Source organism: Anastrepha obliqua, chromosome 5 (assembly GCF_027943255.1).
Source record: "Anastrepha obliqua isolate idAnaObli1 chromosome 5, idAnaObli1_1.0, whole genome shotgun sequence".
Taxonomy (NCBI): Eukaryota; Metazoa; Arthropoda; class Insecta; order Diptera; family Tephritidae; genus Anastrepha; species Anastrepha obliqua.
Genome location: NC_072896.1, coordinates 18,581,652 through 18,653,740, shown reverse-complemented (window position 1 = coordinate 18,653,740; position 72,089 = coordinate 18,581,652). Strand labels below are relative to the sequence as shown.

Below are 72,089 nucleotides of genomic sequence, written 5' to 3'. Positions count from 1 at the left end.
ACGAGTCCATTTACTCTTGCTTGATATGACTACCTTTGCCTTGACTATGGCCTTGGAACCGTCCACAAATGAATCGCAATCTGCCCGAATGGGACTTTCAGGTATTTTGGCTCACTCGCGGACGATGGCTTTTTTCAGGGCCTCGAGACTGGTGAATCTTTTAGTTCGGACTTCGCTCTCCAAAATGGTCTAAAGAGAATAATCCATCGAATTCGCATCTGGCGAAATTGAGAGCTATTGTGTGGATGTTATGAAGTTCGGAACGTTATTTTTTAGCTATTCTTGGTTCATTCGAGCTTTGTGAGATCGTGCTGGACTCTGTTGAAACGTCGATGATTCGCCAACGAAATGTTTGTCTGCCCACGGCTTCAAAGAATACTTTCTCGATAATATTTCGCATTTACTTTGACACCAGGCTCCATGAAAACGATTGGGTGCTGCCTCCTGGTGACCAATCGATGACTTAAATTCTCGTATGAACGGTCGATCAAATAAACACTATCGTTTTCGGAGTTTACGAATAGCTCAAATTGAAAAATTTTCTCGCCAGGAAACATAATGTTTGGAAATTAACCGCTTTTGGCCAAGCGAAGTAACTCCTTTGCTTCTCAAGTCTGACTTGTTGGTGGTTTTGGATACTACGGTAAGATATTTTCAGTTCTTTTGCCATTTGATTGGCATTTCGCCGGGGATTTCGCTCAAGTCGCTTCTTCACTTTTTGAACCATTTCACGTGACGTTGCAGTCCTTTGAATACCCCCTCCATGACGTTTCACCAGTATCATTGTAACGAGTAATGGTGCAATAAACAAAAACTTTATTTATCTTAAGGGGCTCGAGCTAAGGAATAATCGCTGATTATGATTTTCCAGCCAAACATAACGCTATCACACTATTAGGTTTGAAATCCATTACTGATTTTCTTTCTGCGCACTTACTCTTGGCAAAGTGGTTCCGCGCGCTGATAAACAATATTCTGGACTGTCATTTAGCCAACTAACAGACAGCTGATGCACGGACATCAGCTGCACGAGCGGGATGAAGGCGGTTACACTTCGAGTGCCGGACCCTGAGGTACTAATTTCGAGACCTCTTCACTAGTAACAATTTAAAATTTAGAAAAATATCAAATGCTGTTAAAAGTATCAACCATATCTTGCAAAAGTGGTGAGGTTGCACAGAGTTTTTTTTTTAATATTGAAAAAATGGGAGTGAAATATTTTTTTCTAATTTAACATACCATTTTGTGACAGGGTATCCGATGGCAGAATTAGGATGAATTAAAAAAAAGAATTCCTTGTGGTTTATTTCAGTAACTGTTCCAAAGATTTTAAGTGCGTATTTTTTTTTTTAATTTTTTAATCTAAATGTTGACTGTTACGCCCGAAACAATCTTGCAATCTGACATGAGTATTCCGTGCCGCTCTTTTGTTCGTCGCTCAGCGAGAATCATGTCGTGGGATTTTTGTATGATTTCCCCGGTAACTACATCTGCCGGGCATCCTGGTCACTCCTCATCAAAAACGGAGTTTAAGTTCGATGAACAAATATCTAACTGTAGCCATAGATGGCGAAGCGTCCCCATAGAGAGCATCCAACTTTACTTTTTCCCATCCAAAAACAAAAAGCGAATAACGAACTATACTGCTCTTTTTCATCTTAACGAAAATCATGAAACACGTCTTACTCGAATAGTTGCCAAAGTCAAACTAGGTTAGCAATCAGTCTGAAATTTGTTTTGCCGTCATTTGATAGATGATAGATGAACTTTCCCTAGGAACACCCTCTGTCATCAAACACGGGCACTTATTGAACCGCCCTCGTCAGTTGTGTTTTATTTAGAATGTAGAAGTTTTGGAAGCATAAAAACATAAGTACGCAAACTGAAAATTTTTCAGGCATTTTAAAATTTCTGGCAGCCTCTTGTAGCCAACTGTCAAAAGGAAGCAGATAAATGTGACAGATAACTGTGTGCAAATTACCTCTGACACTTTTCTGATGCACTATCGGTTTGCCACACGTGACATGCAATAAATGCCGGCGAGCCACTGTTTAGTTGTACGCTCACATTTTCACCCGAAAATGCAACACGAATACAGTCACGTATTATGCAGGTATAACAGTATAGTTGGCAGAAACGTTTTGCATTGTGAATTTGTGAATCTGTCAATAAAAGAGAAAGAAAGCAACAAACAAAAACAGAACGCTCTCTTGAAAGTACCAAGTAAATATTTAGACAATTTGCTCGTACTTCTTTTTTTGTTGTGAAATAAAAATTGGCCAAACATATGCCTTAGTAGAGAACACACAAGCACATAACTATATACCTGTGGACTTTTGGCAAAACAACTTATGTGAGTTTAAGAGGCTATGCTTGAGTTAAAAAAATTCTGATTTATCAGAAAAAAATTTACAACTTTACTAAACTTTACTTAAGAAGATTTTACACACTAATACTGAGAATATTTATTTGATTAAAATATTTCGAAAAATGCAACCAATTTAGTGCCTGACCGAAAAAAGTGCTAAGTGTACTTAAGTTGTTTTATCAAAAGCACACAAATATATTTCTTCCTGTCATAAGCACTTTAAGAGCCCAGCTAAGTGGAGTTGAGTCGAGCTAGCTGGTGCACTTATTTCACCTGCCTTTTCGGCATCAGCTGCCTTGCTGCACGTTCATTGTCGGTCATGAAATTTTTATGCGCGCATGTACGATGCATTTGCTGCTCTCACTCAATTTCGTAGCCAATGACAATTGCAGCCAAATGTGTGTGGCATGCAACAGTTTACTAACTGAATAGGTAAAAATAATAAAATTCAACTAGTCTGGTACACTTCCGCAATTTGCAGCAGGCTGATGAAATTTTTATACATACGTAAATATGCATCTAATGTTTTATGCTAGAAAACTCATCAAATCTTCTTCGTTGTTATGAATTACTTAACTGAATACTACTTAGCAACTAAAAACTTCAGATTATTTTAACTTTGTGCTTATGCTAAGATTGCTGTGTTGTAAACGAATAGTGAAAGAGTTCGTGCATCTACTTTGTATGAAAAAAAAAACTCCGCGGATGGAAGACAACTCAGCCAAAAAAAAAAAATTGTCAAAAATCGACGATATTTTTCAGTCACTTGAAACTCAAAATTTGTTATTTGAAATTGAATGGACTATTAAGCTGCTTACTTGAAAATTTTCTAAAAAATGTAGTTTGAAAACTTTTAAGTTTTGATACAATTTTGAAACATTTTGTATAACGTTTGAAGCTTTGCAGTGAGTCAAACCACGTCAAGTGGGCCCCAAATTTTCCATCAAATTCCCGATTTTAAAATCAAATGCATTTTTGGATAGAGAACTCGTCACATAATAATTGCTGTGAATAGTTTTTTTTTATTTCGCTTTTTGTTTATGTTATTAACAATTGAATTTTTTTGCATGATATTCTTGTAAAATCAATATCTCAGAAACTACAATTGATAATTTGATGAAATTTTGTTTGGTTACCGAAAAATGTTTACTCTACCGATTTAACGTCCAAAGACTGTGTATTTGTTGAAACAATATTTTTTAACAATACTTTTTTTTGAAAAATCGCAATTATATTTGCGTTCTTCACGCTCTAAATGGACAATATTACAGTCAGATTAAGCGCACAACGCTCACCTTTAATAATCTGTAAAAAAAAACTTTGTTCATCCAATCCGTTCTGAAGATATCAAATTTTTGTTAGTCGAAGCACTACGCACGAAAACGAACTTGCATGAACATGGCTTTGCAGAGTCGTACAGTCGCCGCAACTTCTAGTGTCAGTGTGCTGTGATTCCTAGTATGTTGTCTATCCTTTGCGGTTAGAAAAAAATTATTATGTATTGTTATGAAAATGGTTCGACCTGATGTGTGTTGCAATCCGTTGGGGAAAAAAGGTCATAATTGCGTACGTCATAATTTATTCCAAATAACCGCTCACTGGGATGTAAAATTCAATCAATATATCGGTAAATACGTTTGCAAATCATGTCGTATGAAGATATATAGAGATGGAATTGCTACTGAAAGTGTAGCGTATATACGTCCAAGTCCACAGTGGGTATAATCTTGATATTTATGGACTTGAACGTATATACGCTACACTTTCAGTAGCAATTCCATCTCTATATATCTTCATACGACATGATTTGCAAACGTATTTACCGATTTATTGATTGAATTTTACATCCCAGTGAGCGGTTATTTGGAATAAATTATGACGTACGCAATTATGACCTTTTTTCCCCAACGGATTGCAACACACATCAGGTCGAACCATTTTCATAACAATACATAATAATTTTTTTCTAACCGCAAAGGATAGACAACATACTAGGAATCACAGCACACTGACACTAGAAGTTGCGGCGACTGTACGACTCTGCAAAGCCATGTTCATGCAAGTTCGTTTTCGTGCGTAGTGCTTCGACTAACAAAAATTTGATATCTTCAGAACGGATTGGATGAACAAAGTTTTTTTTTACAGATTATTAAAGGTGAGCGTTGTGCGCTTAATCTGACTGTAATATTGTCCATTTAGAGCGTGAAGAACGCAAATATAATTGCGATTTTTCAAAAAAAGTATTGTTAAAAAATATTGTTTCAACAAATACACAGTCTTTGGACGTTAAATCGGTAGAGTAAACATTTTTCGGTAACCAAACAAAATTTCATCAAATTATCAATTGTAGTTTCTGAGATATTGATTTTACAAGAATATCATGCAAAAAAATTCAATTGTTAATAACATAAACAAAAAGCGAAATAAAAAAAAACTATTCGCAGCAATTATTATGTGACGAGTTCTCTATCCAAAAATGCATTTGATTTTAAAATCGGGAATTTGATGGAAAATTCGGGGCCCACTTGACGTGGTTTGACTCATTATATTTGTTGTAGTATGCACAACATTTTTTTTTTTTTTAATTAATTAAAAAATATAAATATGTTCGCGAAGTTCATAGACTACTGACTCCGTCATCGGTCCTTATTTCTATCCCATGAAATTATCTACCAGTTTCTCATAAAAAGAGATTCATTCCAATTCTAATTTAGATTATTATTTTAAGTTCTCAAACTCTTAAAAACACACCCTATAAAAGAAGTATCGCGTAGTGGTAGTAATAAAAATGCGTAATCTGTATTTGTGGTTGACGACTGAACGATAACTGAGTTGCGGTGGTGTTAGCCGCTTTGTACTGTTGATGAATTTCATCACAATTTGATACCAAGGCTTGTTATATCAGGAAACGTAGCAAAAATATGAGAAACCTTAACCCCGCGAAAGCAGGGTAGCTAAGGAATCGGTTTTGATATAATTCCTCCGCATTCTCCATACAACTGATGTGAAAAGGACTCGAAGTAATGCCGAATTTCATAGTATGTACTTACATGCCTAGCGGCTAATATTAGGGCACCTTCAAAATTCGATACCTGAGATTCGATTAACCTCAGAAGATTTCTCGACCGCCTCCGACCCACCCGTGGCCAGAAAGGTTTCGCGACCTTACCAGTTTGTCTACTTGTTAAGCGCTCGTTGAGTTGATTCGAAGTCCACCTCTCCAGGAGCAGACCCTAGATAGTGAACGGGATCCCAATTCCCTAATTTCGCGGTATAACTACCGCCCTTGCCTGGCCGGCTCATCCGCCTTGCAGTTTCCTGCAATGCCGCTATAACCAGGTACCCAAATAAACCTTATATCAAAGAATTCGGATATAATCGAATGTGAAGTCAGGCATTCCCCAATTAGTTTCGTGTATTATCATAGATTACAAGGGCCTCATTGCCGCTGGCTGTTCGAGTAGATATTAACCTCCGGGACAGCTATTAACAGCAGCTGCTTCTTTAATTGACACCACCTCTGCTTGGAATACACCGCAGTTGCCTGAGAAGTCACCAACCCTTCCATGCAACTTCGAGCTATCCGTAAACAAATTCATCAGGCCCTGCCTCCAAATACGACACCCCGCCCATTCTTCCCTTGAATGAATGTGAGTGAAGAATGGTCCGCTTGGTCTGAGTAGGGGTGCGCATTGATCGGTCGCCTAGGGGATGCGTCTAAAACTACTAAGTATACTTGATTCTTCGTAATTGAGATCAAGCCTGCAGTCTGAGCCTCTCAGTCTGGTTGCGGCACGTGTAGCGGCAGTGTCCTAATGTTCTGCATTAAGCACCAGAATAGAAGTAGTAAGAAATGCCCCACTGATTCCAATTAAAGCAGCAGATCGTCTCCAGCTTGTACACCATCCTTTCTACTGAGTTCAACCACACAAGGAATCCATACAACAGAATTGTCTCTATAACGAGTTTATAGAGCCAAATGGCAGCTTAAGAGTAGCGACCTCATCTTTTGACAATAGCGGCATTTACATCGGCGCATTATTACCTTTCTTACTTCCTTACTTTCTCCTTAATATTGGGCTTCCACGTTAGTCATGGATTCTTCTTCTTTTTAATTGGCACGGTAACCACTTACGCGATTTTCCCTCTAATTTAACAAAGTGCGCCAGTCGCTTCTTTCTAGCCAGCGTCAGTTGGGCACACCAAATGAAACCAAGTCCTCCTCCACCTGATCATTCTAACGCAGAGGAGGCCTCCTTGGTCCTCTGCTACCACCAGCTGGTACCACATCGAATACTTTCAGAGGTAGAGCGTTTGTATCCATTCGAACGACATGACCTAGCGAACGAAGCCGGTGGATTTTTATTCGCTGCGCTATGTCTATGTCGTCGTAAAGCTCATACAGCTCATCGTTTTATAAAGTACGATACTCGACGTCACCGACGTGCTAAGGTCCAAAAATCCACCGCAGCATTTTCCATTCAAACACTCCAAGCGTCGCTTCATCGGATGTTGGTCAAGGATTAGACCTCAATATTTCAGCTTGTCAGAGAGCACGTGCTTATGGAGCTCCCTAATTGAAGGGAGAAGAGCTTTGGGTATTTTATATGTCCTCTTAAATAAGACGAGTTCCTTCTTGAGAGAAACTCAGCTCACCTAAAAAGCCCACTCAAAACCGCTTCAACTGATGTCAAGTCTACTAACCTCAACTGAATTCCTTATCTCAATGCTTTTATATATGCCTAACTATTGCAGAGGGACTTATTACCAAGTTATGACAGTTAATTTGTTTGTTTCATATTTAATTTTTTTTTTTTCGTGAAAAAATATTCCAGTTTAGTTCAAAATGCACATAAATCTAGGTTTCAAACTTTGTGAAAATTACAAAATAAAATTCAACAAATTGCCATTAAAAATTCAAATTTTGTAATCAGAATATTTAGAAAAATCTCCAACTTGCAGTTGAATCGCAGATGAATATTTAACGTGAAAATATATAAATTCGCAGTGGCCCGTACATTGTGTTGACTTTTTATAATTTCTTCGCTTTTTTTGTTTGTTTGCTGACGCCGTTAATTGTTTTCCTTCATATAACAAAAAAGTCTCTCAGTCAATATTGTGGGCAAAAAGTAACGAAACTAAAAATAATTGCTTGAAATTTAAAACAGGCAATCTGGAACATCCGTTAATTAAAGAGACACATAATTCAACTCTTTTCATTAAATTAAAAAAAAAAATCACATTTTTACCTCATACTGATTATTGCATGACTGCCTCAGACAACTCACCAGATTAAAGTAATAATTTCCCTCAGGGTATGTCATAATCTGTGTAGAATATATATGTATGTGCATGTCAAAGGTAATTTCGAAGCATTAAACATTCAGTTATAAGAACATCATTACTAACGAAAATAAATGTACCGAAAGCTGCAAACTTTTGCAAAAATATGTCACTATGTTTAGCATAGATTTTATCACCGGATGCATACCACATTTTTTTGCAGTTTGCATTTTTCCTCCGTCTGTTCAAATTTTTTCTGACGAAAGTGCATTTTTATGTTCCCTGTCACTTTTCAGCTGTCAGCAGATGTAATATGTTTGAATTCATTCATACATACATACATACTTGGCATTTCAATGCTGTCCAAAGACAAGGCCTTGCCTACTAACCACTCTACAGTGTCACACACGAATACCGCCTACCATTTTTAGCACTCATTAAAAATGTATGGCGAACTTTATTTAAAACAAGCAAGGCCGCCATTTGGGACATTATGGTAATGGTTTTTTGCGAATGCATTTGTAACATTGCAATTTCCTGCATGAACATTTCGAATGCACAAAAATAGTTACATTTTTCATATGGTTTCAGTATGTTCACCGAAATTTTTGTTCACATACATCTATAAGTAGATATGTTCTAGAAACTTCCTTTCGTAATTATTATTAACGGCCGCACAACTTTGTCCGGTTACCAGTTCATCTCAAATTAAAATTAATACATTTTACCTTTAATAATTAAGTGGGTCAGTTTTCACACCTTCCAATTTAATTAAATGTATTAGATGAGTTGAAAAGTGTCCAACAGTAATTATACAACTTTTCGTTTAACTAAAGTTGTGTGGAAAATAAGTGTACTATGTTAGTAGTAGTTAATAATACATATATAACGGTTATGCAAAAATGGCTATAGGAAGCAGTCTGAGGAATGCGTGTCAGAAAATCTATTGGGGCCTGGAGAGTGTTATTTAATACTGAGTATCGACCAGGAAGAGCTCAAATTTTTTCTGAAAATTAGGTGCAAAAAACTTGGCGAAGCAACAAACTACTGAAATTATTGATTTGGTTTCAGGTCTGAAATCACTAATGAAAAAAAAAAATTGCATAGCATACTTTTGGTATGTCATTGTCTGCCTCCCATCGAACGTGTCGTCAGGTTGTGAATCCGAGAAGTCGGCATCCGTGCAGCATCATGCAGACTAAGTGGGAAATAAAATACCACTCACCTACCAGAACAGACAAACACCTGCTTAGGTGTGCGGATAGTTCACCTTTCACCAAACTGGGATAAAAAGGCTAGCAACCTACTTTCCTAGAACTCAATATGTCAACAAATCGTCAAACAATCAGCCTCGAATAACAAAACCAATCGTCGATGACATTTGGCTACAGTACAGGGACTCAGTTGGGACTATGGAATGTTAAGACACTGGACGCTCTATGCTCCAACTAGGAGTTAGAGTATCCAGGTATATACCTACGAAATGAAACTTTCAGCTATTAGTCCATAGATGTCGCTAGAAGTATTTTTAAACCTTCCCAAATCTCTTGTTTTTTTTTTGTCCGTCATCTGTCAACAATATTCAGTTCATTCTTTGTTACGTTTCATACAACAATGCATTTTTGTCGCTCTCGAGTCTCGTGCCTTCAAACTACGATTTTCGGACATCATTGATTTTCTGTTATCTACTGAAGAAAAAACGCTTCTCAAGCTCATCAAATGCTTATAAAAGCTTAGGGGGGCATGCTCTAAGGGTGCGACCAGAGTGAGCGCTGAAAGCCGTGCCGAGATTGTCAGTGCGATAAAGATTGTTAGTGCGATAAGACTGATTACATACAAGTCAATACAAATAAGGTTGTGTATAACACAGTGAACGCCGACAAGAGCAGAGAGCAAAGCCGATGAGTGCGAGAAAACAGTTTCAAAGCGTTTTACGCGCTTTTTTGTATTGTTGATGTTTACACTCTAAGTGCAGTTGTGTTTTTTAATGGCTTAAAAATAAACAAAAAAGGATATCGATCAAATAATAAGTGAAATTTTTTCCCGGCCTGCTTTGTGGGACCAAAAAAACATTACCTCAGAGTCACTATCAATCTTTCGCAAGAAGTTACTGGCACCTCAATAAAATTTGTCCAGTTTTTGTTTAGTTTCACACTTATCTTGTCCAGAATGTAATCAAATATTTCAATTTTCATACGGGTATATTGTTGAAATTTAGCTGGATATTTTCTTAAATCATTATATAAATGATGAAATTCACCAAATTCATTTCTTTTTAGTGTAATTGGATGTTTTCCAAACTCTTTTGTGTTAATAATTGCATTAATCACACTAGGAGAAGCAAAATACTCGTCATCAGATGAATCCATTACCGTGTACAGCAATTTTATAAACACAAATGAACAACAAAATTAAATGACACAAGAGCAAAACACATGGAATAAACAGAATTTCAGCGCTGATTCTCGCATTCACTGTGTTATATACAAATTTTCTTCTCGCATGAAAATAAGCGTCAATAAGCTCGGCTCGGCTCCGCTCGGCATCAGCGCTCACTCTGCTCGCATCCTAAGTAGAGCACAGTGCTTCAGGTGGCCGGCCACCGAAAAAGTTTGAGGGCACCGAATTGCAAGCATTATTGGATGAAGCTGATGGTCAAACGCAAGAAATGATGGCAGAGCAGTTGGGAGTAACCCAAAAAAGCATTTCCAAACGTTTGAAAAACATGGGCGTGATTTTAAAGGTCGGAAGATGGGTGCCGCATGAACTGACTGAAAGGTAGCATGTGATTAGCGTGGTATGATTTGGTACGAGCTATAAAGCTGGGTGAAACAGTTGACGGTGCACACTACCAACGACAATTGGCCGACTTGAACATCGCTATATACCGAAAACGCCAAGAATATGCCGATCGGCGTCACAAAGTATTTTTTCTTGATGGCAATGCACCGCCACATCGAACAAGAGGGACCCGGAAATTGGTGGAGACGTACGATTGGGAACCGCTGGTGCATGCGACTTACTTACCAGACTTGGCGCCTTCCGATTTCCGAGCAGCGTTTCAATTCTCACGAAGAAGCCAAAACATGGCTCGATAATTGGTTTGCGGCCAAATACGGCCAATGTTTTTGGCGCGGCATCCACAAATTGCCTGAAAGATGCGAAAAATGTGTCGCTAGCGATGGCTAATATTTTTAAGATTAAATTTGTAACCAATTTTTGTTAATAAACGTTTGAAATTCAAAAAAAGACTCATTTCATAGGTATATACCTGGTACATATATTCTTATATATAGTTAAGTGGTACCGAACGGCTAACTTCAAAATTACTAAATTTTTTAACCAACAAATATTTATATTAAGTGCTAAATGATCTCGTTGATTTAAATAAAACATTTTTTTTGGTGATGACTCCCTTTTTCATATCACAAGTGCAATTTATAACCAATTTGATTTTTTATAATTTTTTCGCGATCTTGCGCATTTCTTCCAAAAGAAATTTTTTTGCTTGTAAAAGTTGCCATTTTTGTTTTTTTTTGTGTTTTTTCCTTGTTCACTCTTCTCGGGAGCATAGGACCTCGACAACACTTTTGTCTTGCGTTGGTTTCGTTAATCTATTTGATTTCTGACAGGGTAGGTGATTAGCCTACCGCTACAAGTCCTAAATAGTGGGAATGCTCACCTGTGATTGCTTCGGAACAACGCCTTCTTAGTGCTTGGATCGCTATCTGTGTTTCGCATTTTTCTGCCAGAAGGATCGCACAGACACTTGAGGACTTCGCTAAAATGCAAATAGCCGCCAGTAAATTTTTTTTTTTTTGAAATTTCAGCGATTTTAGCTACTTAATTTATTAAAATTTTATGGGTAAATAGCCAGCAGAATATATATTTTTTTCAATATAAAAGACTATACTGCAGATCCGAAATTTTTAAAAAATTCTGGTTAAAAAGTTCCAAATCTAGATGAAATTAAAAAAAAAATTTTTAATATTTTTAAATTTGAAACAGCTTGAAAGTTTGACTAATATGGTCACATTTAAAAAGTCAACGATTTTTTATACAAAAAATAATAAAATAATATTTAATTAATAACTAATATTAATAAAAATAAGTATTTAAGAAAAAATCATCATACACTCAGTTATACTCGCCACCGTAAGTCCAATAAAAGAGTCCTCGAAAATGCTAGCTTATTGATTCAGAGCTTAAAAAACATAGCCCTCGAATTCGATTTATCACCAGCTATGGGTACCAACAAACATGTAGCCTACTTACAATATTTCTGAGAATTTTTTAAGAAAAGCAAAAGAAATTGCGACAATTGCGGTTGATATTCAAGGCTAAATGCACGGCATATCTGCTAAGAAAACATAAGCCTAGCCTTGGCACACTAATTTTCATTATAACTGGGCACTACCTAATGAGTAGAAATGCTTAGAGACTACACCCGGCTTCTGCAGAAGCTGATTAAACGAAGAAGATGAAGAAACGATTTTGCACATTTTGTGCCACCGTCCTACATTATCCAGACGTACATTGATCACTTGGGGTAAACTAAAATTTTTTAATGAATTTTAGAGGCTCAGTGCTGGAAATCGGGAATTTTCTATAATTTTTGAAAAGTTCACAGTGGTTTTAAGGTTTTAAGCTGGTTAGTTGTCATCTGCTCAAAAGGCGAGAGACGCTAAAATCATGAGTAAAGTCCAAAGAACAGCTTTTTTATGCATCTCTTGTGCTTTAAGGACTACTCCAAACAAAGCGCTGGAAGTGCTAATCAATCAGCCTGCACTAAATCTTGTAGGGAAATACGTAGCTGCCACCTCGGCGCTTAAAAGGGCCGGTAGTTACTACTAAACTTGTCTCTACTGGTTTCATGAACTGGTTTCCACAAACTGGTTTCATGAAGATATATATAACTGGCGCTTTCACCCTCTTTGGGTGTTTGACCGAGCTCCTTCTCCTATTTTTGGTGTGTGTCTTAACGTTGTTCCACAAATGAAGAGACCTGCAGTTTTAAGCTGACTCCGAACGGTAGATATTTTTTATGAGGAGCTTTTTCATGGCAGAAATACACTTGGAGTTTTGCCATTGCCTGCCGAGGGGCGACCGCTATTAGAAAAACCTTTTTCTTCACTTTCGTGTTTCACGGAGATTTGACTCTAAGTTCTACCCGAATTCCTAATGTAGTCACGCACCAACCCATTCGACTACGGCGGTCTCAGCATGAAAATAAATACAAACATAAATACAAGGGCCATGTAAGGTCGATGTGAGTTGGTCATACAGATTGACTACTACCTAAACATAAGCTATCACCCGTCAAACTTTTTCAGGAAACACTTGGTTCTTTTGCAGGTGCCAACAGTGCACGAATGGAATTTATTACTGATAGCCTTAATATACCCGTGCACCAAGCAATTTCTTAGGACTTTAACCAAAAAATATTTTTGTTAGAAAATGTTCAAATCATCCTTGCATCACTACATAACAGTAATTATATAAATTAATGCATACTTGTGTTACAACGCCCCCACACCAACAAAGCTAATCAACTATCTTCACCCTCACTCACAGGGAAATTACTTGTAATAGCAAATCTCTACAGCATTTGAAACAATTCTAGCAGCTAATCAGCTCAGCTTAACAGCTGTCCAGCTAAGTAGCAAGCAACACATCCACAGTGGTACACAACAATAAACCGCCGGCAAAATCCAGAAGTACCCAAGCAATTCACCGACAGCAAAGCAATCCACATCCACTAGCAGCCAGCCCTCGGGTGGCGCGCCAAATAAGCCAAACAGCCAAAGAGCTTAGATGGCCTAGTCCTTCTTCAGTTTAATGCTTGCACAAGAGTGCCTTCATTCGTGTGTATTTGTGTGTTTTTATATGTGTGTATGTAAGCGAAATCCTTTTGGCGTTTGAATAAACAGAAGCATATATATGTATATGAGTATGCCTTTAGGTATGTGCGCACCGCTGATAAATGTATCGCCTCAGTGCCGAATGCCGACAGCAGCCGCACTGCAGCTGTCAAACCGCTTACAGAAGCCAACAAACACCATTACATTATTATACTCGTACACAAAATTCCCACAAAACTAAGCAAACAAGCAGCTCGCAAGCTGCATGCACGTGTATTAGTGCATATACTTTCCCATGGCTGTTTGTCAAATGGATTGCCTACGCTCATACACACAAACAGGTATATCTACATTTTCAAGCACCCGGTAGCCAACCAGCTGCTTTATAGACCAACATCCAGCGCCCTTTAGCGACTGCCACTCAGCTGTGCCTTGCTTTGTTTTGGCGTGGCGCGTTAAAGTTCACCGCCCAGCGCCCACTAAAAACACAAAGCGAAAAAACAAACAAAAAACGAACAAAACACACAAACAAAAACCGAGCAATTCAAGCCGCTCAACGTTCAGTGCAACCTCATTAATTAACACATGCTCAGCGAAACGTTATTCGATTGTTGTTGTTGTAGCTATTGCAACTTTTGTTTCTGCTATTGTTGATGCCACTCTGGGGACAAAGCGCAAAGCTCAAGCTGACACACACACACATACACACATGCAGGCCCATAAACACTAACGTGCGCGCAAGGCCACCAGCCAGCCAGCTGTTGCGAGGAGGGTGGCTCAGCTCGAAAGCAAAAATAGCTCTGACAACGCCACTCACATACACGCACACACATATGCATGCAAAACACACTAAATAAATAGCCGGTTTTTTCGGAAAATTTTGTTAGTATTTTTCGTGGTGTTTACCTCTGCGCGCTTTTCATTTTAATTCATGTGTGTCGGCTGGTCGTAGGCTCAGACTCGGGAGGATAGTCTCGGTTACAAAAGTCACATCTCCTCGACGCAGCCAGTGTTGAATTAGGTTAGCGCGCATTTGTACTGTTTTGACTATGTTTTTCTTTTTTTTACTACTTTTTTCCCCTATTCTTTTATTTATTTTTTTTTGGTTTTTTGTGTTTGTTTGTTTATTTAGTATTCGCAGCTGTCGTATGCTGCTTTGACAAAAAACAAAAAACGAAACAAAAATAAAACAAAAAAATTAAAACTATGAAAATACACAATGGAATAAAAACTTGACTAGTCGAGAGGGAAAGCGCTACGAATCACATGGCACAGTTGTGCACTGCCAGAAACTTGAGAAGTAAAAGTAACAAAAATTTCATAGAGTGCCTTGAAATTTTACACTATATATATAATTTGGCGCTTACACTTTTTTGGGGGTATGGCCGAGTTCCTCCTCCGATTTGTGGTGTGCGTCTTGATGTTGCTTCAAAATTGGAGAGACCTACAGTTTGAAGCCAACTCCCAACGGCAGATATTCCTTTATGAGGAGCTTTTTCATGGCAGAAATACACTCAGAAGTTTTCCATTCGCTGCCGAGGGGAGTATGGGTAATCTTTTATCTTTGTAATAGGAGTAATAAGAAAAATGGTTGCAAATATGTAATTTTTTTTTTATATGTAAGCCAAACTAAAACTTGCAAAAAAACCAAAAGAAATTAAATATAAAACAAAAATAATTTTTAAGCTGTTTCAAATCATACTTTTTTTACAATTAATGGCATATTTAAAACTATTTTGATAGCTCTTTTTTACGATGAATAAGAGATGTATTGTTTTCACTTTATCCTTCCTATACCCGCGTGTTGGTCTGTGAGACCGAGAAAATGATTTTACGTAAATTTTTGTTTTTCCAGAAACTCTACAAAATTGAATTTACTGCTAGCCTCCGCTTTTCTTGCAAGCTCTATATTAGTGTTTATTTGGTGTTTGCACTAGACAGGCGTGTTGGTGAATTTTATAAAAATTGGTCTGTGAGACCGACGCGGGTATATCTATAATTTTTGTTGAAGTTAAAGAAGTTATTTTGTTTTTTGTTTCTTTCTTATTTTTTTACGTTTTACTATTTTGCAGTTACTTTTTTATATTATAATGAATGAAGAGCAAATCAGACTACTTTTGGAGGAAGAAAATTCGATTTCTAATTATGAGGATGAAAATGACAGAGACGTTGAAGACTTTGTTGCAGGAGATGTAGAAAGTTATGATACCGAGCAAGAAGATGATGAGGAATACGACGAGGAGTTGAATGAGATAGACGATAGAGAATTTAGCTTGGTAAAGATGGACACACTAGGTGGAATTATGATGCTCCGTCAAATCGTGTATGACGTCTCGCTAGGAATATAGTCACTCAACTGCCAGGGCCTAGAAAAGAAGCAAAAAACTTGAAGGCAATAGGCAAGGTTTGGAAATTTTTTTACTGAAGTTGTTATAAATCGTATTGTAAAGTATACTAATGAACATATTGATCTCATAAAACCTAATTTTTCGAGAGAAAGCGACTGTACCTATACAGACAACACAGAAATCGAAGCCCTTTTAGGCCTTTTAATCTTTGTTAGGAGAAATAGTCGCTTGAATGCTAAGGATTTATTCAAAACAGATGGTTCCTCTCCGAAAATATTTCGATTAACTATGAGCTGGAATCGATTTTATTTATTAATGCGTTGTCTAAGATTTGACAATAAAGCCACGCGAGCTGAAAGGACTGCCGTAGATAAACTAGCTCCAATAAGGGAATTATTTCAAGAAGTTGTAGCCGCGTTTCAAAAATACTACAGTGTGTCCCAGTTTGTTACAATAGATGAAAAATTCGAGGCTTTCAGAGGTCGTTGTGGCTTCAGGCAGTACATCCCCTCAAAACCAAATAAATATGGCATAAAAATTTACGCCTTAACAGATGCCAAAATGTTGTATACCTCGAAAATGGAAGTTTACGTAGGAAATCAACCTAGTGGCCCATATGAAGTTAATAACTCGTCCATGGAATTAGTTGTACTCGTACGACTAAGCGAAAGTATTTACAATTCTGGCCGGAATATCACATGTGAATTGCGATACCATGATTTTTTATTTCAAGACTAAAAACTAATATATTTTATAATTTATTTATTGTCCAAAAAGTGTTTTTAAGTTATTATAACTTATTTTTATTATTATGTATTAATATTTGTTATTGTTTTGTTTTTGTAGTACTTAAGAAAAAATGATCGATTTTGATGGCTTTTTTGTTAATCACTTAAAATCAATAAAATAAGTGAATACAAATTTAATGCGTAGTTTTATTTTTTATTACATCTACGGGATTGAAAAATAATAATTTGTTTTTAGTTTTGTTTGAAAAAACTAATATTTTACGTAGTTTGAACTTTCGGTGTGTGAGGCCGTGCGCGGGTATATGTGTTACAAAAATTAACGCGGGTATAGGAGATCATACATAGCTGGCCATTGAATTATGATCGATGATAAAAATAACATATTTATGGCTTTGAGAGCGAATAAAAAGCAAACGGTTTTAAAGCATTTAAAAAAATTTACATATTGGTTTTTATTAAAGGCTTCTTGACATTTTTGCATTAAAAATATTTATTTTAAACTAATATTTCGTTGCTCCTCCCCTTGCTGTTAGTACGGCCGCAATTGTTTGAGGCATACTGGCTACGCACTGTGTTATCTTCATCTTAAGATTTTGGTCATTACACCACACATCTTCGATGTTTTCCTTAAGCTGTTGTATTATTCCGCTGGTATACTGCCGATTTGAGGTATGCCTAAAAATTTTCGATGGGGACCAGTGAATTGCCAGGCGATGGCAAAACCATTATTTCCATTGAATTCAGACAATTCATGCTCATCCTGGACGTGTGACATGGAGCTCCAGCTTGCATAAATGTGTATTCGTCTCTCGGACACTTCAGGGTTTCTAAATATGGCAGCAAAACGTTTCCCAGCACGTCCAGCGCATTGTTCCCTGAACAAAATGTAGCGGGCATGGTCCCTCTGAGGTGTTTGACCCTTGGAAGCACACAATCTTCGGAATATCGTTCTCCGACTCTTCTGCGAACAAAGTTTGCTGTTTTCTTCATCGCTGAAGATGATCTGTAAGAAGAAAAATAAAACACAAAATAGTGTGAATATTTACATCTTCATACTGCTATTTGACAAAGGAAAAATTATTTATTTTTTTCCAATATTCGGCGTCGAAGTCTTTGTCAAGTTGTGCCCAAAGTTTCCATCGATTTCGTATACACGGTGTCAGTTTTGGCTTTTTTGCTGGTCATCTGCAAAAAAGTCCATTTTCGTATAAGCGTCGTCGTAACGTTCTTTCCGAAATATTTACTCCAGATTCCTGAAGCTCTCTTAAAATCATCCGACTTGAAGCATTTCTGTTCCAGAGAACTGTTTGGACGATTTTTCGATTCTGTCTGGTTGAGACGATGCGTTCTCGGTGACAATTTTGGCGATTGTTTGAAGTTACCGCTAAAACTTTGTTGGTATTCTTGAACTTTTTGGCAACATTTACCACAAACGTTTTGGATATTCCAACGGTTCTTGCTATGCTTGCATAGCCCATGTTATAGGCTTTCAAAAGAACTGCAATTTGTTGCTTTTGGCCCGATGTCAAATCCGACTTTCGGCCCATTTTCTAAAAAAAACTGGTTAAATTGAAAAAAAGGATAATCCACGTGACAAATTAAAAAAATATGTATATTTTGTACTTACTGTTGTCATATTTTAGATATATGAATATTCACTATTCAATTCTTTCACTTTTCAGATGTCCTCAATTAGTTTTTTTATGCTCCTCACACAATATCGAATTAATTCGCACTGGCACTTGCACACTTAACTTTTCACTTATAAGCAAAAAAACTGATCCTTTTCTAATTGTAGCACGCCAATTGACCGGAGATACTTAAAAATATCTAAGAACTGGTTAAAACCCCTTTAATACCCTTTTTTATTTGGAAAAGCCCAAATTAGATTGAAAATTTTAACTGATATTTGAAGTTTTCAGAAAAAATGCCATCGGTCATAATTCAATGGCCACTTACTATATCTCCCACACAGCCATAACTCCCTCTCTAGTTTCTGCTTTTAAAACTTGTGATGGACTTGTTTTCTTATAAATTTATGTATTGTAGAATCCGAATTTGCGCGGAATGCTGTCGGAAAAAACTGTTTCTATAAAACCTGACCTGCCCTAATGTGCATATAAAAATATAATATATGCATACATACATACATACATACATACATACATACATGCATACATACAAAACATATATATTGTAATGCGAAAGTAAATATGCCGCCTATCAAATAGTTATTTAAGCAAATACTATAAATGTAAGTGTGCCAAAAAACAGCAGGCCAAATTGTTTACAAACGCATGCATAGCAAATCCTTTCACACGAATCCAAACAAATACTTGCACATTCATACTTTGTCCTAGTTTCATTCCAATTCAGCCAAACTTACACGTTTTTAAAAGTTTTTCTCTGAAAGTATGTCTCTTTGTGCTTGTGTATGACTGTGTGTGTGTGTGTTTATGTATTCTTTATGCACTGTGAATTGTACCATTTGTGTGTGTTTACTTTTATCCACAAAAACTTGTATGCGTTTTCCTATTTAATTGTGTGCGAAAGTTAATCTTATGTTAATTACCAGCGCGACACAAAAGGCAAGCAGATAAGCAGTTGGACGGGGGCAGACATGCATGCAGCAGTCACACACAAGAGCTAAACAAGCAAGATAGTTTATTGTTAGACAAGTACATAGGCAGCCTTGCAATCGCTGATGACTTCTTTAACCTTTTGGTGTGGGAGGTCGACTGTGTTTAGCTTTAGACGCTTAGCGCATTATTTTATTGCGCACTGCTTAGAGTCACACCACGTCGCCACGCGCGCCAGTCATATATTACACCCACCCCCACGCAAGTCACATTATTCCCCTAGTTTGTTGTCTATTGTTTGCGTTTACATATACACATGCACGCTTCCAGCACTGCTTAAGCTCTCTGAATAATTGTAGCTTACAAATGTAAGCAGCGCTCATTAAAAATCTATTAACTTACAATCGAGGCGGTTTTTGGGCTAAACGTTAATGGTGAATTGATAGCACCAATGATTTCACGTAACCAGTATTGCGTTTTCATTTGAAATAGTAAATAAAATTACTTGCGCACAAATGGTCGTGAAAGCATTGCCAATGTAAATATCTCATTACGATCAAAGTACTGTGGCGTACTATGGCGTATGAGTAACTTTTTAGAATTTCCATGGTAGGCGGCTTGATTGAATTTGTTCTAACACAGAGAAACTACGAACAAGCTGACCTAAGCAAAATCTAAATAGAAATTGAAGAAAAAAAAAAACGAAATGAATCTAAATCGAAATCACTTAGACGTTTTAAACTCATTTGCGCATACGATTGTCAATGGAAATTGCTTTTAAATTTTAAATAAATTAGAAATCCATTTCCGAAAAGCACTTCCAACAAAATCAACTGTGTGAACTTTGTGTGACGGCATCACTCTCTGCTTGCTGTTCTGTCTGTCGGCTTAATTGCCTATTTCAATTTTCATTGCTTTCACGAATTGTGCCCATTACAGCGATACAGTTGCCCTGTGCACCCGCAAGCCAATTGCCATTGTCATTTCTGATGACTCGATGGCCTCGCTGATGACCCCATTATTTGTAATTTTTGTGTGCGCGATTTTATTTTTGCATTTGTATTAGCTTTATTTTTTACCCCAGTGCTGTTTGAAAATGCCCTGTGCGGCAGCAGTGAGTGGCTGAAAACAGCCAGAGCCACAAACGTTTGCAAATCTATGAACTGGCAGGGGATTTGTGTGTGTGTGTGTTGCTCTCCAGGAAAATGGCAAAGAATTTGAACTTTGACCGAAACTTCGATCTCTTGTGACCTAGAATAGGAATAGAAAAATAGAATAGGCAAAAGATAATTTCAATAAAATAGAAAAAAAGGAATTGGATAAAGTATTTGGTGGTGCACAAAAGCTACTTAAAAAGAGAAAGAGGGGAAAAAGTTCAATCAGCGTGGTTTTAAGAAAGCATTGAGGGAAATATTTTCAAACTTAAGAAATGAGTTGAAAAAATTGCTGATATAAAAAAAAATAATCAACAAAAAACCAAATAAAGAAAAAGACTCACGAAGTTGCCAATGACTTTAAAATAATAAATGCGTATGTATGGTATAGCATCTCCTTAATATCATAGATTGCATATACAATAAAATCACATTTCACGTAATTCTATTTGGTAGATGCTGGTAAGAACCAATTTCTAGTAATTCTATAGTCCCACGTCAGTAGTATTGAGAAGAGAGTAACAATGAAACAGCAAAATACAATGAATCGGACATACAGCGAAGGCAGTATAATGATGTTGTCTTCTTCCATATCTAAGTAACGATATGCCAAATCTGACAATCAACGATTTAAAAATCATGTCGGTGGTGCAGCATTCAGCTTACTTCGACTGAATTCTTCTCGAAGACGTTTAAAACGCCCAACGATAGCAGACCTTATGGAGAGCGAGAGTAGTGAATATATTGCAAAATGCATCTTAAAACAAGTGCAAAAAAGTCAAATGAAAACTGCTTATTAGTACTCTTTTATATATACCAAGTGCAATTGTACAACGCTTCTCTAAAATTAATAATAAGAATTCTAATATATTTCGGTGTTGTTATAGTGGGCGTCTCTACTAAATTTTGGGTATCCTTACATCAGGGCATTATTTTCATTTATTTAATATTCAGAATGATTTTGTGCGCTTAAAATTAGAATAAGGGTCCGTAAAATGAAATCCCTTCTATGACGTTCACAGCAAAAGAATTAAACGTATTCAACAAATTTTTATCAACTACTGTTCATCAGAATTTATTGAATTTTTATTTACTCATTCCTTCCTACTGTTAAGGTGCCAGCTAATAAGTCTACTTACACTTGAACGCCGAAAATAATATATAATATATATATATATATAAATTTTAATATCATATTGGTTTCTCGTTGGCCGGGCAAGAAAAAACGTCTCTATGTCAGTTGTTTTGATCACAGGCCACTATCTCTTATGTTTACATACTCAAACATGAAACATACCTCATTTCGATTATTGTAGAAGCTGCAAAAATGAGGAGGAAACAGGGTCTCTCAGGCTCTCACACAGTGCACTATCCTTCGTGGCACGCCACTAGGTTTAGATACTTTGACTCATCGTTTTTGTATGCTGTTCTAATTGCCTTAGGGATATAAGTGTCAGCCAGATAAATGGGTTTGCACTTAAAATAAAATGCTTTCAGGAGGAGTAGTCAGTAAAATGCTACTGTGGTATCACAATGGATCGGGAGAAGTCTAAGTGAGTTGGTTTATAGACCGACTCCCACTTCTAACTAGCCATATATCAATGCAAAATTGATTGCCTGTAACTACGATATGAAGTGTTACCTATTCAAAGCATCATAACTTTTGTATGTGAAATTAGTTTTTATTGATTTCAAGGACAAAATTGTTCAAAAAGGATTACAATTTTAACATATATTCACTTTAGCTCGACATGACCACCTTTTGTCTTGACTGTAGCCTTCAAACGGTCAAAAAATGAGTTGCATGCTGCACGAATGTGATCTTGAGGTATTTTGGCCCATTCTCGTATAATCCCTTTTTGCTCTCCAACAAGGACCAGATGGAATAGTCCATCGGATTTGCATCTGGCGAATTCGAAAGCCATTGTGTGGACGAAATGAAGTGTGGAACATGATTTTTTAACCATTCTTGGTTTACACGAGCTTTATGAGCCGGTGCCGAGTCTTGTTGGAACGTCTATGGTCTACGACCGAAATGTTTGCGTGTCCACGGCTCTAAAGCAGCTTCTAAAACATTTTCCCGATAATAAGTCGCATTCACTTTAACACTAGGCTCGATAAAAACGATTGCAGAGCGTCCATCAGCTGTCAATGCGGCCCAAACCATTACTTGCGATGGGAAATTGTTTCGAGTGGCCATACGTAGACTTAAATTCTCGTATGAGCGTTCGGTCAAGTAAACACGATCGTTTCGAGTGTATATGAACTGCTCAATTGGGACATTTTTTTCATCAGAAAACACAATGTTAGGAAATTCGCCACGTTCGTGCAAGCGCAACAACTCTTTTTTTTACAGGGGTGAAAGATCGTGTGCTTTTTGGAGCTTGTAAGCCTTGAGCTCGAGCTCGTTTTTCAATATGCGTCGAATGCTGCCTTGTGATATTTTCAGTTCTTTGGCCATTTTTCTTCCACTTCGCCATGGATTTCGTTCAAGTCGAGCCTTCCGAACCATTTCTGGCGTTGTTGCGGTTTTTTTGGTCCACCTCCATAGCGTTTTGCAATGCTGCCAGATCATTGTAACGTTTTATAAAGCGATACACAAACATTGCATTCACTTTGAGGTGACTGACCTAACGAACAATGGCTGGTTGTGATTTTCCAGCCAAATATAACGCAATCACACTATTACGTTTGAACTCCATCACAGAAAAAAAAATCAACAAAACTGAGATGCAAATGCTTTTGATGGCTAATCAATATATTGAACTGTCATTAGAACAATTTTGACGTTGATGTCATGAGCTATTTTACAGATACAAGCAGTGTGAAGTTGGTAACACTTAATATCGTTCACCCTGTAGATACTAGAATTAGTAAAATTGTATATTCCTGCCAGACGGCACCACACATTTTACTCATATTGATATCAATAGAACTAATTACGCTATAAATGAACCAATTACCTGGGCCCAAATTGAACTTAGTAACCTAGTAGTAGGCAAATGCCTATTTTTAATTTTTCCCTTGGCCGATTCGGCTTTAGAAATGCATTTCTTTCTTATCTTAAGTTAAATTATTAATTATGTACACTCAGTTAATAAGCAAATTTATATCTAGTCTGTAAGATTTCCAAACCATAGACTCAATAAAATAAATACAAATACAAATTTCTGTCTGCTCTCACAAATGCAAACTATCTTTCTAAATTTTTATTAGTCAAAAAACCCAATACCGGCGTAATGAAAATTCCATTAATCCTCCATAGAGTACGCGGAATATTATTACTATAATATTTCAGAATTTGTTATATTGTTTAAGAATTAAGAATTTAAATATCAGGCAACGAATAACATTTCTTTCACCTCAAAACCCTTAGCTGGATTTTTATATACTTATTTTTATAGTTACATACTTGCATAGTTACATTGCTATAGATTGATATATCTATATGCATATCGCCTCGGCTACTTACATACTTACGTACTTAAACACATAAACACTTAAATACTTACACACTTACATACTTAAATACTTACATGCTCGCATACTTACATATTTACATACTCACATACTTGCATACTTACATTCTTACATACTACATACTTACATACTTACATATTTGCATACTTAGATACTTACATGCTTACATGCTTAAATACTTACATATTTACATACTTACATACTTACATACTTACATACTTACATACTTACATACTTACATACTTACATACTTACATACTTACATACTTACATACTTAAATACTTAAGGGGGGACCCTCATTTAGACGGTCGAAAAATGCATCATTTTTGGGAATTTTTTTCTCATGGCACCTCATTCTATCTGTGTACATTCTAGCGCTCTGAATTTTTTTCTGAAATAAAAAAACCAAATTTTTTTTAAAACTTTAGGATAATACCTTCGATGTGACATTTTGATTTAAAAAAAAAATGTCGAAATTGATATTTTTTACCCAGTTTTATGTTAAAAGTGATTTTTCATGCATAAAAATTGACTTTAAAATTACAAAAAAATATGAAAATCTTTTTTTTTTAAAAAACACTTAATGTCACATTGAAAACAATTTAATTATCTTTAAAATGAGCTATTGTAAAGCCTGATTGGTTCAATACAGCGTTCTCAATTGTGTACACAAAATCGAAAAATGATGTTTCGAGAAAAACGCGTTTAAAGTTTTGGATACAGGCGATCAGGCCACCCGTCGCGTCCTGTTAAAAATTTTGTCACTCCTTCAAAAATACAAATATCGACTTGAAATTTTGAAAGTATATTCTTAAATAGTTGTAGAATAGATTAAAATTATTTCCAAAAAATCGATTTTTTTGACCCGATAAATGAGGGTCCCCCCTTAAATATTTAAATACTTACATACTTACATACTTACATACTTACATACTTACATACTTACATACTTACATACTTACATACTTACATACTTACATACTTACATACTTACATACTTACATACTTACATACTTACATACTTACATACTTACATACTTACATACTTACATACTTAAATACTTAATTACTTAAATACTTAAATACATAAACATTTAAATCTTTCCATACTTACATACCTGCATATCTAAATACTTAAATACTTAAATGCATAAACACTTAAATACTTAAATACTTTCATACTTGCAAATCTAAATTCTTAAATACTTACATACTTACATACTCACATACTTAAATACCTACTTGCAATATATACTTCCTGCATCGAGTATTAAAAATGTCTTCAATACATCAAATTAGGCAAAAATTCTGGGCAATCTAGCGGAGATCGGAGTATCCGTTTATTTCAAAAGGCCCTTCGGAAGCTATTTTCAATCTAGAACCATTTTGTACGATACTGCAGATGGTCCAAGAAGAATTATATATAAGTAGTATTTTGTGTAACGGTGTTATCCGTGTGAAGTTACATGAAAGATCAAAATAATTGGAAGTAGCGGCGAAAAACTGTAAGAAATTCACTTATGGGTATTCAGAAGTGGCTTGAAATAGTGCAGTTAGTTTAATGAAGCAGAATACGGAAACTTCTCCGAAGTACCTTTGAACCCATTTGCCTATTGTAGGAATCAGCTTTGGCATCCATCAGCCACTCGATTCAGTATCCCACGATTGCCACGGCTGTTCACGAAAACTGCTGCGCCTGAGACAGACAGTGCGGTAGGCTGAAGCAACTCTGAGTGTCGTTGTTTATTGTACAGCTTTCAGTGCTTTTGAAGTTAAGCGCATCTTTCTATATTTCACTGCAGGTGATCAACCTTCTATTACTCTGGGGTGGTCCAACGATGTTCTCCATTAGGTCACTTCCCGTGATGTCCGCTGCTTTAGTAGCCGCGTGCCGTATCTGGGCCCAGAACGTAAGCCTAGGGACGTAGCGCGTAGTTGCATTGATCCTTGGGCTACGCCAGGCGTTACTGTTTTAATTTTCTGATTATCTGGTATGTCGTTCACGCTCACTGAAGAATTCTTAGCAGGTATGCGGGTATTCGAAATCTTTCTAGCAGTACTTTTATTGTGTCTGCTCACCGTATTGCCAGGACGATGATGGGCCTCGCGTAGGAGCGTCCACATTGACCACAGTCTACGCGGTCTACAGAAGATTAGCAGTGAAGAACTTGGACCTATTAACCTAAAGCGAGAAATATTTACTACACCATTTGAAATCTCAGTAAACTTCTAACATTTTTAAGGAATAAAATAATAAATTATTAAAACTAAAATTGAACTTTTAATATCAAATTATTCATCTGCTATCAACTTATTTGGACTTCTTCTTTCCTTTTTAAATTTTAAATAATTTAGATAATAAATCAAAACCTTCGCATGCCCTATTAGTCGTTATTTATTTCATATCTTTCCTTTTACTTACAGAATTCATACACAGTTCCGTACGTTACATTGAAATGTCACGCACACATCTGCAAAGTGTCGACGATGAAACATTTCAGGGACTCAGACTGAAGACATTGAAATTGATAGATAACGAATTGCAGGACATTTCGGAACGCAGCTTCAGGTGAGTGCACAGCCACACATAACTATGCACATACATATATAAGTAATACATGCATACACATGAGCTTTTAAGCCATATAAATCAATGAAGTATTTATTTCATATCATCAATCGTGGCAGACTTGGGTTGGAAGAAAAACGGGCAAAGGGGGCAAACGTTGTTTCAAAGAAAGGATATGCATGCGGATTTATAGTACTCGCTTAGTTGTTAATATACATGTATAGATATACATGCATTTGTATCTGTGTGTGTGTGTGTGTGCATGCACGTATATATTTAATTGAGCGATTGATGGACGTATTTTTCAGAGGATACTGATATAATAAAACGTTGGGGATAAGAAGAGCTCAATGCTTAATGCAATGGCGAAAAAGTAATGAAGGAATTTGTAAAGGAGATCAATGCTTTTTTACTTTGCGCACTGTCACTGTGTGGCATGCATGCATTCACCTGTCTATTAGTCTCCCGGTAACTTGTATTATTAGTTAATCAACTTTACGAATGAGTAGGGATGAAACCTTATTATCGACTTATATATGCAGTGCATTTCATAACTATAGCACAGGGATAGAGACAAGTTTCAACAGTTTATGAGCTTCTTATTAATTTTAGGTATTATTTTTAATGAAAATATATGTACAAAAATCTTACAAAAATCTGAATTTGAAAAATTGTTCAAGTTAACAAAAAACAGTTTATGAGAATCTTTTCTAAAATTTCCAGTATACAGTTAGTAGCTCATTTAATTTTGGTATAGCAAAGTGCAAGTTTGAAGTAGCTCAAAATTCGCGTTGAGTTTTGAAAATAATTTCTACTGACGCTGTTGGATGTAAATGTGGAGCAAGCGTTAAATAGAGAAATGCACAAGACCGCGGCCGAAAAAATTTTCCCAGAAATCAGTGCGATTATTGATCCGCTTGTAATTTACACTTTATAATACAAAAATTCAATGATGTGTAAAACTGCATACTCTACTTTTTCCTAAACAAACTGAGTGAGAAATTTGGAATTTTGTTGAAAATTTACCGAATTCATTAAAATTTAATACAAAGTTCGCAATTCTACTTTATATGGATATTTATTTTTATTTTTATATAAAAAGTTATTGAAATTACAACACAGATAAATTAATTGTAAAACTTATCAATATGTGGTGCACACTTTCATTGGGCGTTGACTGTAAATCTATAAAAAATGAGCGTTCTTTATATGAAAAAATCCACAAGACCGCCAGCAAACAAATATTATCATAAATTCAACTGAGCTACACTGCCTCTTGTAGAAATACTAATCAGAACTGTTTTCTGCTCAGAATATTGTACAATTACACCACCATTAAACTTATGCCAGAACAAGGCTTGCAAATTGTGCAAATATGTAATATTTTTAATTATAATATGTTAAAGTGTGTTTATATATAAGTTTCCACCTCGTAAAAGAGGTGTCACTGCTGATACTATTTTTGAGTTCGCTCTAGTAAAGTACTGCTGATTTGGAGGTGTAAATGTGAGGTCTCGATCGCACTAGTTAACATTCGTTTGAAGCGGAGAGATCCTTTTTTATCTAACGTCAAAAATGTCTGCGTTCGTCAAGAAAAAACATCATTCGCGGGAAGGAATGCTTCATTATTACCTTCTAAAGAAAAGTGCAGCTGAAACGTATCGTACATTGATCAATATTTACGGTAATCACATTCCATCAAATACAATAATTTCGACGTGAGTTATAAAGATCGCAAAGGATCACCAAAAAAAATCGAAGATACTCAACTACCACAACTATTGGACGCATGTCGAACCCTTGATGATATGTCTAAAGAGTAGGATGTTGGCAGATCAACCGTCGGTAAAACTTTGCACGCGATGGGAATGGTCCAGAAAGCAGATGACTGGGTGCCACATCAATTGAAGGAGAGGCAGATATTGAATGGCAGAAAAGAAATCGTCACTGTGATGAAAAATCTATCTCTTATGGTAACCCTAAGCGTCGAAAATTTTGGAGCCATACAGGTGAACCAGGTCCATCGACAAAGAAAAAAAATATTTCTGCTTTAAAGGTTATGTTGTGCATTTGGTGGAATCAGAAAGGTGTCATCTGTTATGAACTCCTTAAATCATCGATCGTTACTGAGTACAGCTAATACGTTTGAATCGAGCTCTCAGAAAAAGCGGCCAGAATGGGACGGCAGACATCACAAATTAACTTTGCTGCATAACAACGCATGTTTCTAAATCGGTCCAGAAATCTTTATTTATATATACATATATGTCTACCGTCCCATTCCGGCCGCTATTTTTGGAGATATATAATGTGTGCGTACAAACCTTTTTAGGTGTTTGGCCTAATTTGTTGCGTGCGTCTTGACGTTGTTCCACAAAAAGAGGGATCTACAGTTTTGAGCCGACTCCGAATGGCAGATATTTTTATGAGGAGCTTTTTCATGGCAGAAATACACTCGGAGGTTTGCCATTGCCTGGCGAGAGGTCAATGCTATTAGAAAAACTTTTCCTTCCTTTTGGTCTTTCACCGAGATTCGAACCTACTTTCTCTCTGAATTTCGAGGGACTGAACTGGGAAATCTTGCCTCCCCGGCCATATTCCCTAGGCATTGCACTTTCGGATTAGTATCTGTTCCGATCAATGCCGTCAGCCCTTATTAGAAAGCGGTTCACTTCTTAAGAAAGCATCGCGAACTGACTCAATGAAAAAAGAGATCGAGTCAAAAGAACTCGAATTTTTCGTCAAGGGAATCTGTATGCTGTCTGAAAGATAGAGAAAAGTTGTAGCTTCCAATAGCACATACTTCACACAATATCATTTATTATTTAATTGTTTAAATAATTCGTAACTTTGGCTGAAAAAGCACGGCAACTTATTTCCATACCCAGAAAATAAGTTATTATTTAAAACAAAAAAATCATTACAAAAATGTCAAAACGATGGGAAAATATTTCACTTCAAAAAAATTTATATCAAACAGTGAAGAAATTTGGAAATTAGTATTTTTTTTTAAAGTATTTCAGCTTAGCCCATAAAGCAATAGAGAATTTTTAGGAAACAATGTCTAAATACTTGGATCGCATGACAATAAATCGCTCTTTAAATCGGTCTATTAGACTGAATTACTTTAAGCCAGCTCAACAAACCCTAAGCGAATATTTTGGGACTGAAGCGGTTGTTGCTGTTTCTCAAGTTAATGCAAATGTAACTTTCATTAACTGTGAGGATCTTGAATGCTTATTAAACCTCCATTGGACCCCCATTTTAAAACCTTCGGTTGGGCATTTTTTCGTCTTGTTTGAACATTCTTTTTAAAAGGTTATATCCATAAATCGGTAAAAATCAAAGTCGAAAAAGTCAGTCGCGCCAGGCCCGGGTGCCCAATGGAGGATTAATCAACAGGCATTTAAACTGTGAGACTCAATATTATTTCAATTAATTAAATCAGGCCTAACTCTGGTATTTGCTCTTTGGACGCATTTTTCAAGCAGTATCTCCTTCTTTTTTTTTGTTTTTTCTTGAGGGTTTTTAAAATTTTGGGTTACAGTTAGAAAAATTGCTTCCCTGTAGGTGAATTAACGGTAGTAAGGAATAAAACAAGGATTTAGATATATTACACAAAGAAATTCATAGGTTAAAAAAAAATAGAACAGATTTTTATTTTTGATATTTTTTTAATCAGTTTCTTTATTGTGCTCTGTTTTTTAAGCATTAAGCAATATTTTACTTAAAGCTATTTAACTCATTTAAGAGAAACAACTCTTATGAAATGCACACAGTGGGGCAACCATTTACTAATTTTATGACTAATTTAGACTAATTTGTTATCATATGAGGTATTTTGTAAGTTTTTTCTTGAGTCTGGTGAAGGTTATGAGATTTGAAATTATTTCTGTGACGAGAGGATTTGAGTACGATTGGAGTTGGGTGTTGTGTGATGTGGCATACTTTTTTATTTCTTCAATTATTGTAGATATTTTGTGGTCACGATAAATTTGCGCATTTGGGTCATAATAAGGGCCGTTTGAGATCATTCTGAGGGTTTTCGACTGGAATCTTTCAAGTATTTTGATGTTGGTGTTAGCTGCAGTGGCCCAAAGTTGAATGTCATATGGCCATATTGGTATCAAGATAGCTGAGTCTCTCACTTAGTCTCTTCCTTACTTTCGAAATAAACATGAAAATTCCGATGTAGTAGCCAATAGAGGCTTTTGAGTTTTATTCCTACATTCTTCCGTTTGGCGAAAGTATCAGTTTTCCATGTAAGTTTGCTATCAAGATGTATGCCGTGATATTTTGTGACGTTGGTTTGGAGGTTGAATATATTATTGAGGCAGGGGGTGGCAAAGTTTTTCGATTTAGTGTAAAAGTGACTTGGAAAGACTTTGTCTCTTTTGGCTTAATATGCTACTCTTTCAACCAATGAATTATTTTATCAAGCCTTTTCTGAAGTTTTTGGGAGGTCACATAGGGGTGTGAGCCAATTTTGAGTGCGACAATGTCATCCGCGAACGTCCCGACTATTGTTTTCTCAGAAGCTGGAACCCATAATACGGCCTTGGCGAACACCAGCTGAACTTTGCTCTTCGCCTTGTTTGACAAACAAATATCGATTTTCGAGGTAGGATTTAATAAATATGTAATAATTTATTGCTGCCTGCCACTTTTGATATACAATTTTTTTCTGCTTTTGCACTTCACTGAGAGAAGTAAAAATAATCAGGAAGAGAAGTAAATAATATATGATATCATACAGTGGGTTTTTCAGTTCACTATTTTTTGTTTTTGTTTTTGTAACAAGAAAATAATATTCACTCAAATTATTGAGTTCTTCTTAATACCGAATCCTTAATGAAAAGGAATAATAAAAAAGGCAATTTACATTTTACCATCTGGCAAAGGTGCACACAGCTCATTATTATATGGAATTCCCAATTTCACCTATCCCGCACATCTCGGACTTCTTTTTATTAAATAGAAATTCATACAAGTAGTGTACATATGTAGTAGGTATATAATTTCATTTATGTTGTGCACTCACTTCTGGCGCATTGGCGCAAAGCTGCTTGCCTCCTTTTCCACTTGACTGAGCTCTGCTACTCCCCATGTGGATTTTAATGCGCTGATAAATCAATAACGCTGCCCGCTGACCAGTAAATAAAGTTGAATTTAATACGGCGAAGGTGGCAAAATGAAGAAAATATAATGTAGCTAACGGTAAATAAATACAGTACTGGACAAAAGTTCTGGTAATGCGTTATACGAATAATGTAAAAATTTTGAACGAAAAATGGAATGCTATCAATTTTATTTTCTTCAAAATTAATTGAAAAATCAGATGTCAAAAGATAAAGTATGGGTTTTTTTGAAATTAAGAAAAAGAAATTTTTTTGAAATTGTTCTTAAGAAGAAAATGTGTCATATACCGAACCGTGCGTGCTTTCATTCACAATGTAATTGTCCAGATTTAATTAAAACTTCAAACCAATCTTTTAAATCTTGTTCGAATAATGAAACTACCGTCTTTGAAAATATAGTTCCGGAAAAATAGACCTAAATATTCAATAAATTCAAGATATAAATATATAAACATTTAACCCATCACATCGGTCGCCGTAACCGAATAGGTTGGTAAAATTAAAAATTCTTATATTTTAAAAATATAAAAATTCTTTAAAAAAAATATTTAACCAAAACAATTTTATTACCTATAATTTTTGTGAAGTCATGGCAACCCTGCTTAAGATTTATTCTTAAAATTTATTACTTCCAAATTTTGAATGATAGTGGCATTTCCAACCAAATATTTTTAGTTCCAATTTAATGCAAAAATAGTTAAAATTAAAAATTCTTCTGTTGACTTTAAAAAAATATTTTATCAAAACAAGTTTTATTATCTAAAATTTTCTGGAAGTAGTGGCAACTCTGGTTAAAATATATTTCAGATTTAAATATTTCTAACAATTAAAATATTTCTAATAATTAATCAGCTGTTTTATTTAAAATATTCTAATCACTGAACCCTTTAATTGGATAGGTGGCAACCCTTTTAAAAAATATTTATATTAAGGGTCTCGCAGGCTGCTTTACCTGCAAAGCGATGTGAAAAGGTATTAATTATTTGCTTACCATTTTTAATTTATTTATTTTACATATGTATACATGGCAACCCTATTGTAATATATTAAATATTTGTATTAAAAAGTTCAATAATACCTACTATTTGCCTCTTAACTACTTTGTATTATTTTAATTTGCTTATTTAATTTTTATTTAGATAGGTGGCAACCCTATTAAAAAAATATATGCAATATGGTTTTCGCTAACAGCTTTGCTTACTCACTTGATATTCAAATATGTTACAATATACCATATTTATTTTATTTAATTTTACATATACATACATGGCAACCCTATTGAAATGTATCCCTATTAAAGAGCTCATAAATACCATATCTGGTAACTAATTACGTTTTATTATTTTAGTTATATACATTATTTAATTTATTTTTTCTTACAAAGGTGGCAATCCTACTAAAAAAAGTTTTACTTAAGCAACTATATCCTAATATGGTATTTTTTTACCATATTTAATTTATTTTATTTTACATATATATGGCAACCCTATTGAAATGTGTATCTGCATTGAAGAGCTCTTAAATACTATTTGCTGATAACTACGTTGCATTATTTTATTGAGCTTATATATGTAATTCATTTTTTTTTTCTTATATAGATGTCAACCCTATTGAAACATATTTTCGTTGCGACCGGTGTTCTTAAACATATTTGCTTGATAAATCCATTGTAATATTTTAATTGGCTTATACGTTTGATTTATTTTAATTTATTGGATAGATGGCAACCCTATTTAAACATATTTCCTTATTGAAAAATTCTGAAGTACCTTTTTTTTACACTTATTTATATTTTGAAATATTTTACCCAATTTTGTTGAAAAAAACTGATGCCAACCATTTACTTATACTTTCTAATTTTCTTTATTCTCAACTCCGTTTAACTTTATACAAATATTGTGATATTTTTTATGCAGAGTGTAGCAGGGAACTCATCCCAAGAATTTGATTTTCGTAAATTTAATATACTAAAAATGGCAAAAGCGGTAAAAAGGTATTTAACAATATTTTCAGACCAATAAAAACCGATCGAATCGAAACTTTAGCAAATAATAATTATAACAACCGATCAGACCTCGTACAATAACCAAAAAGAAATTGGAATGCCACAAATCCAGATTCTTCAGATATTTTTCACATTAGTACAATTTGATAACGGAAACTTTTAACCATCACTGTATATCAGAGGGCAAAAATCATTACAAAACACAAACTGACACACACTCGATCTTGTCATGCCAATAAGGATAACAAATTCACGGCAACTATAATTCTTGCTTCACGGAAAATTTTACGAAACTATGTAAGTGAGTTATAATTCTGCACGTACACTTGTGTATGTGTGAGTGTGTGTGCGAATTTTGTTGATGATAAGCTTGCATGTGTGCGGGAGATGTATTTATAAAAGCAGTTTATTTTCTTTTATTTTTTCTTTTTCATGGTCGAAATCAATTACTTCTACAGGGTGGTGCGAATGCATGAAATAGTGAGTGTTTTGTTATTTTGATACTCACAGCTTTTTTTGATGGCAGAAGCATTCGACCGAACCCATTCTAATCTTGATTAATACTTACGTTAATAAGCAAAACTGCTGCATCTGAGAATCAGCAAACTTCCTGACTTTTTTGTGAGAAGTTGTTAAAGATCCGAGTTAAGCAGATAATCCAAAAACAACTCAGGCTCTCAAGATTAAAAGGCGACGGCTATCTCGACAAAGCACACGTTAGAGTTAGCACTAAGTGTAAATAGATTCAAAAATCATGTTTTTCGAAAAAAAATCAAAAACGTATCTCAGGAAGTATGTTAACACCGAAGCGAAAATTACCTTATAAATCATATTTTTCGACCGGTTCATTCCTTTCTACCCAAAATTTGTAAGCTAGTGATATGGAAAAGCTTATTTCGTCAAGTATAGGGGTGTCGATTCCATGGAGGGCTACTTCTCTTCGTAAGAGCCGCAAAAGGTCGAACAGCGCTGAGAACGAAGTGAAAGCCGCCTAAAATATTGCTCGTTAATATGGAATGAATACTACGGAGTCCATTCCAAAAAAATTGAAAAAGCACAAAAAATGTTTACCAAATTTGCCTTAAATAAGATTTTTTGGCAAAATGGTCCTTCTCATTATTTCGGCTGATGGATATTATAGACCTACAGTCATTGTCTGATAAAAGAATCTACTTCTCACAATTTTTTTGTATAACAAAGGGTGGTTAAGTTTCAAGGGCCGGTGTTGATTTTGAATAAAATACAATTTTTTTAAAAAATTATTGTCATTCCTCTTTATTATGATAATATTGGTATGGCTCAATTACGAATAAAATAAAACATTGGCCAAATAGCACCCGCGGCTCCCTCCGAGGGTCCAAATTTTCGATGACGCTGAGGCATAATTGAGGTTCTATGCCGTTAATGTGCCGAATTATCTTATCCTTTAGCTCTTTAATTGTTACTGGCTTATCGACGTACACCTTTTCTTTCAAATAACCCCAAAGAAAGAAGTCCAACGATGTCAAATTACATGATCTTGGCGGCCAATTGACATCGCCGCGACGTGATTATTCGGCCATCAAATTTTTCGCGCAAAAGAGCTACTGTTTCGTTAGCTGTGTGACAAGTGGCACCGTCCTGTTGAAACCACATATCATCCACATCCATATCTTCCAATTCTGGCCATAAAAAGTTCGTTATCATCTCACGATAGCGAACACTATTCACAGCAACTGCCTGACCGGCCTCATTTTAGAAAAAATAAGACCCAATGATGCCGCCGACCCATAAACCGCATCAAAAAGACACTCTTTGTATGTGCATTGGTTTTTCGGCAATCACTCTTGGATTATCATTCGCCCAAATGCGGCAAGCGGCAATTCTGTATTGACGAATCCACTGAGGTGAAAATGTGCCTCATCACTGAAGATGATTTTCTTCGAAAATTGGTCATTCACTGTTGCCATTTCCTGCCACCATTCTGACCATTGACGACGCTTGAAATGGTCAAGAGGATTTAGTCCTTGAGTCAATTGCACCTTGTGAGCGTTAAATGCAAGTCTTTATGAATAATGTTCATCAACGACGAGCGTGAGAGGTGCAATTGTTGGGCACGACGACGAGTTGAGGTGGACGGCTCTTCAACCACACTATCGCGAACAGCACCAATATTTTCTGCAGTAAGAGCTGAATGAGTATGCACTGGTATTTTCACATCTCCTACAGACCCGGTTTGCTCAAAGTTTTGCACAATTTTTCCGATTGTACGCATATTTGGTCGATTAAATTGACCGAAAAATCACGAAGTGCGCGATATGCATTTTGATTTGAACGCCCGTTTTCATAATAAGCCTGAATAACTATAACGCGTTGCTTGATTGTGTATCTTTCCATGGTTTAAATTGATTTAGTTTGAAATTGAAAAGTGTCAATTGCAATGCAGAAAAAAGCTTGACGCTTAGATGTGGTTACATTCAACAACGGCTCTTGAAATTTAACCACCAATGGCAACAGTAACTGCAATGAGTTAATCAATCTCTTCTAAGATCATAGCTGACCTGTAAGACAGCCTTCGGTAGACTGAAATAAATAAAATCGATGAACTAGCGCCCATGAGGCACTCAGTACAAATTTCTATGAACTTCAAAAAGTAAAAAAGTTACAATTTATCTAAGTATAGTGTTAACGAGTACTGCCTCTGTTTTATGAAGTTTTTAAAAATGTTTTTGGAATCCAATACGATTAACAAAAACTTCAAATCCCTAGCGATTCTTTTAATGCATGAGGAAGTTGATAATATTGATTGTTCGAAATTTCCAAAGAACATTCAGTCAGCCAGAAAGGAAAAAACAATTTTATTGAGGCTTGCAATTAAGCACTTTTTTGTAACTTATATGACTGCATGAACAAAAAAGCCGATTAAACTTAGTTGCTCAATTGTTAAACAGGTGAGTAACGAAGCTACATATCAGTAGATACATCTGAATTATAAATCTGAAATCGCGGACAATCAGACGGCAATTAACCCACGCTGCTGCTCGAAGTTAGTCGATGAATGTAGGACAAAACTGAACAGTGTTGCAAAACACAACAAAGTTAGTCTTGCTTGGGTGTCTGGACATTGTGGTATTACAGGAAACGTGTTAGCTGATAAATTGGTAAACGAGGGCTCTGCAAGTATGCCACTAGGCCCTGAACCCTTTCTAGGTGTTAATTCCGCTTCGATTCAACTATAGCTTGACGACTTCATGAGGTCTGCCCATAGAGGGCGTTGGTTTGGGTTGAACTCGTGCAGAGTAGCTAAGTGCCTTGTGAAAGAACCAAATAGGAAAATAGCGGCCTTTCTCTTAAAACTCAGCAGAAAGGACCTGGTAGTACGTGGGTGTAATCACAGGGCACAACATCTGTGGTCAGCATATGGCTGCCATAGGAGTCGTAGATAGTGCGATATGCCTATCCTGTCTTGAGGATGACGAGACTGCAGATTATTTTCTCTGTAGCTGTCCTGCTTTTTCCAAAATCAGACTTAGGATATTGGGTTGCGTTATACTAAGTATAGATAAAGTTCATACTCTTCCTCTTCCGGATTTTTAAGATTCATCCATGAATCCAATAGATTTGTGCGAGAGTGAACTCAAACTAGTTTATCCGTCTTACCACCCACATTTTATCTTTCCTATCTCTATTCTCGCTACTGAAATCTATCCCAGTACAACGGTTTTTCTGACTGAATGCTTGGACTTATCCAACCCCGCACTAATCTAATCTAATCTTATCTAAAGTTTTGGACTTTTGCACTTTCAGTGACAGGCCTAGTAGAATAAACTCCAACTTATTTCAAAGTCTTTAGAACATTGAAGTAAACTGTATGGCAGATGAGGTTTCAAGACAATGTATGACCAAGCAGACTCTTCTTCGAAAGGAACTTATTGGTATTCTTGAAGTCACTTAAATCTACATACTTTTTAAAAGAGCAAGGCGAGCTGCTTAAATAAACAAACAGAGTGCAGCTTATCGTATTTTAAGGTTGACGCGTGTGAAGATGGACTATAAATAAAAAAGAGGTGTGGGCAAGTATATTGTAAAAAGTGCGCGCATATTTACAGCCATCGAAGTGCTCATAAGGCACTGCTAATAAGCAAGCATGCAGAAAGGTTAAGTGGGTCCGTTTCGGTGATGCTTTAGAAGCTGTAAAAATGATAAGAAGGAAGAAACAAACTACCTTCTCTTATTTCACTGTCCTGCGCTGAGCAAAAGTAGGACTCTGCATATTTGGGACTCCATTATTAGCTACACTAAATTAGGTGCCGCCATAGCCGAATGAGTTGGTGCGTGACTACCATTCGGGAGTGTGTGTTCGAATCTCCGTGCATGAAACAGCAAAATGCTAGAAAAAGTTTTTTTTAATAGGAATCGCTCCTTGGCAGGCAATGTTAAACTTCTGAGTGCATTTCTACCATGGAAAATCTCCTCATAAAAAACCATTTGCCCCTCGAAATCGGCTTAAAACTGTAGGCCTCTCCATTTCTGTAACAACATCAATACGCACACGATAAATAGGACGAGATGCTTTGTCAAAAACACAACAGTTTATTTATTTATTTTCAAATTAGGGAGCAGACATTGAATTAAGGAAAATTATGAAATTAATCCGTGTCACTGGAATGTTTGAGAGGAAATATTTTAGCCTATACGGTATTGTAATGCCTCTCCAGCCTAAGCTTAAATGTTTTACTTGCTATAGGGGCTCCCATGTAATTGCATAAAATACTTTTTCTCATAAAATAAGAAGGTATATAAAATTATTAATTATTTTTGAATAAGTTAGCTTCTCTGCAGTCATTGTATTCTAAAATAAAACGAGGTTTGTGCATTTTATCGCATTTTTTGAAAAGTTGCTTGTACTCGGCTCACCCTTTATGGCTGAATTAATGGAAAACCTTGTTAGATGAACTTAAAAATTAATTTGCTAGGGCAAAATGATTTATTACCTGAAATTCATCAATGTTTGTAAGGTATTGTGTGTGTGCGTTCCACATTAATTGATTGTAGAAACAACTGTGAAATTCTCGGAAAATTGCAATAAATTATTTTCTTTGGAATAAATTATTTAAGTTAAGTAACTTAGATTAGTTGATTTCAATAACAAAGGGAAAACTAAATGTTTTTAATTAAAAATTTTACACTCACAGGTAATGTGTGCATGTGTATGTGAAAAAATTTGAGTAAAATCTAATTAACTTCAATTAGATTTCTTGTTATTTTTTGCATTGCATCAAATTTACTTGAGTGCATAAACAATAATTAAGAGAGAAGCAGAAGAAAACTGTTGTAGCTGAAAATATTAGCGTGAAGGAAATTTTTTTTTCCTTTTGTATTTGTTGTTTGAGCGATTTTCACGCACATACACATACATATATTATATAGCAACAGAATTTTGCTTCAAATTTTACACTTGGCCTCTTGGGCTACTTCTTCATAGCTATTCTAAAAATATTAGTAAAAAAGCCATGCAAAAATTAACAATTCAGAATGAGAATTAGAGAATTGAGAGAAAATTAGTCTCGCCTTAATTTTCATGTCGAATATTCCGCATTTTAATACCTAAATAAATTCAATAAATAAATATTTTGCGTGCATTACATATTTATTTACCAAATTGCTTCATATCGCATTTGCAAACAGATTTCTACGCTTCCTCGCACTCTCGCATTTATGCAAAACAAATACAAAATTTTCTCTTTGCTTATATTTCGTTGCTGTTGTACTGCTTCAAACCCTTACCTGACTGCCATTGCGTTTATTTTATTTTAAAATATAATACATATTTGCTATAAAAATCAATTCCTGATAGTCATGAAAATTTTACTGAAAAATTTTGCAATAAAATCGAGTGCTGGCAGAATTAAGGTAAAATAAAAATAAATCTTATTTGCCAAAATATTTTGTCTTAAAATAATCGAATTAAATTCTTTGCTTGTGATTATTGATTTTGTGACAATTTTTGTTATAATATTTTACAATAGTAATCCATTGGCACAGAAATTTTCAGCTACACTGCAGTTTATGCGAAGTTTGTGCGGACCTCTCTATCAAATCTAGCAATCTAGCAAATTAGCAGAAAAATAAGAAAATAATATTAAATACTCATACTCTTACTGCCAGCATTTGAAACGAAGGTATTAAATGTATTCTAGTTTGAGTTAAGAATACCTAATTTGAAGGGCAACTTTAATATTTGCATTGTCTCTACACTAACACTTTTCTACCTGTGCCGGTCATAGGCCCGTGAAATTCGATATCAATAGACGTTTTCCTAGAACCGGCATCCTTTATTTATATATATTTTTTTTTTCTTTGGCGATGAGCTTGAAATAAAAATGCCTTCGCACCATATAGCAGCAGTCGTTACTACTTGTGTGGTGATTCCACAAAAAATATACCTCCTCTACTCTTGGATTTTCCCTTCACCCCGGGACTGCTTCCGCATTGCTTCGAGGTAGAGGGCCAAGACGGCGTCCTAAGAAGGGCACTTACATACTCACCCTGCGTCCAAGAACGCCTGATTTGAGAAACCTAAGCTCAATTCTCTTAAACATAAGTTTCCATTTCACGCTCCTTTTTTCGGATAATATCCTCCATTTTTCTTCGTCTATCAACATTTTCTCGATTATTTCTTCAGGTGTAAATACACCTGGAGCTCGTTGCAGACCTGTTCTTTCTATGTTCCACCTCTCGCATTTAAAGAGGGTGTGTTCCGAATGATCATACTCAGTATTTCCATATATGCAGTTTGATAGGCTCACTTTTCCCGTTCGCACAAATACTTGCGAAGGACCCGAAAATCGGACAAAAATTGTGTGAGGTATTGTTAACCTGACTGTGCTTTCTTTCTACCCACTTCTTTAGATCAGGTATTAGTCTCGATGTCCATCTACCGTACCGTTCAGAGTTCCATCTTGCCTGCCAAAGTGTGAGTGTTTGAATTCTAATATCGCTCTTGTACTAGAATATCTGTAAGGATGGTTCCGCTGATAACTAAAACCGCAGCTTCAGATCCTGTTCTGTATGACGAAGCCACTCTGAGAGCACAGGTGTGTTGCACAGATTACAGAGTTTTACGCCGGCATTGCACTCTTAGCGAATCTGCCCATATTTTGCATCCGTACAAGAGAATCGAGTTCGTCGTGTCCATTAAAAGTTTTCGCTTGTCCTGCGTTGGACTCCCAAGGTCTGCCATGAGCTTACTTAACATGCCGCTTACTTTGGCAGCTCTTGTGTCCAGTAAGTTAGCCTTGTGTCTATTTCATGTCGATGCAGAGGCTGATGTTTGCGAAGCAAAGAAAATATACCCGGAAGGGCTAGGCATGAGTGCAAATTTTTTCCAAGCGGAAGTCTACCCAACTTGAACTAAACTAAAAAGCTTAGCTATGTTTACTGATAGCCGAATAGCAATCAAGGTTTTTAGCTCCCTCCAGGTTGCCTCAGAACTGGTGCTGAAATGTCTTGATAGGCATAATATCTTAGGTCAAAACAACCAGATATGTATCTTCTTGTTCGTAAATTCGACATAGGAATTATTGTGAACGAAATGGCAAAAAATTAGCCCTATGAGGGACGGCCTTTTATAGAATTTATGGATCAAGAGATTTTGGTCGAGGAAAAGGTAAATTTTTCTCGTTTATTCGAGTTGTGGAAAAAAGGCAAAGAAGAGCATACTGGGATAATCTACTGGACTTATCGCAATGAAATTCATGGCATATATAGGGTTTTTCCAAACAAAGGCGTTATTTTGATACTAAAAGAAAAATGCTATTTTTTAATATAAATGATCGGATGTTTATTTCATTATAAAGAGTAAGGTATGCCGTTAATAGTGGAAAATAACATCAAGCAAATGACCACCACGACCACGCTTACAGGACAATATCCTTTTCATTAAATTTTCCATAACCGAAATGCAAAGTGGCTGCCCTTTGTCCTCGATAGCCTCACGAATTCCATCTTTGAGATCTTGAATCGACCCTGGGCTGTTGGCGTAGACCTTCTCTTTCACGTGGCCTCAAAGAAAAAAGTCACAAGGTGTTAAATCACAAGATCTCGGTGGCCAATTGTGATTACCTCTTCGAGAGATAACACGGTCGTTGCTTGTGTGGCACGTAACGCCGTCTTGTTGAAAATAAACGTTGTCCAGATCAATACCATCCCATTCCGGCCATGAAAAATTGTTAATCATCTCCCGATAGGGCAATCCATTCACCAATAGCACCTGTTATTGGAAAACCCTTTAGCTTTAACCCTTTGGGGACGGAGCCCCATAGCTGAGGACAAGAGATATTGGAGTGCACAGTAAAGAAAATAAATATGTTGAACGTTATAAAAACTAAGACTTTATTTAACACAAGAACTATTTTTCATAAAATCAAAAAATAATTATAAACAAACAAAATGAAAAAAATGAAATTCGTTCTGACTCTACCGTCATCTCACATCGTAAGTTTACATTATAAGGAAAATAAGACTTCATCGCTGGCCCCTAATGTCTTTGAATGAAAATGTGACTCTTTTACTATACCTATGCGTATCTTGTAGCTCAGAACGACAGAAGTCGCGAGCCGTGCAGCTCGGTAAAACGGCTTTGGCAGTTATATGCCGACACTCGTCCCCAAAGGATTAACCTAAAACGATTTGAAGATTGTGAGCAATTAAATAAGAATAGTTTTAAAAGTATCACAGAAGTTCTAGCACGACATTCCATATACGCCAATGGAACTCGCAGATTCTGTAGGAAGCAAGATGAGACCACCAGACATAACATATCCTGGCACCGCACCCAGCACTGATGCATAAGCGGAACACAAAAATGGGTAAACATTATTTATCAGATGAGGAGATAAAAATTAATAAGATTGGACAAATACAAAAATTTACTCAAAAAGTTAGGCTCAGAAAAATACTTTGAATTTTTGAAGGGGCACAATAGATTTTTCAGTTTATTTATTGTATTTATTTAGTGATTGAGCTCGAATTCAGGAAAACTTAAACATACAATTATTAGTGCTAGCCACAAAAGGTTACAATTTTCATGATAAGATTTATATAGATATTTTAAGTTATAAAGAAAAATAGTCAAGCTAACATTGAAAGGAACGAGAAAAGAAACCTGTGAATTAATTTATCTGCCTTAGTACTAATATATCTCCAAAGTTCGCGTCTAAATGTGTACACGCTGCTTATAGATACTAAATTTTGGGGAAGCGAACTGCAAAGTCAAGTCACGTGCTCCAAGAACTGTCCTTCCCACGTTAATAATTTGTATCCAGCGGCGAGGAGTTTAGAGTTTCTTACTGACTTCGTGGTAGTTATTCTGAGGGCAAGGTACCCAAGTACTTTCGAGCAGCAGATTTAATGCAAGATATAGAGGGATATGAACTGAAGAAGCTTAAACAGGGACATCTTAAAAAGTAAGCTTTGCATGCATAACCACATTTTACTAAAATTTCTCAACCATTCATATGATTGAAATGCGAATGCGTATAGGAGTAAAGAGTTGTATGACTAAATTTGTGGGACTCTCGAAAGTTAATCTTTGGTCGAAAATGATTCCAATATATTTAGCCGGATGCACATAATTGATAGCAATGGCGCCAAGTAAGATTTTTGGGAAGTTTGTTGTATTTTTAAGTTTGGTCTACTAAAGTTTCCTGTCCCAGTCTAAATAGTTTTTAAAAAAATTGAAAAAGTGGCTAAGATATACGTCTGAGCGAAAAGAGAGGCGACACCATCTGTAATAAAATTTCAAGGAAAATATTTTCGTAGAACATTCTAACCCATTTGCTCCGACCTAAAAATGTCATTTTGACCCTAAATCAAAAATGGTCTGAAAAAAAATTGGAAAGCCGTTATTGGAGATATTCAAAGGAATTGCTTAGAATCTGAAGAGATGATATCTCGCAGGTCGTGGCTTGTGTCACCGGTCATTGGCTATTTTCCGGGCATTCTTTGAGAATACTGATTCTACCATGAGGAAGAGGAAGAAACAATTGAGCATTTCTTTGTAATTGCCCAGCCTTCACTAAAATCAGAGTATGTGTTCTAGATAAACACTTGTTCAATAGGAACGATCATATGGACCGACTACCACTATAACCTTACCTAACCTAGAGGATTTATATGTTATAGAAAATTATTTTGTCAAATCCTCTTTGGAAACAGTGAATTCGGAAGACTGAACTTCCTTCAGATGATCGCATATTCCGGTTCATGGCCAATAACTCATCGGAGCTTAGCATCAAATGAAGACATCAAAAATTGGACCATTCGTAAATCATTACAAAAAATTAAGAATTCTTCTAACTGTTACCAGAAAAATGAGAAATTAAGAGTTCTTCCAACAGTTAACAGGAAAATGGCAAATATTTGTGGCTAATAAAGGAAAATATTTATTATGAATAAAAGTCCACGCACAATTCTTTCATGTTTGTTTAGTTGAGAAACTGCGCAAACTTATTGTAACACCCAATACTTTGAAGAGTAGGGAAACCACAAATTTTTCCGTTAATAAAACCACCAGTTCGTCCTCAAATCTCTTTCCTAAAAATTGTTAAATTTCTATCGCATTTTTCAATTGATCTTCATTAACCAACTTTAATTCTATACCCACGCACATTTCCCCAAACATTAAGTTAACTGTACTAAACAGAAATATTTTTCATTACTCAAATGCACATTTGAATTACCTTTGTGCAGCCATCACGCACAGATCACACACTCGGGCACCCGCATACAATAATTGAGCGAGCGCACCGGGCAGTTGTAAGTGGCCAGCAGTGAAGTGGTTCAACCAAAGCTGGCCGCATATGTTGTCTGTCAAATTGGGAAATTAAATTTCGCATGAATGCACACAGACCAACACAGATGCACGGACTTCACATATGCATGGAGCAAAATATTTTCAGATGAAGCCGACAGATGCAGCAGTAGACCTGCAGTGCGGCTACTTGACAGCCCATCGGCTGATTACGACAAAACGCATCAAGCGATTGTTGTGTATTTAGGCGCCACACGCTTGTATTCGCCCTGCTCATTCCCAACACTTCTGCTGCCTCTTCCGTTTTGTTCACTCACTACATTTCTGCTGGCCTAATAAAGCGCTGACCGCTAATGCGGGCACATAAGACCAGCGCTATTACAGAGCCGTCACATTTATGGCGCATACCCTGTCGGAAAATAGCTCATCGATGGTGTGTGGATTCAACTATTTTACCTGAAAAAAGAAATAAAGAATTGACCTCCCTCATGACGCGTCAAGAAGCAGTAACTCAACCAATAAAGGCCTACGCTAAATGGCATGTCATGCATGACATTCAAGCAAGTGAAGGAAAGCGAAGTCTTCAATATGGAATTGTGTTAGTGGAGAAAGGTGGTCCAGAAGAGAAAGAAAAATAAACTTAGTTGTCATTTTGAGCGTCATGCATCCAGAGGGACGCCCGATAAACGGGAAATTCCTTTGAAAAAGTCATTGATGACCATTCGTCTATGTCATGTATGCAGCTTGCACAACGTTAACTGGGTATGTGTCCATATATCTGTCTATGTGATTGTAAAATACACAGGATTGTAGTCAGCCAGCTTCCGTTATTACCTAGCCTGCAGCATCGTTGCTTCTCCATTGGCAAATGACAAATAAAATTGTCGTGCTTGTGCTGCATTGTGCCATTTAAAAACAAGCAACAAAAAATCAAATACGCAAAATCATTAGTATCATCTGCGGGCGCTTCACCATTCTCCCACATATCCGTACACATGGAGGCACTCACAATAACCCTACAGGAAAATCTATCATAATCAATTCCATTTGCCTCGAATGGAATATAGGGTCTCAGGTGTCAGTTGTAGAACTATTTTCATAAAAACACAAATTTTGCACCTCGAAAACCGACACCAGGTTGATTTTCCACATTTCTGTAGGTACCACTTAAGGACTGTAGAGTTGAGTATATCCATAAGTTACAAGCATAAAAAAGATCTGGGGAGCTCCACGGGTAAGATGATCAGATATTCAATAGCGTCTAACCTAACACACTGACGCCGTTTGCAGCCGCCCGCTCCGAGAGAGATATTGTAAGTCTGGGAGGGCTTTAAATTGTATATGTCAATGAAACCCCCCGAAGCTTCCCTTCTCGTTAATCCTCAACATATATAATCCTTAATATCATTGTTTGTTGTAGAGATAACTTGGTGTTACTTTTCCTGAAAACGGTAAAAAATAGTAAACATAAATTTTCCAGTTTTTTCTCTTTTCGAGGGCACAACGGAGCATACATTTCTATTGGAATTTCTCTTTTATTAAGAAATAGTTGTCCCGAATTTGATTGAGAATGGACCAGAAGTATGAGTTTTTGAATACTCTCTTACCTAGCGCTCTCAAGCGGGTAATTTTGATTTGGAAAAGTGTTTCTTCTTCTTCCTCACCCATCTAATATATATTTTTAAATAGTAGCCGAATCGATCCATCAGTATTTTAGAAATATGTCGACGCCAACGCCTCATGGTGAGCCGCACTTTGGGGACCAAGAATAATAGACTACAAGATTGGGACAACCATGAGGATAATTATGACTCTAATTTAACAAAAAATAAACAATTTTAAGGTACTTTGACCAAAAATTCAGACATTCTGGGAGAATACTAAAAATAAAAGCTTATTATACTTAAGCTCTGAGCTCCTCACGCGTATAGCGATGTTCCCTTGTGTGATTTGGATTGGCACATAGGATATAAGTTTATTCTGTTACATTCTCTGAGTCATTTCCTAGAATAGTTTTTCTAGTAATATTTCCAATGTACCGATTTGAGGGTTTCACAACTTCGTAGCTTAGGTTCTTCTTAATTGGCGCGATAACCGCTTACGCGATTGGTCCCAAATTCAGCAAAGCGGGCAAATCGTTTCTTTCTCGAGCTAACCGACGTCAGTTGGAGACACCAAGAGTAGCCAAGTCCTTCTCCACCTCACCATTTTTCAACGCAGAGTAGGCCTTCCTCTTCCTCTGCTACCACCAGCTGGTACCTCATCGCATACTTTCAGAGCCGGAGCGTTTGTATCCATTCGGACGACAAGACCCAGCCAGCGAAGCCGCTGGATCTTTATTCACTGCGCTATGTCTATGTCGTCGTTAAGCTCATACAGCTCATCGTTCCATCGCCTGCGATATTCACCTTCAAATTTCGAGTCGCACCATGATGTCGTTTATGTCGATCCAATAATCATTTCACAAAACAGACTCTACCGTAGCCAAATGGGTTGGTACATGACTACCACTTGGTAGAGCCCGGGTTTGGTACTTTATAGATATGAAATATCAAATGATAAAAAAATTTTTTTCTAAAAGAGTTCACTCTTCCCAGGCAATGGCAAACCTCCGAGTGTATTTCTGTCCTGAAAAATCTATTGTAAAAAGTCATCGGCTATTTGAAGGTCATTGTAGGGCCTTCAATATGTAGAACAACATCAAGACGCACATATCTAATTGAAGAAGGAGCGCCTACGAGCTGTGGCGGATAAATTCATGGTGATGTATTTTATTCATTACTGAATGTTACTGCGCCAATTAGAAAACTCGCAGGTCGAATTACTGATAACATTGCAGCAGTAAATACTCCACATCAAAATTACTCCAGACCATACGCAATAATTTCCAATTTTTCTGTCCATATTGTGGAAAATTTTGCATAAAAGTATTGGGCTAAATGATCAAACTATTGTATCTCAAGAAGTAGAGTCTCTTAATCATTTGAAAGGCTGGATTTCTTCCCTTCTGTCGCTCTGCAATAAAGTTTGGTTCGTTGATTGAAGTGGTGCTTTACCAGGTATCCAGTTAGCGTTTCCGCACCATTCCTCCCTACTAAAAAGTTATAGAGTTATTCATTCATTTTGACTATATCCAGTCTGTGTGATTGAGAAACCTCATAAGTTTGTTTACGACTATATCGGCCGAAGTTTTCAAAAGGTATTTACCAAGCGTTAACATCCTCGCCTTCCATTGGGCAAGGCATACACAAAGGGGAAATTGACGATAATTTCATTTTTGTCCGGTTGATTACAGCTATGGCATTTCGGCTACCTGTTCTTCTATGGACCAGAAGCCAGATATCACTGCCGTGAATCTGTAGACATCCCTTCCATTCATATATGTCGATGTTGATAATTGTTTGCGGCTTTAGGTGGGCCATAACTTTTTGCAATTAAGTTTACTAAATACCTTTCTCAGTTCTTGAAATGTTCCCAAGTTGTTGCCAGATTACCTCGCTTATTCTGGAAAAGCATTATTTCTGAACTTGAATCGAAATCTTAATTCCTTAATTCGGCGTCTCTCTGTCGGGTCGATGCTTACGTCCAATGCACTTCCTCTGGTGCTTTTGTAAGTACTAGATACTACCTCAATGCGCTGACAAAGTAACTCACATTCCATTTCCACAACTACCTATCACCCGTTTGCAAGGTATTGTCATTGGCACGAGAGCAGCAATTTTTGCCTGCGGATATGTTTTAGGAAACAAGTAAAGCGTGGAAAGATAAGAGGCGACGAGGGCATTGCGTGTGGGTTAAGTGCGCGCACAGACATACAGCCCTCAGTCTGTCAGCCAGTCAACCAGCCAGCCAACAGCAGCTATTTTGTCAGTCAGACGGGCGCTCAATTGCACCAAAGTGCAGTGACACGGCACATAGCAGCTATTTGAGCTTCCGCGCTGCACTGACAGCGGAAAACGATTGTGTGGATGCAGCGGCGGGCAATACAATGAATACAACGCGCTCGGCCCCAAAGGCAAATGCCACTACTAAACTATAATGATAATCATAATGGTGGAGCTGATAATGTGGATGGTGGTGATAATGTTGTAATAGTGATGACGGCGTAACTGCTAATGATAAATAATAACTGCTGTGATGCGCTGTGCTTGGTTCGTGGAAGGCTGGATGGCACTGCGCTCATTATTATTATATAACTTTGTTGCTGTTATTACTGTTACTGTTATTGTTTTCTGTTTTTCTTTGTTGTTGTCATTGTCGGATGTTGCTGTTATTATTACTATTACCACCACTACTATTGCCATTATTGCAAATGTAGCGCCTCTAGGCGTACTCAAGCACATTTATACTATTTCTACGTATGGATGTATGGATGTATGAATGTATGTGTGTGCCTTTATGCTTATTTGTGTGTGTTAGTCTAGTGCTGACGCGACATTTGCGCTTTCCGCATTATTAGCAGTGTGTTGGATTGAATGGCAAGGCAGCTGTTGGTGCAGGCGAAGAGGAAGTCAAAGGAAAGTACTTTGAAGAGCAATTCAATGAGAAAATGTTTGTTTTCCACTCAAATGGATGAAATGAAATGTATGAACGAGTGAACCGCACTGATTAGATATTTTTAAGTATATGCAGATGTTTGTGCGCACATACACACATACATGCCCAAGAACTTGTATATGAAAGGTGCAGCTTATGTTTGCATCGAAATATTTCTCGCGGCAGGGGTTTTTACAAGAAAGAATAGTTCTTTTGTGTTTGATCCGAAGTTTAGTTTTATTTTAGGAAAAGGAGCACACACTTGTGTAAGGGTTTTCTAGGCAGAACTATTAACTAAAATACTCATGACTTCCATTTTCATAAAATTTTAGAAATTTACCAATCTTCAGAATTTAAAATCTTGCAGTTTTTTATAATAACGTCACGTATTTGTGTGTTGCATCAACTCTTCAAGGCGACTTTAACCCATTCACTTCAGTCGGCGCTATGTTGGGGCATTATGCGACAATCCCAACAGATTTGGACCAAAAATACCCATACATTTCTGATTTCCTTAAACCGTTTCGCAAAAATTCTATATGAAAGAAAATTTGATTATTTGCCAGAGTATTTTTGGCTTCTTATAACCGAAGGGCTCTGGAGAATTACACACCAAAAAGGCATCAACAGTGAAAAAAAGAAAAGAAAATAGGGATGGATAGGGCATACTCTGCGAAAGCCCTATAAGGAAGTACTGCATGCCGTCTTGACTTGGAACCCGCCAGTAACGAGAAGAAGAGGCGTACCATTGTTGACTTGGCAAAGGACTATCCGCAATGAAACTGGAAAATCGTTTAATGAACTGAGATTTATCTCTAGAAATAGAAATGTTTGGAAAACTTTTGTTGAAACTTTAAGCTTCTAAAGGAATATGGAGTACGAGTAGAAATGACCGAGAATACCTTAAGAAATCCATGAGTTTATGTATGAAAGAATATCTCAAAGATTATCATAGAATTTTGATGAGATATTTTATAGTGAACTATTAGCTGACTAAAAAGGTAATTTATTTTATGTGAAATGTGTAGATTCTGCAGAGAGCTGAATGGGACTGCAAGGCATCTTGAACTAAAGCAATAGCCTACACTGATACACAAGGGCAAAGGGTTCTTAAGTGATTTTCTAATAATAGAAGGCGCAATGAATTACACGGAGCTTAAGCCTGCTTCTTAGTTTCGTTCTCTAGCTTTTAGAATAGGCCCAAATAGATCTGAGAGGCGCAGCCCTTTTAGAGTTGAAATTTATTTTCAGCACTTTTACAGCATTTTCATCACCTTCGTCATGATGTCCTGCACAAAATAGTAAATTCCGTGAGGAATATTTTTCTTCAGGGGTAGGGGCAAGAGATCTGACACTACCGGTGGTGTATAGCTCGAAAATGTAGGGTATTTTAAGGATTTTTTTTACAATACAAAAATCAAAAACGATATTTAAATTTTTTAGACTTTTTATTTAACTTCTTTTACATAAAAAAATGAAATTTTTGTTTCAGTTTTAATAATTTAAAAAATGGTGAAAGTGACCCTCCCGAAAAATTGGAAAACACGAAAACCAAAAAACCTATTAATCAGTATGTCTGTAGCTACGTCCCGCACTAAAATAAAAAAAAAAAAAAAAATTTTGACCAAATGGCACGGCTTTGAATTTCATACTCTAAAAATCGGGGTTCTCAGTTTTTTAATCAAAAAGTACAAAATAATTCCAATAATAATATGATTTTTGGACGGGTAATAGCCACTGATATTGTGAACAACATATTAAAATTTCAAATTGACAAACCAGGCCTTTATGGAATAGTTTTGAGATAACTGAGTTGAAAGCTTGAGAGTGGCCGCGTGACGAACCTGACTCTACCTGCTAAAACGGCTGTAGAATCGAAAATACTGGGAATATCCTTCCAAAAATTTTACAGTATATTCGTAAAAGGCTATAATTTCGAAATATAAACAAAAAATCAATTTTTTGAAAATTCGAGACCACCGGTACCCCTTAATCAGACTGTTGTTGTCCCACTAAAACTCCCTAGTTAAAAAATTAAACAGATTCTAAAAGTGTACCTCCAAAAACCCATTATAGCGAGCACTGCGCAGGGCGTGGCACCGCTTTGACATGTTCGCCAAATCCAGATCATCCTGTTTCGATACTATAAACTCACTGAAAACGGATTAGTACCGCTCGCACTGAATGGTTGTCGATTGTCGATAGATGTCGTTGGAGTCATCTATCTCCAGTGCTACCAATCACATTGTGTCATATCATATGGTGTTAGAAAGGTGACATTTTAAGCTTCATTGAACCAAAAAATAATTAAATTCGGAGAAGTTCAAAAAAATTTTATAGCTGTTCAAAAATGAGTCAAAATAATGAAGAAATTCGCTATATTTTGAAATTTTTGTATAAAAAAGGGAAGAATGCCACGCAAGCCACCAATGAAATTTGTGAATTTTACGGAGACGATGCTGCATCAGTTCGTGTAGCACAACAATGGTTCGCTCGCTTCCGTTCTGGAAATTTCGATGTGAAAGATGCACCTCGCTCCGGTCGACCTATCGTTGAAAAAGTCGATGAAATTATAGAAAAGATTGACCAGGACCGTCACATAAGCTGCCATGACATCGCCAAGGCGAATGTTTCATCATTGCCGCCTCGAAAGGTTATGATGTGTGTTTGGTGGGATTGGAAAGGAATCATCCACTATGATCTGCTCCAGCCTGCTCGAACGATTGATTCTACACTTTACTGTCAACAACTGATGAGACTGAAGCAAGCAATCGAAAAAACGGCCCGAAGTGATCAGCAGAAAGGGCGTCGTCTTCCATCAGGACAACGCTAGGCCACACACAACTTTGATGACTCGGCAAAGACTGTGAGAGCTTGGTTGGGAAGTTTTGATGCATCCACCATATAGCCCTGACCTTGCACCATCGGACTACCATTTGTTTCGGTCAATGCAGAACTCCCTTAATGGAGAAAAGTTGGCTTCAAGAGAAGCCTGTGAAAATTACTTGTCGCAGTTTTTCGCCGAGAAACCACAAAAGTTTTACACCGATGGAATAATGTCTCTAGAAGGAAAATTTGAAAAGGTGGTCGACCAAAATGGTACATATTTGGTTTAATAAAGTTCGTTATAAATATAAAAAAATGAGCTGAAGTTTGATTAGAAATACGAAAAGTCTTCTGTGACTACCCATTACAATGATATAACGACGTGAGGTTACTCTTTGTGAATGGACTGGATCTTCAAGCTAAAATTTGACCTTTAGTCAAATTTCTTTGAAGTGATTCCTTAGAAATCGGCAATTGCTTTGATCGCCATGCCTCAATACGGGTGTGTTTCCAGCGCCCAATTATCTAGTCCCACAACTGCTTGAATTGGGTGAAAAGTGGAAGGGGGTGCAAGCTTTTGCAACATGAATTATCATAGAACTATGCAACATTGATTGGAGCCGAAGAAATGGTGCTAGACGAACGCAGCAGCAAATAAAACTTCGATTTTGATAAAATGCAGCAAAACGAACAGCAAACAAATGTAACTAACGATTGAGCTTATTGCTCCCTATGACCTCCAGACGTAATTATCTAATCCGTATCCCTGTATGGTGAACCATCGGACTTCAGGAGTCTTTAGTGTCATTAGACTTTCCCACTGGCTAAAGTTTTCGATTGCTTTTACACCCCGTAAAAAACTAACCTCAATACTATCCCTAACAACTGAAATGTTCTCTAGTCGTTGCTTTGTTCGTTATCGTCGAGTAGATTTCTGATCACGGGTTTAGTCAGTCTCTGCAGATCAAGGCAATCGAGAACGAACTATCTGCGAAATAGTTCGCAATATTCGCACAGTTTGGGTGTTTGTTTCTAAATTTGTCACGGTAAAAGCCCTACGACTGCCTCTTCGCTCGCGAACCAACTCGTCACCTGGGAGAGGGCTTACTAGGCCCAATTCATTTATCTTTTCAGTAAGGCGCGAATGACACCATTCAAATGAACTGAGAAGCTTAAACGCCTTAGGATAACTGCTAACCTCTTTGCTAAGAGGTGACAAATGTAAACTACCTTACTTATTTTCTATATTAAAGGTTAGTATCCTCTCAGACCACTTAGAACCAGGTACATTATATAAGTACCTATATAATTTATGTCACCAGCTTACCAGTGACTAATGACTAATAACTAGTGAATAGTGTCCAATGTCTAGTGAATAGTAACTAATGACTACTGACAAATGGCTAGAGACTTTTGACTAATTACAAGTGACAAATGACTAGTGACTAGTGACTAGCGACTTATGACAAATGACTAGAGATATTTGACTAATTACAAGTGACTATTGACTAATGGCTAGGGACTAGTGATTAATGAGTAATGATTTTTTGGTGATAAAATTGGGATAATACTGCCTTCGCACCAAATAGTAGCCGTCGTTACTCTGTGTGTGTGGTGATTCCACTAAAAACATACCTCCTTTTCTCTTGGATGTTTTTCCTCAACCCCGAGACTGCTTTCACATCGCTTCGAGGTAGAAGTCTAAGACGGCATCCTAAGAAGGACACATTCACTTACTTACCCTACGTCCAGAGTCCCCTACTTCGAAAAACATACAGTTACATACTAATGCTCCCACTACCAACAACACAGACTTCTTTACTTATTCTCTCCTTACCTCTCGTTCTTATATTCTCACATCTCTTCTTCACGTTTCTTAATTTGCTCCCTTATTAACTGACCTTTAACATTATCTAAATCAATCTCTTCTTACGTAACAACAACAACATTTCGCACTCTCTCCCACCATTAGTTTTAAAGCTCTTCCTTGTTAACTTAGTTTTAAGAATTGTGCAATATTTTAATTAATTAATAAAGTTACCGTCAAAAGGAACGGATCATTATTATATGCTTAATGCTCTTCAATATATCCATGTCATGCAACTTTTTTCGGATAATATTCTCAGCGAAATTTGCGGCGGCATTCTATTTTTGGCCTATCATCATTTCTTTAGGCTTTATCAATAGCTCGTTGTAGAGCTGTTCTCTCAGTGTTCCAGTGTTTCATCGTGTTCAGTATCTCCATAAATGCTATTGGCCTTTCACATTCGCCACAAATACTTGCGAAAGGATCCAAGTCCGAACAAAAATCCTGTGAGGTAATAGTTAACTTCACCGCGCTTTCTTTTTACCCACTTTTTTAGATCGGGTACAAGTCTAGCTATTCATTACCGCACTGTTCAGAGTTTTATGTTGCCTGCTAAAGTGTGAGAGTTTGAATTCTAATGTCTAAGAAGCGTGATCTTGGAATTTCTGAATGATTAATGATTAGTGACTAGTGACTAATGACTAGTGACTTGTGACTAATGACTAGTGACTTGTGACTAATGATCAGCGACTAGTAACTAGTGACTAATGACTAGCGAGTAGTGACTAGTGACTACTTTTTTAATTTAAGTAGTAATATTTTTTGTACCGGAGCTAAATTATAAGCTATTACCAAAATTTTATATGTTGCCCGTTTTGCGTACCCCCTCCAAATTTTATGCTCTACAGCTATTCGAGTATCGAAAACATGTTTTTTTTTAAACTTTGATTAACTAAATGACCAAATGGAACCCGTAATCAATTCTATAAAGAGATATAAGGTTATCTTCCCGTCTAGGGAAGAGTGTAACATTAACCCAACATGGATAAATGGTGGCTCACAATAATGGTACACAGATGGTTCCAAAACGCTCCAAGGAGTAGGAGCACGAATAGTGGGGCCTAGAGCACACAAATCCCTAACACTAAGTACAGATATCACGATTTTCCATGCGGAGCTCTTCGCCATAATGGAAACAGTGGAAATCATATCCAAAAGAGGGTTTGAAAAAGTAAAAACTAAAATACTTTTGGACAGCCAATCGGTTCTCATAGACTTGAATAGCTTCACATTCAAGTCGGAAATCCTAATAGAGTGTAACAAAGCACTCAAAAAACTAGCCACTCATAACCAGGTCTCACTGATTTGGATACCAGGGCATGGGGGACACGAAGGAAACGGGAAGGCAGCCAAAAAAGGAACAGAAGGGCTATTTATTGGCCAAACCCTATTTTTCGGCTTTAACAAAAAAAATATAAAACAAGAAACCAAAAAATGGTTCCAAACTAAAATCAGGGAACACTGGAACCGCACAAGTGGCCTTAATCACTCCAAAAAGTTTTTGAATTTCAATGCCAACGGAGCAAAATCTATTCTAACCCTAGATAAAAAGGGTCTTAGCTTACTCTGTGGAGGACTTACAGGTCACTTTGCCTGTAATGAACACTTTAACATCTTAATCTAGTACAAGATTACCCAGGTTCTGCTGTGATGAAGAGGAGTCTACGGAACACTTAATCACCAACTGTGAGGCATTAGGCCACAGGAGATACAGAGTCCTGGACTCGTACCTACTAGAGGAGAAACACCTGCGATTCTTCGGTATACTATCAGGTCAGTCCATAAGTCCATTAATAAAAAAGATGTTCAAAGAATTTCTTAATCAATAATATATATTATTTTCCATCATTATATACAATGTCTTCCCAACGTTTAGTCAAATTTTTAATTCTCTGCTCAAAAGATTTTTTGTCCTTGGAGCCAAAATACGTTTCGACATCCCTTTCTATAGCTTCTTTTAGGGAGTAGATCTTGTTACTCATATGGGGTTGAAGTCCACGGAAAAGGTGATAATCATGAGGTGCAATACACGGAGAGTATGGTGGATGCGGCATTAGCTCCCATCCCAGCTCGTTCAGCTTGCCTAATGTTTGCCTTGTGGAATGAGGTCTTGCGTTGTCGTGGTGAAAAAAACTTTGCGTCTATTCACTGAAGACGGTCGATTTTTTTTAAGTGCCTCATTCAGGTTTGGTAGCTGATGGGAATAATAATCAGCAGTTATCGTCTGGTTTGGTTGCAGAGGTTCAAAATAAACAATACCGGCCATATCCCACCAAATAGACAAGAGAATCTTCTTGGGGTGAACGCCATCTTTAGGGGTCGGTTCTGGTGTTTCACCTTTATCTAACCATTGGCGTTTGCGAACAGGATTATTGTAAAGGACCCATTTTTCCTCACCAGTAAAGATATGGTTCCAAAAACTTTCATTTTCAAGCCGTTGCAGCAGTTGAGAATACACATTCACTCTCTGCTGAAAGTTGGCGATGAAAAGTCTATGCGGAACCCATTTTCCCAGCTTTGAAACCTTTCCCAACTGAACCATGTGCCTGTGAACTGTTCCTTGCGATGAATTTACCTCTGAGCTATCATATCGACTGTCAAATTTGGCTCAGCTTCCACGAGTTCGAGCAAGGCGTCGGAGTTAAAGACTTCAGGACGACCAGGTCACGTCGCAGTTAGCACTTCGGAATTTTGAAAACCACTTTTGCGCAGTCCTTACACTCACGGATTCCTCTCCGTAAACAGTGTTTATTTCTGCAGCAGCAGTTGTTGCATTTTTACCACTTTTATAAAAAAAATACAAAATATGCCTCTTGTACGCGTTCGAAGATTGCATTTTATTTTTTAACAACACGTACTTCTATCACTTGTTGAATGCACAATGTATCAAAGAAAATATAAATAGTTCCGTTATATTCCGCGAATAATTTTTTGTATGCAAAAATCGTACAAAAGTGAAATTATGGGTAAAATACGCACAAACTTATGTACTGACCTGATAAATAATTATAATTAAGTAATTATGGGCGCACAAAGATCCATCTGGTCGCAGTGCATAAAGGTCTAAGCCGAACCCGTACAACCATTACCATTACCAACAAAATATGAACAATATTCTACTACACCCTTTATTCTCTTATTATGAAACTTATCTTGACTTCTCATATTCATATCCATATCTTCACAACATTTTCGGTGTTCTCTATCCTCCAGCACTACAAAATTGTTTAAAGAAAAAAAAATAGTGAAATGTATATCAATACACTTTTATTAACACGAAATTTGCGTTTCTCCATTAAATGTTTTCGCTCATTCCGCACTGAAGCATATTTTCCTCTAGTTTAGTCTCAACCTGTGGACTGTATTTACGTAGTTATATCTAATATGATACATCCACATATGTATGTAAGTATCATATTTGCCAGCTCTTATTACGGCCATATAAGATAGCAGCACAAATACGTACCCACATATTTACAGATATGTATATTTGTATACATATATCTTTAAATAGATGTGCACAGTAGCTATACAAAGTAAGACCATAGATACGTATGTCCTCCAGTTTGCCGCTCTCTAATGTGCTCTGTAAGACTTCAGCATCGAATGACTTGCAACAGCTGCTCTTGCCACTTGATGTCATAATTGGCCATATTTAGAAAGCAATGATGAGTAGCAACAATGTGGAAAAATTGTTTAAGCAGAAAAGTTGTGACGATTTCGTAGTTACGCCATTAGTGCCTTGGATATAATGGGTGGAGAAACTTCAGCATAAGCACAAAGGGAGTAAAGCAATTAAATTATGAAAGAATTTTAGTATAATGGAAGCTTTAGGAGTAGAGTATATAGCTGGTGTGACCCAAATTTCACGCACTTGCCAAGATAACTGTTTATGGCTTATTTCTGAAGTCAACAGCGCAGCCAAAGTGTTTGATATTCCAAAAAGCTATTCTAGTTTGTTTTAGACTACAGTCGACAGATTGGCAACCGAATTTTTAACGGGTGCTTAATGAAATTCGATTTATATCGATATATTCTTTCATACGTGAGTAGAATTGATCATTTGTCTTTAGCTAAACTAAGAATTGTTGCAGAATTTATTGAATACGAAAATTTAAAAACACCCTTCACTTCTACTGCATGTGGTCAAGAAGCCACCAGGAAACGCCAAGCTTTTTGTTGAGTTAAGAAGTTGATTTAAAAATGGAAAAATTCTGTAACTTTATTTAGTTTAGAGACGATGTTGCTCATGTGTGGCTAGCTACCAATCGGTAGGGTGCACGTTCTGGCACTCACTGTGAGCATAGAGCATCAGAACTATAGAAAGTGGTTTTATTTCTTAATAGCGGTCGCCTGTCGACAGGCAATGGCAAACTTAGGAAACCATCTACCATTCGGTTCAAACAGCTCACACTTTCCGGGATTAGCCAAAGTATCCTCTATATAATATAGCTTCCGAATACCCGTTCGAGAGCGAGCCAACGTGAGAAGGCGAAGCATCCCAGGGTAGCTGATTGTGCGCTGGGTTTGGGACCTGCCACATAAAAATCCTTGCGACGTCTACTACAGCCGCCATGTAAAGGAGCGTAAATTCGGTGTCGGATTTGTTGTGGTAGAGAGACTTCGTCGCCACGTACTGTCGTTCACTCCGGTGGGCGAGCATCTCGCAATAACCCGCATCTTAGCGCTAATTTGCGCCCACGCCCCGACGGAAGAGAAGGACTATGCCACCAAAAATTCCTTCTATGAGCGCTTAGAGTGTTCCTATAAGCGCTGCCCCCGCCACGACATAAAAATCGTGCTTGCCGGCTTCAACGCCAGGGTGGGCAAGGAGGGAATTTTTGGTCCCACAGTCGGAAAATTCAGCCTGCACAACGAAACATCCGGTAACGGACAGAGGCTGATCGATTTCGCCGGGGCCCGAAACATGGTACTCTGTAGCACCAGAATCCGGCATAAGAAAATACACCAAGCAGCGTGGCTCTCTCCTGATCGAAAAACGCGAAACCAGATCGATCATGTTGTGATAGATGGAAGACACGCTTCTAGTGTATTAGAGTTGCAGCCTTGTATTGTTGTATTACCTTGCTGCTTACCTACGCAAAAAATGCTCAACTTCGAAAAGCTGCAATCAAAACAGACAGTCAGAAGATTCGCCACTCGACTCTCACTCTTGCTCTCAGCGAGTACTGCCAGCAAACCTGAACGTGGCTCATTTTTAAGGGGGGAGCCTGATTTATGAGGTCTAAAAATTGCATCTCTTTCCGATTTTTTTTTAAGGAAAAAATTAATTTAGAACTGCAAAGTTTTTTCTATCTTTTAATGAACATTTAAAAAGTATAAAAAATTTTTGTACTGGTTAAAATAAGTTGAAAAAAATGTTTAACATAGAAATTAGTAGAGCGCTGCAACGCTGGAGTTTCCAACTGGCGTACAAGATACAGCTCGTAATTATTATCAAAAGCAAAAAATTCAAATGGATTTCTAATTATCATGATTTTTTATTCTAAATGAAGTAAGAAAACTGAGAGAAATTCCAAAATTTCTAGTTTTTGGAGGTTTTAAAGAAAAAAATGCCTTTCTATAAAAAAAAAATTCACTTCAACTTGGTATAAAAATCTTGAAAAACTTTTTTTTATCTATTTTGTTAGTTCAAATAGAAGAGAATTTAATACTGAAAGGAACAAGCTTTGACTCATTTCAAAAGGTCCAATAGTTTTTTTTTTCATTCATGTACGCCAATTCAAAGAAATCGTAAAAATGAAAAGTCGAGAAAAGAAGATAAAGTTTAGCTGTCCGGTCACAGCGTAACTACCTAACGCTCGCCTACCTTTGGCTTTGTATCTACGGAAATATTGACAATTAGGTTCTGTAACTTTGTATGAATATTCTGAAATATATTAGGAATCGCTGAAAACGAAAAAAAAAATTAATTTTTTTGACCTTATAAACCAGGCTCCCTCCTTAAGCCTACACTGAATTTGAATTAGTAAAAAAGTAAAAAGTCGGAGAATTAAAAAAAATTAAAAAAATTTATCAAATTTTTGTGAATTTTGCACAATATTTAAAACCTTGATTTACAAGGCCGTTGTTAAATAATGAACTATGTTTTTGTAAAAAATTGACGAAAAAACTTTGGCATGAAATTTGTTCTGAATGTTGTAAATGGATATAATGACTAAATTATGTGATCTCAAGTCTTCGTATCTGTCATAAAAGTGTGTTAAAAAAGGAGCTACTAACTGACGAGTAGACATCTTTTAGTTCTACGGAAGAATATACAAATAAACTGTCAGCAACTCACACACCAGTGCCAAAAACTAAACTCCTTTGCTCTTTAAAATTTATAAATACACAAAATATGGTGACACATCATCAAAATGAGCCCTTACAATATAGCTGTGACGCGTTTATCTAAGCACACATTCACAAACCCACGTACACGCGCATTCCCGCCTTTGAACAACTCTCTTTGAAGTGCCTAAACGATGGCTGTGGTGGCAAGTAGATGCGAGTCATTTGAAGTCACTTAAAAAGCATCACAACTGACACAATTTTCCAAAATACTAAAAATGTTGAGCTCAGCCATTTTCGAGTAACCGCAAAAAAGTTGCACAGCTAACGTTGACACACAGAACAAAGGCTGATAGTTGCAAATATACTTTACTTTCTTACTTCTAACACAAAATTTTATGATACCTTTTTGCAGTCAACTTTGTATGTGCGAGTGTAGACATTTCTTTGCTGGTCATGCCACAAAAATTTTCAAATTTGCACATTCATATGATGATCAGCAAAAGGTAGAAACGCCAAGGTAACAAAAAACAAAAAAAGAAAAAAAGCTTGTAGTAAAAGAAATGCATGTAAAGTTGACTCATGTGTGTCATCAAAAATTTTGAATATAACATTTTTTACTCTCTATGTACAATACATACATACGTAGGTATGCAGCTCATGCGCAGTGTGGCGCACGTGTGCGACATAAATAGTGGAGTGCCCGGGGGTTTTGACCTCGGATCTCTGAGGGACTGAATGAATTGTCATGTAACCAACAGGATTTTCTTTTGTATGCTCTAAATTGTAACTTCTACCAATATTATATTGTGCAATTAATTTTTTCATTGTTTAAACAAAAAAATATGAAAAATTAATATATTGGAGCATAATATAATATTTAGTTGGAAATAATTTTTTTTTAGTTCTATGTTAAATTTTACTTAAATAGATAAAGAAAAACAACTTCCCAACGTTATATATTATTGGTTATATTATGGCTGGAAGTGGGATAAAAGAAGTTCTTTCTATATTACCATTTATGCAGAAAATACGATTGATCACATAACGTCAGGACGTGCCTATGCTAGAGCAATACGTGCTCATACCTTATTGCAGCAGGCTTTATCACAATTAATTTTTGAAGATCTTAAGGAAAATAATGCGGATTTTTTAAATGTATTGAATGACGAATAAATATCGATGATTTTTGAAATGTTCAATTACAATGAAATTACAGAAAATCAAGGATTTCAAATGCTGAGTAGAATTTTTGAAGATAAGTTAGTTGAGCTTGAAAATAAACATAAAACATCAAAACTATGGATTACGTATTTTCGAATGGTAACAATATTGAAAGACTTCATTGCTGCCGACCTTATGGGGGATTGGAATTTACATCTACATAGTACTGAGCTGATGATTCCACTATTCGACGCATCAGGACATTTTCCCTATGCGAAGGCTGCACAAATTTATCTGCAAGATATGAAGGAATTACAGTGTAAAATGGATCCAGCAGAGTTCGAAAAATATACAACAGGATATTTCACATCTAGGCGATCAGATATTTTTTTTCTGGTATTGCAAGTGATCAGACTTTAATGAAAGGAATAAGCGTCGAAGGGGGTCCTTTTGAACGAGGTGCCACTGAAAGTGTAGTTTATAAACGGATCAGAGGAGTTATTTATAGAAAAGATATTATTGAAAGCATAGAAAATTTTTGTGACATATCTTTCAATAAAATGTAGCGCCTATGATTAACATCAGTGAAATTGAAGATGATATATGAAAAAATGTAAATTTTTCAATAGACAAATTTTTTTGTTAATTCATTTTTAAATAGTCATAATTTTTTTGTTTTTAATAATTAATTCGATTTTACTTTTATGCTATATTATAATAACAGAAAACATTTTTTTATTTTTTTTTTGTATGCTAATTATTTAAATAAACGAATAGTTCACATAATATTTTTTTTTTTAACATTTAATTACCCATAATCTATTTATTTTTTCATTTGCTTCCACTTCTGTTACAAAAACAATAAATTCTACAACGTTATTTGCATTATAGCACATAAGGTATTGCAATCATAAATTTTTGCTATTTAAAAATCAAATGCACAACTTTTAAATAGGTAGAGATTATTATTTATGTTATTCACAACACATTTTCACAAAGATAATTTAATTTCATCTAGTCCCTGAGACATCCTAGGTTTTAACGTTTTTAACGCTCCAGACACTCCACTAAAATGCAGTCGAGTGAGTTGAATAAAAGTTGTAGAGCCTCATACAGATACTTGAGGAATGTTATAAGTGTGTGCATGTCGGTATGCATAATCAAGCCAACTTTTTATATTTAACCTGCACACAACATCGGTGTGTACATAAATACTCATATGTGCGTCATTGGCATATGCTGACCATATAAACGCACACATATACATACATGCATGTATGCTTGAACGAAAAAAAACATACTAACCTATGTACAGTATGTTCTAACATATGTACGAGTATGCATGAATGTTCTAATATTTTCAACGCTGACTCTGTGCAAAGCTTATTTTCCTTTCATTCCTTTCCTGCCCTCTATGATTACATTCAGCTTCGTTCTACAGGCTCAACTTGTTTGCGAATTGTGTGAACACTTGTCAAATAAAAAAGTACCTGAATTGTGAGTGAAAGTGTTTGCTGAAATACACATGAATTTGCTGGTTTGTTCAGCGTAGCTATTTTTAGTTTAAAATTTTCTAAGCTAATTTTGTGGGGGGTTTTTCACGTGCGAACCACACAGCTAATATTTTCTTAATTTAAATGACACAAAATACGAGGTGTGTTATTATTATTATTGTTGATTGGCTGTTTGTGCATTGCGCCCCGAATAGATCTACTACTGTGGGCAAAAGATAAGGTGAATTTATTTGTCAACGTTCGCGGGATTAAAATTTCGCTCTAGTTATTTTTTTCATGAGTTGGCAGCACTGTTAATAACATCTGGGCTAACTTTCATGTGAATGTCATTATCAGTAATATATTTACGCTTGTGTTTACGAAACGACCAAGAGTGCATTTTTCGATTTTTACAATGTCTGATTTGATTGAGCAGAGAAGTGCCATCACATTTTGTTTGCGGAATGAAATTTTGGCTTCGGAAAAGTTTAGCATGTTGCAAAAGGCATTTGGTGATTCTACCATGTCGCAAAATGTTTATAAGTGGTACAAAGACTTCAAAGAGGGTCGAGAACGTGTTGATGACTTGGAGCGCACCGGACGACCATCGACGTCAACAGATGACCAACACGTCAATAAAGTGAAGGAGTTAGTGCTCAAAAATCGTCGGTTGACTGTTAAAGACCTTACTAATATGATTGGAATATCAGAAGGATCTGTGAAAACCATTTTGAAAGACCATTTGGGCCTACAAAAAGTCAAATCTCGTTTGGTACCGAAAACTCTCAATTTCTTGGAAAAAAGTCGTCGCGTTGATGTGTGTGAAACGATGCTTTCAGACAATCAGGACAAGCTCAAATGCATCATTACGGGAGATGAGACTTGGATTTATACTTACGACCCTGAAACAACCGACCAATCAAGCGAATATCGTGCTAAAGGCGAGGCCAGACCGAAAAGAGCACGTCAACGTCGTTCAAAAATAAAGGTCATGATGACAGTTTTTTTTGATTTTCGTGGTGTGGTGCACTATGAATTCCTTCCACCTGGCCAAACTGTTAATAAGGAATATTATTTGAGCGTTATGCGTCGTTTACGTGAAGCAATTCGTCTAAAAAGACCAGAATTATGGGCCAACAACTCTTGGTTTTTGCATCACGATAATGCACCGTCTCACACTGCACTCGTTCTTCGTGACCATTTCGCCAAAAATTCGCCTGATTTGGCTCCGTGTGACTTCTGGCTATTCCCAAAACTCAAGAGGCCACTCCGGGGAACGCGTTTCGAGTCGATTGAGGAGATAAAAGCTGAATCGAAGAAGGTGCTGATGGCACCGGAAATGGACTATTTGACATGTTTCGGGAATTGGAAAAATCGTTGGCATAAGTGTATTTCATCGATATTATTTTGAAGGGGATGAAATTGATTTACAAGAATAAATAAAGATTTTTCATTTTACAACCAAATTCACCTTACTTTTTGCCCATAGTTCACGCACCAACCCATTCGGCTACGGCGGCCGCTATTTTACATTTTCATTTGTCAATAAATAGTTGAAGAACCCCCACAAGAAATATTTTTTTAATTACGATTTAATAAGGAAACTCGAACTTGAAACACCTTGTATTAACAACACTTCAACATTAACAACATGCAGACAAAATTGCATGTTTTCGATAAATATTTGGTGGCTTTTTGCCACTTACCAATACAAAGGCAAATGAGCAGTTTGTGGTCTGCACACATTTCCATAAGTGTTTTGTCAAAAATTCGTTAGCATAATGCAAAATGGCATTAGCCGAAATATGATTTTAAACTGTCGAGTGCTGATGTACGAGTATTCTGCTATTAGATGAAAATTCATTTTGAAGTTTGCAGTTATGCCAGAAAGTGGCAGTTAAGCGTTTTGAAGTGTGCAGGTATTCCTTTTCAAAATTAAATTGTAAAAATTATAGACTTGATTGTGGTATGACAAAATGCTTTCAACGAGTTTGAAATGGCAATAGAAATCACAATTTTGATTTACTAATTAAAATCGCATATTTGATTAAATTGAATGAGTTTTTCGTTTAGCCGAAATACACTCAATAATACTTTATTTATTTGTACATATATATGTTTGTATTATATGTATATGCTATGAATATTTATATTTATTTTTTTTCTACTCTATTGCAGCACAATGACGCATTCGCTCATGACGCTGGACATATCTGGCAACAAAATGCAACACATACCGTTGGAGGCATTGCAGAAATTGCATTCGCTAACCCGGCTTGTGGCGCAAAGGTGAGAAAAATCGAAATTTAAAATGCATTTCATTCAAAAAGTAAATAAAATTTTATAAAATTATATGAAATTATAAAAATAAGAACGCTCCACCAACATTAAACATTCTTACGGCACCACAGCTATCTAAGTACTCACACCCCATCGCATCTAATCACATCACAAGTGATCATATCGTATTCAGATTTACTAATTCCCGTATTTCCGTCACTTCTCTTTAAAGCTTATTTAAAATATTAGTTTGGGAAAAAAGAAGTGCATTATTTTTGCGTAAAATTCAGAACTTTATTTACGATGTTTCGAATTGCCCGATATGGATCAAATATGCACCGCACAATTTTAAAGGTAGCTTCATAGTGTCTCTTTCACAGAAGTCTTGGCCCTTATTCTAAATTAACAACCACGTTCTCCCACTCTCATCGGAAGTTAGGTATCTTGGAGTGATACTTGATTCCAAACTCCATTGAAAGCTATACATTGAAAATCGGGTAACGAAGGCCAGTATAGCCTTCTACTCCTGCAAATATACAATATATTCGGTAAAAAATGGGGGCTCAAGCCACAGGTCGTGTGGTGGATGTACAACGCAATGGTTTTGCCAATGGTGAGGAAGCTCTTCGGAAGGCTATAATAACACTAAGCTGGGAGGGTGCAAAGGACTGCATACATTGGCATCACCGGAGCATGTAAAACTTGCCGCATTGCTGCCCTGAATGTCCTTTTCGACTTTTCCGTCACTTCCATCGCGGCTCAAAGTGCAATCAGGTTAAAGGAGATTGGCCTCTGCAGGCAATCTGTCAAGAAACATGGTAGCATTTTCGGGCAGTTACCACCGTATTTCTCGGAACTTCGAACAGATCTCTCTATCTGCAAACTAGAGTTTGAGGGTCGTGCTAGGGCAATCTTTCCAAATAAGCAGGATTAGATCGAGGGGAAAGTCTGCACTGAAGCTTGCACCTCTGTCTTCACTGACGGTTCTAAGCTGGAATAGGGAGTAGAAGCAGGGGTTTTCTCTAAATCAGCCAATTTATCTATCTCCATTAAACTGCCGAACACTGCTAGTGTTTTTCAAGCAGAAGTCTTTGCGATCCTGCAGACATGCAAAATGTTTAGAACACGCGGGAACGAGGGAGATATTAACATTTTCTCCGATAGTCAAGCCGCGATTAAGACTCTGATGACGCCATGGAGCAGAACGAAATTAGTAAACTCCTGTAAGGAGGAGATCAAATCTCTTGGGCGTGCAGGTAACGTTTCTCTAATCTGGGTTCCAGGACATAGGAAAATAGAGAGAAAGGAAATTGCTGACGAGCTTGCCAGGAAGAAGACTAAATTAGCTTCAGAGACCTCCTACCCGGCCTCGGCATCCCCTTGACTGTTGTTAAAAAGGAACTGCACAAATTATTTCTCAGGAAAGTGCAGAAAAGATGGAGCTGCATTTCTTCATGCGCTATTTCGAAAACCCTTTGGCCGCAATACAATATACGAAGGACTCAGAAAGTCCATTGGACTCCTCGCCATTCAATTCACAAACTCGTAGCTGTCTTTACCGGTCACTGGACGATCGGCACACACGCAGACAAGCTAGGGTTGCCATTTAACCCCTATCGCAGAAGCTGTGGAGACTTTCAGAGAAGGAGACTGTAGAGCATTTTCTCTGTAAATGTTCAGGTTTGGCAGCTACACGACTAAGGTCACTGGGCGCTCCTTTCTTCGACAGCCTGGGGCAGTGCGCCAACCTAAATACAATCAATCTCCTCCTCCAGCTCTTGCTGGCTGTAGATAATCTGCATGTTGGAGGTCTCATAATAGTATCAGAACAGTGCTTTAGTGCTACTTGAGGAATGCCAGACAGGCATTTCAACCATTTCACCTACCTACCTACCTAGGAGAAAGTTTAGTAATCGATTTTCATCTCAATTTCTCAATCGATCTTCTCTTAATACTAATTTCTTATTACACAGAAAGTTTCGCAATGAGAGGAAAAAAGTGGTAATCGCTTTGTGCCAGATACGGACTATTCGTTGAATGCATTAAAACTTCCCAACCCAACTCCCGAAGCTTTTGACGAGTCACTACAGACGCGTGTGGCCTTGCGTTGTCTTGATGAAATGCAATATCTCTTGTGTTGACCCATTCTGGTCGTTACTGGTCAATCGCTAACTTCAAACGGTCCAGTTGTTCGCAGTAGCGATCTGAGTTTTAGAGTTTCCATTTGGCCATACAGAAGCAACTTTTAACAAATGATTCCTTTCAAGTCCCACTAAATGCACAATGGAACATTTCTTTCCGATAATCCTGGTTTGGCCACCGATTTAGGCTCTAAAAATATTTTCTCAAAAATTTCTGCCAGCGAAGTACTAATGTCAACATTTGCTTCTTCAGTTAATTTATATTTTGTTAAATTTTATTTGTACCTCTTTCCCAAAAACTCATTTTAACTGCGCTCGTTCTATAAAACATCAGCTAACTCACACACTTTCCTTATTTTCCTTCTCTTCTAACCACCAAAAGGAATCACATCACTTCGCTCGAAGGCAATTGGGAAGCTCTCTTCGACACATTGCGCTCTCTACACCTTTCGGGCAACGACATCACCGAAGTGTCACCCTTCGGTCTGCATGAAAATGGTAATGGCGTGAATGGTGGCGGTAGTGGTCATCCCTCCAGCTTGGCGGCGATCACGCGACATGATGAGCTGGCCACCACAAAGAGCGGCCACAATAACGCGCTGAACACGCTGACTGGACTGAGTGGATCTGCGGGCCACATACCAAGCACGAGCAATCACATTGCGCCCAGCAAACCATTTAGTCGCCTTCAAAAGCTACTCTGGCTAGATATCTCCAATAACCGCATCTATCATATAGCGCCCAACTTCCTGCCACGCTCATTGGTCACCATCGATCTATCGAGTAACCTGCTCACCGTTTTTCCACAACAACTCTTCGAGCATCTACACGGGCTACGTATCGTATCGCTACGTGACAATTTACTGCGCAGCGTGCAAACGAAAGAGCTGCGGTTGGTGCGCATGCGACTAGAAAAACTCGACATGGGCATGAATTTGGTAGAGATGCTGGAATCAGATTGGTTTCAAAACAACTACTCAGATGTGCATGTGCGCGCGCTCAATCTGGAGAAGAACTATATACGCCAGCTACCACCGGCCGTGTTCAAGGGTACTGGCATTGTGCATTTGGTTTTGGCTTTCAATGCCATCGAACGCATACATGTCAATGCCTTTGAAGGTATAACTGAGACGTTGGAGTATTTGGATCTGGAGCGTAATGAGCTAAATGCGGTGCCGGGGGCGATTAGTACGCTGCACAAGCTGAAGTATTTGTATTTAGCCTCGAATAATATTTGTCAGCTAACCAATTTGCCGGAGAATACGGAGAATCTGCGCGTGCTCAGCTTGAGCGGCAATAATTTCACGATGATTCCGGTTTTGGCGTTGCGCAACTATACACAGCTCTCATATCTCAATATGGGCTACAATCTGATATCGGATATACCGGAGGGCATTTTTGCGGTGGATAATTGGGGTGCGAACTTGCAGACGATATTGTTGCGTAACAACAAAATCACGCACTTGCATTTGGGCTCCTTCTATGGGTTGGAGCAAATACAGGAGATCAGCTTGAGCTTCAATGACATCAACATACATCACCCTATGGTTTTCGAGAATGTTTCGCGCACGCTGAAAATACTTGAACTCTCATTTGCGGTCTTCCCGGCACGCATTTTGGAGTCAATCGATCCACTCGATGCGCTAGTGCCGCTCTCACAACTAATGTGGCTCGGTTTGGACAATAATAACCTGAAGATGCTGTCGAATGAATCTTTTGCGAATATGCGCGAACTGAGCTACATCAATTTGGCATTCAATCAAGTTAAGCAGCTGCCGCGTGGACTCTTTCTACCCGACGTACACAGCCACTTGGTGGAAATCGATCTCTCGTACAATGCCTTGGAGGTCATTGCACGTCATACCTTTTACAATTTAGGCGACCTGCAAACGCTTAACTTGCAATCGAACAAGTTGAAATTGTTGGAGCGGCATAGCTTCTACAATTTGGAATTTCTGCGCTACATCGATTTGTCCTACAACCAATTGGCCAACATCTCACATGGCGCCTTCACCATACTACCCAACCTCGCTGCCTTGGACTTGATGCACAACCACCTGTGCACGCTCTCGCTAAAAATGTTCCACTTTGTCTCCAACACCAGCACACCGCTGCGGCTGAATGTCACCTACAACCAGATTTCACACTTCGAGGACGAACTCAGCTCGTACATGTACATCTATAACCTGGATATCAGTCACAATGCGATCAGCAAGACCGAAAGCTTCGCTAATCTCGCTAATACGCTACGCTTCCTGAACTTGGCGAACAACAACATTGGTGGTCTCGCCAACCATGCATTCGGCGACTTGGAATTTCTCGAGATACTCAACCTCGCACATAATAATATCACTTCGCTGCGGCGTCGTAGTTTTCAGGGTCTAAATAGTTTGCAGGAGTTGGATCTCTGCTATAATGGACTCGAACAGCTGCAAGTGGAACAGTTCTCGAATCTGCGCAAGTTACGCATACTACGCGTACGTGGCAATCGTCTGCGTGCGCTTCCGCGTGAGGTATTCATGAATACGCGCCTCGAATACTTGGACATCTCCGAGAATCAGCTGTCAGTGTGGCCGGTGCCTGCCTTCTCAGACGTCGGTTTTACGCTACGCAGCATACAGATGGCACAAAATACGCTCGAGTATCTCGACTCCAGTATGTTTGTTAATTCGCAGTTTCTCTACGACATCAACTTGGCGTGCAATCGCATCACTGTACTGCCCGACAACACCTTCACTTTTCTCAACAATCTTACCAACTTGGAATTGTCGCAAAACCCGTTGGTTACCACCAATCTGAAAGAGGTGTTCTTGCACACGCCACGGCTGCGACGCCTGAAAATACGGCGCATGGGTCTTTATGTGCTGCCACAGCTCAGTCTGCCCTATCTCTCGCACCTCGATGTGAGCGGCAATTACTTGCAGGAGCTCTCCTCGCTTCACGAGATGCGTCAGCTGCGTCACGTGAATGTGTCACATAATAAAATCGTCAATGCCAGCAACGTTGCCGAACACCTACCCACATCTGTGCGTGTACTAGACCTGGCGCACAACCCACTGCGACGCATCACCGCCCACGATTTCGTTGCTCTACGCCATCTAACCGATCTAAATCTGCTCGACGTGAAGGTGAGCAATCCGTCGGTGTTTATCAAATTGCGTTCTCTGCGCAGCTTACATCTTACGTCGCATCAGAATTTGGGCGAGATTGTGGCACGCATACCGGGCCTGCAAGAATTACGTGTGCATTGCGTCGAAACGAATATCGGCCCAGAGCTATTAGCGAGGCTGGTGAATAACACGAAATTACAGTTGCTAGAGTTGTATGGCGGGAATGTGCAAACTATAGCGCCGGATGCGCTGACGGGATTAGCGCGCAATCAACATTTGCTGGTGAAAATCTCGCACACCAGAATATCTGACTTGCCGCCGGGCATTTTTTACACACTGCGCGCCGTGCCACAACTGGCTATCGACATTTCAAACAACAAAATCAATGCGCTCGCGGCAGACAGCTTCTATCCGAATAAGACCTACTGGGATACAGTGGGCACACGCAGCATTATGGGCGGACTGGATACGTCACAAAATCCGCTCGAGTGCGAGTGCGGGCTGGTGTGGTTCGGACACTGGCTGAGGCGGTGGTTACGTGAATCAGCGCAAATTAAAGTGATACAAAAGGATGAGATGAAACGGATGGTGCAGGTAAGTCAGAAAAATGCCAAAAGTATACGAACTACAAAAATATATTGAAATTAGTTGATTGACTTGTGTGTGTGCATGTATTTTTTTTTTTATTTACACACTTACAAAATTAATGTGTTTTCTTATTTTCCAAAAATTCTTTTGCGTTTCGTTACCTCGCACGAAGCTACCGTTACCCGCACACATTATGCGCGTAAGCCTTTTTTCTGTTTATTGCTTTATTTTTGAGCACTGAAGCCTTGTGCTTTATCTACTAATTTTTTTCTGTTTTCTACTCTCATACCTCTCTACAGCGCGCGCGCTCCAACACTTGTCACGATCCGACAACAGGTCGTCGCCTGCCCATACTGGAGATCTTCCCCGAAGACCTGCTGTGCCAAGCGAGCGCGCTCAGCAGTTCAAGTGAACGTCTGTTTCTGCTCTCATTTGCGGCGATTGTGCTGCCGCTCTTCACAATGTCGCTTTGATAATTGGAAGCGTAGAGTATAGCGTGAACGTAACTGTAAGACGAGCAGCGAAAGCACGGAGAGTAAAGCAGCAGACCGTGCATGTAAAGTACTAAGTAGAAGCAGAGCACTGTAAGTGTGATGTAGCTGTAAGTGTTGCCATGTAAAAATTAAGAAAGAAAATATTGATTATCCTTAAACAAATTGGAGTGGTTCTTGCTTTAACTGTTGAACTGAGTGGAGAAGAAATGTGTTGTTGGCTTGACGAAATGTAAATTATTGTAAATTTCCTAAAACAATGTTAATTTTAATTATGTAATAGCAAATGTAAATCTGATATAGATATAAGTGAAGAGATCATAAATGAAACAGTTTTTAAGCCGTCGTTAAATTTAAATTAAATTCTTTTTATATAGGTTGAATGATAAAAAGCATGAAATACATTTATAGTTGAAAGCAAAGATTTTAAGAAATATAAAAAAAAGTCGGCACAGTATAGTGTTAACTGTAAGGCCATTGATTCCTAAAACAGTTACTTTCTACTAACAACTAAATATATAAGACGATGATGATATGATACATAGCAAGAAATAGATTATAGCACTTGGGTAACTGGAAAATATAAAAATAAAATAAAATAGAAAAAAATATACTCATAAATATATATTGGGGCATGAACAAAGTGGGGAGACCAATTGGAGAAGAGAAAGAGAGAGAAAAAAGCAGTTAGTAGGGGAATGGTCGTTATAGCTCTGGCACACGCTTATGCATTTGCTGTCCAGCAGCTTATATGTGTGCGTGTCGGGTGCATGACACTAATAACAAAAATTTTTGATTTTCATCATGCAAAAGCCGACAACAAATATTTGTGACACGAAGCAAGTACGTGTGTCACCCGACACGCACACATATAAGCTGGACAGTAAATGCATAAGCGTGAGCCGAGCTATTAGATAGAAGCTGCCAAGGCGAATCTCTACGAGGTGGTATTGTTTCATCAGTTGCTTGCTA

General features: G+C 37.3%; 1 protein-coding gene across 1 annotated transcript; it reads left to right on the top strand.

The window, feature by feature from the left end:
• Positions 1-26,252: 26,252 nt before the first annotated feature.
• On the top strand, positions 26,253-71,681 carry LOC129247760 (chaoptin). The gene is made up of 4 exons (XM_054887046.1): positions 26,253-26,392; positions 64,686-64,796; positions 67,311-70,632; positions 70,926-71,681. The coding sequence occupies exons 1-4, from the start codon at positions 26,280-26,282 to the stop codon at positions 71,097-71,099; spliced, it is 3,720 nt and encodes a 1,239-aa protein (XP_054743021.1). The 5' UTR covers positions 26,253-26,279; the 3' UTR covers positions 71,100-71,681.
• Positions 71,682-72,089: the final 408 nt, after the last annotated feature.

What these genes read in the sequence shown, in the direction of transcription:
- LOC129247760 (XM_054887046.1), top strand. Translation starts at nt 26,280, where the DNA reads ATGTCACGCACACATCTGCAAAGTGTCGACGATGAAACATTTCAGGGA. An exon ending in ATTTCGGAACGCAGCTTCAG is followed by an intron (nt 26,393 to 64,685) that starts GTGAGTGCACAG and finishes ACTCTATTGCAG; the next exon opens with CACAATGACGCATTCGCTCA. An exon ending in ACCCGGCTTGTGGCGCAAAG is followed by an intron (nt 64,797 to 67,310) that starts GTGAGAAAAATC and finishes AACCACCAAAAG; the next exon opens with GAATCACATCACTTCGCTCG.